Below are 72,089 nucleotides of genomic sequence, written 5' to 3' on the forward strand. Positions count from 1 at the left end.
GCCTCAGTGATCCATCCATCTTTCATCTCTACTTGCCCACTGGAAATTGATACTACTGCACATTTATCATTCCCCAACTTGTCTGTAAATTTATCCGCCTGCACATAGTCAATCCTCTCCTTCCCAACAACGACACAGCAACCTATTCTCACTCTTTTCAAGCCCACATTGTCCTCCCAATTAATGAGGAAATCTAGGCTTAGCACCTCTCAATGTCTGTCCCTCATACCCTTCAAGAGTTACATCCAAACTCAACCTCTCTGCTTTTCTCCCTCTTCTTGGGTTTACCTCTGACTCTTCCACCACCACCTTCCATCTACTGTAAAATAGCAATTTCCTTAGGTTCACCCTGATGTGGTTTCAGTCTCTCCTTCTCTACTTCCTAGATGCATGCCCCAAATATACTTAGCACGCCTCCACATGTGGTAGTAATGACACCTGCCCTTTATTGCTTATTTCCCGTTCTGTGCCATGCTAAGTGTTTCCCAATGTAGGGCACACATATATAGTTCCAGGGCTGATAATAAAGCATTGTGAGGTTATTCTGTAAAATGTATACTTCGTGTGAATTTTTAATATAAATTATGAGAATTCAAAGAAATGTCAGTCTGAACCAAGGCCATTATTCTAGTATCCCCAGTTTAATATACAAAGAAGACTTCTGGGGATGTTTTGGCTAAAAGATTTGGAAAGGACTCCCAATTCTGAGTTGGAGTAAAATGTTAAAGAGGGTATTTCTTCCACGCTAAAAATCAGAGCAATATGGATAAACTGCAAAATACAGCAGAGAACTGAAAACATAAAAAAAAGGCTAACCAAATTAAATTCCAGAAAAGGCAAGCCACTCAGAGGAGCAAATAGTCTCATTACTGTTTTAATATCTTGGGGTAAAGCAAAAGTAGGAACAAACTCCCCATGGATGGATTTAATGGGAAACCAGCCAAATTATTAACAAGTGTTGTTAACTCAATATAGTCTAGCATGGAAGACTGGAATTTGAAGGAGCTCTGTGCACAGAGAATAAAAATCCACCTCCCATATCTCTCCTCCAAGACTCTCACAGGCTGCATGGGATGAGATTGCTAGTGGCTGAGAGCAGAGAAGGGGAGACAATACAGATGCTTGGTGCAAGAGAATGGCTAGGAGAAAGCTGGTGTAATACAGGAGATTTGATTCAGATTTCCCTGAGGTACAGAGCCTTCACTAACTGTTAAGGCAGTAACCTGCATCATAAGACTGGGAGCAGAGAAATAGAACACAGCAATCCCTTCTCTGATGCAATAAAACCTTCACTGCGTGGCCCCCAAAGACTAGGGGGTAGGGAATGAGGAAGAAGAGCTATCTCTTGAGGCTTAGTGATCCAGGGGCAGATCTGGAGAGTAAAGAAAACTCTCCAGTGAACCAAACCTCTGGCAGCTTCAGTTAAGGGAAAAAGAGAGCAAAAAAGAGTTAGAGGTAGAGGTAGCAGTAGAAGGAGAGAGCAAGAGAGCAAGTGAGTGAGTGCATGCTTGAGAGACAGAATTACAACATCCATAAAAGAAGCAGCTGGTACTAATGTGTAAAGAGACATGTGAGATATTTGAAGTCTCACTGGTCACAGATTTGGAGCTCCACTGAAGGGAAAGGCTTTCAAAATATATGAAACCACTGGGGAAATGAATCTTAGTTCAAAAAAATACCAGATCCAACTCAACATATATTAGATTGGTTAAGCCTCACACAACAGTGGGATGATTGTGTCCTTTTTTCCTGGGCATAAATGCTACTGACTTCAATCTCTAATTTTATTTTACCCACATTTTTCTACACAATAAAATGTAAGAACAGGTGAAGAAGCAGGAAAACGTGACCCATGGACACGAATGGAAACAGACACAAGAGGACTCGGAGGTGATCTAGATGCTGGAATTAGGAGAGAAATACTTCAATGTAACTTTGAAAAATATGTTAAAGGATGCAGTGAAAAAGTTGGATAACATGCATGAACCAATGGGGAATTTCAGCTAAAATATAGAAAACCCTATAAAAGAGCAAGTGGAATTGCTGTAATAGGAAAGACATCAATTTGAACAATTCATTGAATAGGTTTAAGAGTAGAATGGATACAGCAGCAGAAGAAAGGATCAGTAAACATCAACATAGGTTGATAAAATAACCCAAATTGAAACACAAAGAAAAAAATTTGAGAAAAAGTGAGAGAACATTTAAGACGCTGGAGGCAATGTATAAAATTATAGTATGTGTCTAATCAGAGGCCCAGAATGACAGGTGAGGGAATGTCAGAAAAATTATTTGATGAGATAATGGCTAAGAGATTTATTAAATAATGAAATATGCTAACTTAAACTTCTAATAAGCTTTCTGAACCCCAATCAGGATAAATGTAAAGTACTCCACACCTATGCATATCATAGTCAAGCTGCTGAAAACTGAATATAAAAAGTCTAAAAAGTGGTTGAGTTGGGAAAGAACACTACATTCTGGCTTTTGGCCAGAAGACAATGGGATAACATATTTAAAGTGCTGAAAGAAAAAAAAAGTGTCTATAATTCTATATTCAGCAGAAAATATTTCAAAATAAAAGTGAAATAAAGTTATTTTCAGATGACAAAAGCTGAGAGAATTTGTTTCCTGCAGATGTACACTACAAGAAATGCTAAAGAACATTTTCCAGGCTGAAGGGAATTGCTACTAAATGGAAGCCTGGATGTGCAGAAAGGAATGAAAAGAACCAAAAATATGAATATATGCATACAATTTTTTAAAATTATAATGTTAAAGGCCTTCAAATTATCTTAATATACATTATGTGTTTAAAAATAGTTTAATATGCAGCATTTGATATACTATTTATATATTTAAAATTATATATATGTGTGTGTATATTTATATGTAGTCCTCACTTTGCGCTGTATTGTGTTGACAAAAACTTGTGAAAATTGTAATAGTATCTCTGCTTTGCATTGCATCTCAGCTACCACAGAACCATGCAAATATGCCTGTTTCAGTTCTATGCAGAGCAAGAACTGCCTATATACTGATGCATGTTATATATAATTTCTTTAATCAAAAACTGATCATTTAAAAGCAAAGATAATAGAAATGTGTTCTGGGTTTTAGAAAACATATATAGAGGTAAAATAAATGACAACAAAACACAAATGGTATAAGGGAGCTAAATGGATTTACTGTTGTAGGAGTCTTATATTATTAACAAAGTAGATAATATTTTTGAGGTATTTGGTGCTAAGTTAAAGATGCATTTTTTGATCTGTAGAGCAGCCATTAATAAGAGGAAGTATAAATAAAAAGCCAATAAAGGGGATAAAATGGAATACTAAGATTCATGTCTAACCCCAAATGAGAAATATCTATTCTTTAATAGATGGCAAATACAGAAAAGAAATAACCAAGATAGTTACATGCAACATATCTATAATTACAGTAATGTAAATAGGCTAAATATTCCATGAAAAATAAAAGAAATTGGTGGAATGGATTTAAAAAGCACAACCTAAGTTTATCTTCTTTACAAAAGATAACAATCTGGGTAGGTTGAAAGTTAAAAGGAGGAAATAAACAGAATATGTAATTACTAAGCATTAGAAATCAGAAGTGTGGCTGTGTTAATATCAGACAAAGTAGACTTCAAGACACGGAGTATGAGCAATGGTAAGAGGCACATTTCCTAAGGATAAAAGAACCACTTCATCAAAAACACACAACAATTTTATACGTTTGTGAGCTAATAAAAGAGCTAATAATATATGAAGTTAAAATTACTGAACTAAGCAGAGAAATAGCTAAATCCACAACCACGTTTGGAAATTTTTAACACACTCTTATTAATAACTGAGAGAAAAACCAGATTAAAAACAGTAAGGATACAGAGGATGTAAATAATATTCCCAACTAAATTGACCTAAGTGGCATTTATAGAACTATATGCAACAATTGTAGACTACATTTTCTCTGAAGTGCACATAGAATATTCACCAAAGTAAACCCTATGTCAGGCAACAAAACAAGCCATAATATATTTAGAAGGGCTGAATATCAGAGAATGTTGAGCATATGCTCTGATCACATTAGAATTAGCAATTAATATCATTTAAATATGTATAAAATGCCCAACTATTTATAAATGAAACACATCTAAATAACCCATAAATTGAAGAAATCACAAAGAAAATTATATAAAATATTTTGTTCAGTGATAACAAAAAACATAACATGCCAAGATATGTGAGATGCTGTTAAAGTAGGGTTTAGAGAGAAACATATAGCTTCAAATACCTATGCTCCAAAATAATAAAAAATCAATGGTGGGGCTTTTCACATTAAAAATACTGAAAAAGAATAAATCAAGCCAAAGTAAGAATGATTATAGAAATAAGAGCTTAAATCAATTAACTAGAAAACAGACACTAGAGAAAATTACACAAGTCAATACTTTATTCATTGAAAATAATCCCTGAGAAATACAAATTTTAGAAACAGAAAACAAAATAGTGAGACAAAAGAAAACTAAAAAAAGAAAATGCAAGAGGGACAATAGTACATATTTTTTCAGTCATTAAAAGGATAATAAAGGGACACTAGGTTAAATTTTACATCAATAAAATTGATAACTTAGATGAAATGGTAAAAGAATTCCTTAAAAAACAGAACTTACCCAAACTGGCAAATGAAGAATTAGAAAAACTTAATAGTATGGTTTATTTCAAAAATCAGTACTAAAAAAGACAAACAACACAATTCAGAAATGGGCAACAGAACAAGATATACAAAATATACAAAAAAGATATACAAATGTACTCCAGGTTTATGAAAATGTGCTCAATATCATTAGCTATTTTGGAAATAAAAATTATACCCACAATTACATTCCATTTCAGACCCACTGGAATATCTAAATTCAAAGTGTCTTGACCATATCAATTTTGGAAAGGATGCAGAGGAAAAAGAACTCTCTTACATTGCTACTAGAAGTATGAAATTGTACACTCACCATTTCACATCTGCTAGGTGTCCAAAATAAAAAAAGACTGAGAATAAAAAAATTCTGCAAGGATGTTTGTTCTAGTTTGCTAATGCTGCCGGAAAGCAAAACACCAGAGATGGATTGGCTTTTATAAGAGGGGGTTTATTTGGTTACACAGTTACAGTCTTAAGGCCATAAAGTGTCCAAGGTAACACATCAGCAATTGGGTACCTTTACTGGAGGATGGCCAATGGTGTTCAGAAAACCTCTGTTAGCTGGGAAGGCACATGACTGGTGTCTGCTCCAAAGTTCTGGTTTCAAAATGGCTTTCTCCCAGGATGTTCCTCTCCAGGCTGCAGTTCCTCAAAAATGTCACTTAGTTGGTCTTGGGGTATTTGTCCTCTCTTAGCTTCTCTGAAGCAAGAGTCTGCTTTCAACAGCCATCTTCAAACTGTCTCTCATCTGCAGCTCCTGTGCTTTCTTCAAAGTGTCCCTCTTGGCTGTAGCTCCTCTTCAAAAGTTCACTCTCAGCTGCACTGAGGTTCCCCTGTCCGTCAGCTCATTTATATGGCTCCAGTGACTCAACTTAGACCCACCCTGAATGGGCAGAGCAACACCTCCATGGAAATTATTCAGAGTCATCACCCACAGCTGGGTGGGGCACATCTCCACAGAAACACTCAAAGAATTACAATCTAATCAACACTGATAGATCTGCCCACACAAGATTACAACAAAGATAATGGTGTTTGGGGGGACATAATACATTCAAACTGGCACAATGTTGAACACCTGAAATTCTCATACATTCTATTTCCTTACTACAGAAAACTATTGCTGTTTCTTTGAAAGATATCCTATGTGCTGGTTTGAAGCTGTTATGTACCCCAGAAAAGGCCGTGCTCTATTTTTTTTTTGCTTGCTGCTTTGCCTTTATTTACCCAGTTTTCAAATAATGAGTTGGTTTCCTAATACCCTCCAGTGGTGACAAATTAGGCTTTTTTTAAATCATATTTTTATTGCAGAATGTAACATATATACGTAGGAGTGATAAACTTCCAAGTGCAATTTAGCAAGTAAGTAGAGAGTAAATTTCAAAGAATATTATAGGTTACAATTCCACAGCTTCATTTAATTTACTTATTGAGAAATATAACATATATACAAAAATGCGATAGGTTTCAAATTACAATTTAACAAGTTAACTATAGAACAAATTGCAAAGAGTGCTATGGGTTAGAGTTGTACTATTTCAATTCTTTCCTTCTAGGTCTTCTAATACCCTAGCAACTAAGAAAAAGAAAATTATATTAAAAATTCTGTATTCGTAATCCTTTGTTAAATCCCCAAACCCAGAGGCAATAGCCTCTTCAAGAACATCAATCAGATGTGTCCCCTTTTCCTATAATGTTGACACCCCTTTTCAACATGAACAAGTTGGGGTGTCACTGCCTAGATATTCCTGAAGATTGGGAAAGTGATGCAACTAGAGGGAGGAGTAGCAACAGACAAGGACATGTTCTTTTAATCCATTCTTGTGGGTACAGACCTATTGTGGGGGGAACCTTTTGATTAGGTTGTTTCAATTGTGATGTGACCCACTCCATTCATGGTGGATCTTAATCCCTTACTGGGGTCCTTTATAAGAGGATAAAAGACACAAAAACCCAGAGAAGTCAGAGAGAAACACACAGAGAGACATTACAGAGAAAAGCCCCAGAGATGCTAAGGGAGGGCCCACAGAAACTGAAAGAGCCACTGAAAGCAGAACCTGAAAGCAATCAAACCCGGGAGTGAAGGACCTGCAAACACCAGCCATGTGCCTTGCTATCCACCAGAGGAACCCTGGATGCGAGCAACCTTTCTTCAGAGAAGGTAGTGTCCTGTTGATGACTCTGTGGGGACATTTTCATGGTCTTGGAACTGTAAATTTGTAAATCAGTAAATCCCCATCATAAAAGCCAACCCATTTCTGTTATGTTGCATTCCAGCAGCTTTAGCAAACTGAAACACCCTATGACCCAGCCATTCAATTTCTAGTCTTTTACCCTAGATAAATGAAACCATATGTCTGAAAAAAAAATTACAAAAGAATTTATTTTCCAAGCAATTTTTTTTTATAATATCACAAAATTGCAGTAGCCCAAATGTCCATAAACAGGTAACAGAAGAATTATGGAATATAAATAAAATGAGATATTATTCAACATTGAAAAATAGCAAACTCCTAATATATTCAAAACAGAATTAAATCCCCCCAAATCATGTTGAACAAGGGAAGCCAGGCACATAAATAGCATATACTGTACTTATTCCATATTTATGAGCTTTGAGAACAGGTAAATCTAATCCATGGTGAGAAAAATCAGAAAGTGGTTGCCTTTGGGAAGCAGAGGAATTAACTGGAAAAGGGCAAGAGGGAACTTTTCTTGTAAAGAAAATATTCTTAATCTTGTATTGGTATTGGTTACCGGGGTGACAAAGCTTGATAAACAAAGCAGTTGAGATCTGTGCATTTTACTGGTGTTAATTATACCTAAAATAAAAGGTTTTTGCAGCATTGGTATAATTGTTAAAAATAATGGTTTTGGAAAAAAATAGACCAGACTTCAAATCCAGGCTGATGTATATTGCCAGATCTTAACCTCTTAAGATTCAACCTTCTCATGTGTAAAATGGGCTTAACTTCTTGTGGGTTTTGTGAAGTAAGTATTTGCAAAGCTCGTAGGATAGTATTTTATCAAATAATAAGCATTCAATAAAAAGTAGTTACAATTATTTTAATGAGCTTCCTACAAACCTTCTTTTGAATGCCTGGACTCTTGATATCACCTATGTTTTTTGCTTTTACTGCTCTTACTGCCTTTCCAAGCCTGTCTGTTTGGAGAACAATCATGCATATTTCACAGATTTAGATTTGTTTGTTTTTATTTTCTTTGCCACAGCCAGCATCACAGCCCCCCACACTCCAAGCAGAAGTGAATACTCAGTTATTTTGTATCAGCTATGACTGATATGAGTTTTTATTATTGCAACAATAATATCTTATTTCCCTAAAAACCCTAATATCTCTAAATGGTTATAAGATCCGGTGTCAGCATCTATTCTTGAGTTGCAATGGTTTTCTTCAAATTTCAAGATGCTGAGCTCTTTGTGTATAACCTGGTCTGTCGCTGGAGCTTGGGTATCTGTGTGACACCTAAACTCAGAGCTAGAGCTCAGCATCTATAAATGTCAGTATTACCTCATAAAGCAATTGTTAAAAAAGCTGAAAAAGAGTTCAGACTTCAATTAAAGATGTGAATGAAGTAGATCTTGTTAGGACTAAGGTAAATCAGACCAAAGGGTAGAGGATGATATTGACTGTGTTTTAAAACTTCAACTTCTTTGTTAGACCAATGGAAGAGATGTTTGTTTAGTGCAGGATCTATATTTTCTGTGGCACACTAAATAATTTACCTTGTCAAGTTAATTCAAACACCATATTTACATGGAACTTTGGAAAGGAAGTGAGATCCAGTAGGTTTGTACAGATTACTGTGAAATCCCAATACATCCCAAAGTAATTTGGGCAAAGAATAAAAATATATTTGCAGGACCCCCTGAGAAGCTGGGGAAAAGTGCAGAAATGTTGGACTTCCCCACCTGGGTTGTTACCGATATTCTCACAAACATTGAGGACTAACAATTTTGTCGGCTGAGCCCTTGATCTTGGGGCTTGCCCTTATGAAACTTTGTGCCAGTTTGAATGTATTATGTCTCCAAAACTGCCATTATCTTTGATGTAATCTTGTGTGGGCAGATGTATCAGTGTTGATTAGATTGTAATTCTTTGAATGCATTGGTGGAGATGCGCCTCACCCAACTGTGGGTGATGACTCTGATTGGATAATTTCCACAGAGGTGTTATCCCACCCATGCAGGGTGGGTCTAAATTAAATCGCTGGAGCCATATAAATGAGCTGACAAACAGAAGGAACTCAGTGCAGCTGTGAGTGACATTTTGAAGAGGAGCTAGAGCCAAGAGGGACACTTTGAAGAATGCACAGAAGCTGAGAGAGGAGCTGCAGATGACAGACAGTTTGAAGACAGCCATTGAAAGCAGACTTTTGCTCAGGAGAAGCTAAGAGAGGATAATCACCCCAAAAGCAACTAAGAGTGACATTTTTGAGGAGCAGAAGCCTAGGTAGGAACATCCTGGGAGAAAGCCATTTTGAAACAAGAACTTGGAGCAGATGCCGGCACGTGCCTTCCCAGCTAACAGAGGTTTTCCGGACACCATTGGCCATCCCGATTGCTGATGTGTTAACTTGGACACTTTATGGCCTTAAGACTGTAACTGTGTAACCAAATAAGCCCCCTTTTATAAAAGCTGATCCATCTCTGTTGTTTTGCATTCTGGCAGCATTGGCAAACTAGAACAAGGATAGGAGAGGCTAAGCGTACTTGTGATTGTGCCCAGAGAACCTCTGTGTTGCTCAGATGTGGCCTCTCTCTCTCTAGCTAAGCCAAATCAGCAGGTGAACTTACTATCCCTTCCCATCCCATGTGGGACCTGACTCCCAGGGGTGGAAATCTCCCTGGCAATGTGGGACATGACTCCCTGGGATGAGCCTGGTCCCAGCATTGTGGTATTGAGAAAATCTTCTTGACCAAAAAGGGGAAGTGAAATGAAAAAAAAATAAAGTTTTGGTGGCTGAGAGATTTCAAATGGAGTCGAGAGGTCATTCTGGAGGGTATTCTTATGCACTGTATAGATATTCCTTTTTAGTCTTTAGTGTATTGGAATGGCTAGAAGGAAATACTTGAAGCTGTTGAACTGTTACCCAGAGGCCTTGATTCTTGAAGATGATTGCATAACCATGTAGCTTACATGGTGTGACTGTGTAATTGTGAAAACCTGTGGCTCACACTCCCTTTACCCAGTGTATGGACAGATGAGTGGAAAAATGGGGACAAAAACTAAATGACAAATGGACTGGGATGGGGGATGGAATGCTTGGGTGTTCTTTTTTACTTTTTTTTAATTCTTATTTTCATTCTTTTTGGAGTAAGGAAAATGGTCAAAAATTGGGGTGATGAATACGCAACTATTTGATGGTACTGTGAACAACTGATTGTGCACTGTGGATGATCATATGTTATGTGAATATATCTTAATAAAACTGAACTTAAAAAAAGATTCTGTGTCAGATATTTTCTGTAGCTTGGCACATAGCACAGATCTGGGCACATAGCAGATGCTTAATAAAAGTGTGTTTCATAAATGATCTTAGAGTTTGTAAAAATTCTAACTATTTATCTCATATTAACACCAAGTCTGGCAACTATAGAGGAGTAAAAAATATGCACTTCTGATGTTAATCTTTCACTTTTATTCAGCTTATCCTTACTGACCACTCAGTATGAACCTGAGATGCAAAAATACAAACAAGTTCAGCCTGCATGGAGGCTTTATTATTGTGGCAAGCCAGATTAAAAAGAAGTGTACAAAATTGACATACACATGGAACAATGATTTTTCTATCCTTAGGTTTCCTTCCCCCAATACAATCAATAACTTATTTTAAACTTTCATTATATATTTATGTAAGCCACTGCAAGTCCTTTCTAATTAGAGCACAGACAAGCCCAATACTCCATAGATGTTTTGAATTTAATTCCATTTTCTTATCTATTCACCTTGAGTTTTCAAGCTGTTTCATGGAGAAGCAAGCAAAAGGAATTTTGTCAACACCTGGTTGAGAGGTGTGGAGGAGGCTTCAGTAAGTTAGAAGATAGCACAAGGAGTGGTGTGTGTTTGGAAACATTTAGGGTTTTGATCCAAATTCCCCACTGGACATAGGGCAGATTTGGATTTTGCTGTTAAGGCAGTCAAGTTTCCCCAAAGAGCTATATGTCCTTCACTTCCTCAGGTATATTTGATGTCAGGGGTAGGTAATTTTTGGGTCACCTCACTGAGACAATCATTTTAACTAAATGTCTGAAATAGGCAGATGTGCTGTGCCAGTTTGAATGTATTATGCCCTCCCAAACGCCATTATCTTTGATGTAATATTGTGTGGGCTGAACTCTCAGTTTGATCAGATTGTAATTCTTTGAGTGTTTCCATGGAGATGTGCCCCACCCAACTGTGGGTGACGACTCTGATTGGATAATTTCCATGGAGGTGTTGGCCCGCTCATTGGGTGGGTCTGAATTCAATTAATGGAGCACTACATAAGATCAGACAGAAGGAGCAAGCTTGCTACAGCCAAGAGGGACACTTTGAAAAAAGCATAGGTGCTGAAGATGAGAGACAGTTTGAAGATGGCCATTGAAAGCAGACTCTTGCTCCAGAGAAGCTGAGAGAGGACAAATACCCCCAAGTGCAACTAAGAGTGACATTTTTGAGGAACTGCAGCCTAGAGTGGAACATCCTGGGAGAAAGCCATTTTGAAACAAGAACTTGGAGCAGATGCCAGTCACGTGCCTTCCCAGCTAACAGAGGTTTTCTGGACACCATTGGCCATCCTCCAGTGAAGGTACCTGATTGTTGATGCATTATCTTGGACACTTGATGGCCTTAAGACTGTAACTGTGTAACCAGATAAACCCCTTTTACAAAAGCCAATCCATCTCTGGTGTTTTGCATTCCAGCAGTGTTAGCAAACTGAAACAGATTTTGGTACCGAGAGTGGGGTGCTTTTGCTGCTGAGTTTGCAAATACCAAACATATTGGAACTGCTTTTTAAATGGATAAGGGGAAGATTCTGGAAGAACTGTGAGGAGCTTGATAGAAAAGGCCTAAACTGCTTTGAAGAGACTGTTTGTGGAAATATGGACTTCTGACGAGGACTTGAACAGAAATGATGAATGTGTTGTTGCGAACTGGAAGAAAGACGATCCTTATTTTAAAGTGGCAGAGAATTTGGCAAAATTGAGTCCTGGTATCAGATGGAAGGAAGAATTTGAAAGCAGCAACCTGGAATACTTAGCTGAGGAGATCTCCAGGCTACGTGTGGAGGATGTACCCTGGCTTCTCCTTGCAGCTTATAGTAAAATGTGAGTGGAGACAGATGAACTTAGAGCTGAACTCTTTGGTTCAAAGAAACTGGAACCTGATGGCTTGGAAAATCACAGGCTCCCAGGAGGTGGAATCCCAGAAACTACAGCCCAACGTGAGGATGTAACCAAACATGGAACCCAGCCACCATTTCAGTACAAGCCAAGATTGGAGAAGGAGTTAAGCAGAAAGGATTTGTGGAAAGTCCTGTTGTTTGACGGCTTTGACCCCTGTGTGATTCATGCAAAGCCAACAGAATTTTTGCAAGCTCTTTACAGACAGAGCCACTGCCAGTCGGGACTGGAGGAGACAGACAAGGAACAAACTGAAGGAAAATTTTCTTCAAAGACAGAGCCATGGAGGTTGAGGTCTGGAGTCAAGAGATCTCAGTCTGGGAGAGCAGAGCAGCCCACATGCATGGAAAGGGTGAGTTTGTCCCAGAGGTTGAGGTTGGGCCTTCCGCCTTGATGCCCAAGAAATGTTCTGCCACCCCAAGCCCCAAAGAGGGTGGAGCACATTTCCAGGGAATTGGGAAGAGCCTGGCTGACACCACACTGTTCTGAAGGGGTTGAGTGTGTGCCCTGGAGATGGAAAGGAATCCGGGTGCTGTCCCAATATTTGAGGAGGGTGGGGCCGAGAAGGTGGTCTCCCCAATGTGTGGATATGTTGGAACACTCAGCCGAGTGTTTGGAGAGGAAAGGGTTGCCACAAAAGCCCTTAGGAAGGGTTAGACGCCCGCTCTCTCAAGCACCAAGAATGCAATGTCCTTCTATTAATGACTATCAGACTTTGAAATCTAATGGAGTTTGTCCTGCAGGTTTTAGGAACTGTTTTGGTCCTGTGAACCCTGTTTTCCTTTCAGATTCTCCTTATGGCAATGGGAATGTTTATCCTGTGAATGTCCCTCCTTTGTATATTGGAGGCACATAACTTGTTCTAAGTTCACAGATCCACAGCTAAAGGAGAATTATGCCATAGGACTGACCATGCCTATGACTGATTTTGATGGGATCTTACTGTTACTGAAATGATTTAAGTTTCTGTGATACTGTTGTGGGATGAATGTTGTGCTGGTTTGAGTGTATTGTGTTCCCCAAATGCCGTTATCTTTGTGGTCTTGTGGGGCAGACGTTTTGCTGATGGTTAGATTTGCTTGGAATGTGCCCCACCCAGCTGTGGGTGGTGACTTTGGTGGGATACTCCCATGGAGGTGTGACCCCACCCATTCAGGGTGGGTCTTGATCAGTGGAGCCATATAAAACATGCTGACTCAAAGAGACTGAAGGGAGTGCAGCTGTGAGTGATGTTTTGAAGAAGAGCAAGCTTGCTAGAGAGGAATGTCCTGGGAGAAAGCCATTTTGAAACCAGAACTTTGGAGCAGACGCCAGCCTTGTGCCTTCCCAGCTAACAGAGGTTTTCCGGATGCTGTTTGCCATCCTCCAGTGAAGGTACCTGATTACTGATGTGTTACCTTGGACACTTTATGGCCTTAAGACTGTAACTGTATAGCCAAATAAACCCCCTTTTTATAAAAGCCAGTCCATCTCTGGTGTTTTGCATTCTGCAGCATTAGCAAACTAGGACAAATGTATTTTGTATATGGAAATATAATGTCATTTTGGGGTCCAGGGGGTGGAATGTGCCAGTTTGAATGTATTATGTCCCCCCAAATGCCATTATCTTTGATGTAATCTTGTGTGGGCTGACCTATCAGTGTTGATTAGATTGTAATTCTTTGAGTGTTTCCATGGAGATGCACCGCACCCAACTGTGGGTGATGACTCTGGATAATTTCCATGGAGGTGTTGGCCCGCTCATTGGGTGGGTCTGAATTAAATTACTGGAGCACTGTATAAGATCAGACAGAAGGAATGAGCTTGTTACAGCCAAGAGGGGCACTTTGAAGAAAGCACAGGAGCTGCAGATGAGAGACAGTTTGAAGACGGCCTTTGAAAGCAGACTTTTGCTCCAGAGAAGCTGAGAGAGGACAAATACCCCAAGTGCAACTAAGAGTGACATTTTTGAGGAACTGCAGCCTAGAGAGGAACGTCCTGGGAGAAAGCCATTTTGAAACAAGAACTTGGATCAGATGCCAGCCATGTGCCTTCCCAGCTAACAGAGGTTTTCTGGATGCCATTGGCCATCCTCCAGTGAAGGTACCTGATTGTCGATGTGTTACCTTGGACACTTTATGGACTTAAGACTGTAACTGTGTAACCAGATAAACCCCTTTTATAAAAGCCAATCCATCTCTGGTGTTTTACATTCCAGCAGCATTAGCAAACTAGAACATATTCTTTCTAGGGGGAGTGTAAACTTGATTCCCCACTTTTACTGGTTCAAACAGAATCACTGGATACTCATGTCCCAAAATTTCTCCCTCAGTTAAAGAAAGTTACCAAGGAGTTTCAAAGGTGGTGATGGATGATTTGGTTGCCTTCCATCTCTAATGACTAGTACACAACTTTTCCCCTCCACAATCCTGGATACTTCCTTTCTGGCTGCTGAATGCAGTACTGAGCTCCAATGTCAGTAAGGACAACCCAACCCCACTGGTACCATTTATTGTGCAGGGTGACCATAGCATGTGTGTCTGAGATTTAGTTCAGTCATAATCCGGAGAAAGATGGAGTTGATGGAAGAACTCAATTTCTAATGAGATTATACCTTTGAATTAGAAGAGGAAAAGGTACATTTGAGTGAGTGTACAAATGCCACAGGTTGAAAAATAGGTTCACTTTCCCAAAGCCATCTACAGTCCGAAATTCTCATGTGGCAGAGTTGGTATAGGGGAACATGAGAGTTATGTGTGTAAAGTTGTTCCTCTGAAGTGCTTCTAAACCTCTATGAAATGGAGAAGTCCTGTATAATTGTGGACGGTTAACACAAGGGAGGGACCAAGGAGCTGAAAACATGGCAGCCTTCATGCTGTAGAATTAGCTTTCTGTGTGCCGTACCATGTGCAGCAGGAGGGAATGGCCTCCTCTGGGTATATGCAGTAGTGACATGTCACCAGACACTCAGAATAAGCTGTGTGCCTTGGGGACAAAAAGAAGTTTCTAGGGGATAACAACCCTGGTTTCTCATACCTTCAACAGCCAAAAAATCAGTAGACACCGCCCCCCTCCCATGCATCTTCCATTATTTAAGGCAATATGGAAACTTGGTAGTGTGTACATGACTTCCTTGGGATATATAAATCATGAAATTTGAGAAACACTGGCTAACGAGATTCCCTAGGACGGGGGTGTGGCCTTCAGCATCCTCTTCTGCCCCCTTGTGGCATCTTCCATGCTTTCTGTCACTGGAATCTTGCCCTAGGCTATGAACAGCCTCCTCTAAATCAAACATCCTTGACACTTGGCATATTTCCAGAAAACTGCCAAAATAATCTGAGACTATCACTTCCTTTCAGCATAAAATGTTATCCTGCTATCCAATAATCTTGATGTCTTCTGGGACATCATTTGTCCCAGTTTTTAAACTGATGTTTTTCAATGAGTAGCTTTCCCAGGAATTGTGTATTTTATTCTTCATCTGTTTTTCCTATGTATCTATCTTGGGTGATTTCACTCACCCATTTTATTATTTTGTAGTGCATTTTAAAATTTTCATTATCACAATTTCTTTCCTTCTCTGCAACTGATGGACAACACCAAAAACAAAACAAAACAAATCCAAACTTCATTCCCTCATTCCAGACATCCCAGAGGAAGTTTTCCCCATACTAAAATGCTCTCTTCCATTGATTTCCAGCACATCTTACTTTCTGGGATTTCTTCCTTTCACTCTTTACTCTTTGTGATCCATTTACCTTCATGTGTCTAAAAGGCCGGCATTCTTCAAGACATTTCTCAAGAGTTTCCTACACCATCCACTCCAAACACTCCTCTGTAAACACATTTCCTCCCACAGCTTTAATTGCTGAGGGGTGACTTCTACCTCGGATGTCCTCTGAATCCCAAACCATTATACAAGAGTGCCTACAGGGCATCTTTCCTTGGCAGTCCGACGGCATAACCAATGCTCTATGTCCGAATCAATAACCATCCATCGATCTCCCCATGTGCCTCCCACTGTGTCCGTAAGAGATGAAATGGCACCAGCAACTTCTCACTTTCCTGGGACAGATATATTCATGCCTTATCCATCTCTTACTCCTACGTTAAATTGTAATAGCTGTCTATTACACCTCCTAAATCTCTCTTACATACATACACTTGTTCCATCTTCCACCTCCTTTCCGAGCTCAGACCACACCATCTCCCCCTCCTGGATGCCTTCCATGCTCCGGGTGGTCTGTCTCCACTCCACAATGCACCAGAGTGATCCTTCTAAAACCTATATCTGTCCCTGTCACTCCCCTGTGAAAACTCATCCATGTAGAGTCCGAGTAGGCTGCATTTGGGGACCGGACAGGGTAAGAAGGGATCTTGTGTCAGCCAGGAGTTCTGGTAGACGCCCCTATGCTCTATCCACTTGTGGTGGTCGGGGGCGGGGAAGGGGCGGGATTGAGCCCCCTTCCCCCCTCCTCCTTACTGCGGAAAGCTGCAGAGCGAGCAGCACTCACTTCCTATTCAGCATTCAGCGGGGAGGGAGCCTCTGAGCAGCCACGTAGGCATTCTCTTCTCTCTGGAGGAAAAGGCCCAGCAGCTGTCGGAGGAAAAGGCCCAGCAGCTGTCAGAGCAAAGGGACATGTCGCAGCTAAGTAAGAATCTGGGTGATTCCAGTCCCCCGGCGGAGGCCCCCAAGCCTCCGGTCTATAGCCGCCCTACGGTTCTGATGCGGGCCCCGCCTGCCTCCTCTCGGGCTCCACCAGTCCCTTGGGATCCACCTCCGATTGACATGCAGGCTTCATTGGCCGCTTGGCAGGCACCTCAGCCGGCCTGGGAGGCCCCGCAGGGGCAACCGCCTGCCCCAGTGGCTGCCGTGGCTCAGCCTCCTGCCCTAGGGGGCCCAATGGTCCAGGGTCCCCCTCTGGGAGGCCCCATGGGCAAGCCTCCGACACCCGGAGTCCTGATGGTCCACCCTCCTCCTCCGGGAGGCACGATGGCCCAGACTCCCGCTCCCGGAGTCCTGATGGTTCACCCTTCAGCTGCGGGAACCCCCATGGCCCATCCTCCCCCTCCGGGAACTCCGATGGCCCACCCTCCCCCTCCGGCGACCCCGATGGTGCACCCACCCCCTCCGGGGACCCCAAGGGTGCACCCTCCCCCTCCGGGAACACCCATGGCCCATCCTCCCCCGCCGGGGACACCGATGGCCCATCCACCCCCTTCGGCGACACCAATGCCCCAGACTCCAGCTCCGGGAGTCCTGATGGCACAGCCTTTGACGCCAGGAGTCCTGATGGTCCAGCCTCCGCCTCCTCCTGGAGCCCTGATGGCCCAGCCTCCGCCTCCGGTAGCCCCGATGGCCAAGCCTCCAGGTCCCGGCGTGCTGATGATCCATCCTCCGGGTTCCAGAGCATCGATCACCCAAGCTCCAGCTTCGGGAGCTCCGATGGCGCAGCCGGCGGCCCCACCTGCACAGCCTCTGGCATCCTGGGCTCCGCAGGCTCAGCCTTTGATCCTGCAAATCCAGTCTCAGGTTATAAGGGCTCCTCCGCAGGTTCCCCAGGCCCCGCAGGCCCCGCAGGCGCAGCTGGCCACGCCCCCGGGCTGGCAAGCCAGCTCTCCCGGGTGGCAGGCCCCACCACAAGGCTGGCAGGCCACGCCCCTGGCATGGCAGACCACGCAGGTAACCTGGCAGGGCCCGACGATCTCCTGGCAGGCGCAGCAGCCAGTGCGCCAGGGTCCGCCGCCGGTGCGCCAGGGTACGCCGCCAGTGCGCCAGGGTCCACCGCCCATTCGACCCGGCCCGCCGCCCATCAGACCCGGCCCGCCGCCGGTGCGCCAGGCCCCGCCCTCGATCCGGCAGGCCCCGCCGCTGATCCGCCAGGCACCACCGCCCATCCGGCCTGCCCCGCAGGTCTTGGCCACTCCGCCGCAGCTCTGGCAGGCCCTGCCGCCCCCACCTCCGCTGCGCCAGGCCCCGCAGGCTCGGCTGCCCACCCCGCAGGTGCAGGCGGCCCGGCAGGTGCAGGCGGCTTCGCAGGTGCAGGCGGTCCCACAGGTGCAGGCGGTCCCACCGGCCGCGCAAGTGCCTGCGGGGCCTCCCGCCTGCCCGCAAGCGTCCCAGGTGCCACCGCGCGCCCCGCAGGCCGCGCACTGCCCGCCTATCATCTGGCAGGCCCCCAAAGGCCAAGCCCCAGTGCCGCACGAGATGCCGACGTCGATGGAGTTTCAGGAGGCGCAGCCGGCCCAAGCACTAGCGTGGCAGGCTCCGAAGGCCCCTGCGCACTACTGGCAACCCCTGGCCACACAGGAGACCCAGCGACAGGGCCCTCCGCTGGTCCCGCTGGAGCAGCCCTTTCAGGGAGCCCCGCCCTCCCAGAAGGCCCTGCAAATCCAGCTATCCGCCCAGCAGGCCCAGCCCTCGGGCCCGCAAGCAGAGCTGCCTACCCTGCAGCTCCAGTCCTCCTGGCAAGCACCGCCAGGAGTCCTGCAGGCCCAGCCCGCCGCTTCCGTAGCGGCGGCAAATTTTCACATGGGTTCCACTAAATCACTGATGACTCCCCCATCAGGAGAATCCAGGGCCTCTTCAATAGAACGTAGGGGCTCCTCGAAGGAACGCAGGACCTCTTCCAAGGAGCGCAGGGCTCCGTCCAAGGACCGCATGATCTTTGCTGCCACTTTTTGTGCTCCAAGGGCAATGTCCACTGCCCGGGCACACCTGCCAACCGCCTGGAAAAACTTGCCTGCCACATCAGAGACTTTTACTGCCACCTCAAGGGTCTTTTCAGCTACCTCCCATGTCCAGCCTGCCTCTTTTAATGCCTTTAAGGGTCCGTCTGCCACCTCAAAGACCCCGAAGTCACTGCCACTTGCTCTTCAGGATCCATTTGCCTGTGTGGAGGCCCTGCCTGCAATCTCCTGGGATCCACAGCCCACCTCCAATGCCTCCAAGGCATCGAAGGCAGCATCCTCCATCCTGATGGCTACAGCAGCTGCCCCCCAGGCAACAGCCACCACTGATGGCACCTCAAAGACCACCGAGGAGCGTCGCCCAGGCAAAGTCACCCGGAAGAAGAAGCACCTGGATGCCAGAGAGGACAGCAGTCGTCATATGTTGGCCCTACATAATTGGCAGGCCCCGAGGCCCTGGGAAAATCTGAACTTGAGTGACTGGGAGGGCCAAAGCCCCATCCACCTTCTGGGTGACTGGGAGGCCCCATTCACTTCCCGTGGCCTGAATGGCTGGGAGGGCCCAAGTACCTCCAGGATCCTGAGTGGCTGGGAATGGCCCAGCACATCCTGGGCTCTGAGTGCCTGGGAGTGTCCAAGCACTACGAGGGCCCTGAATCTCTGGGAAAGCCCAGGGAGCCCTGAGCCCATGATCATCTCTGAAGCCCCAAATCTCTCTAAGGGGCCCAGTGCCACCCAGGATGAGCCCAAGATGGAGACTCAACCACTGTCTCCCTTGGATGAGAGAGCAAACGCATTAGTGCATTTCCTCTTGGTCAAGGACCAAGCTAAGTTGCCAATCAAACGCTCGGAGATGGTGAAAGTCATCATTCGCGAATATAAAGATGAGTGCTTAGATATCATCAACCGAGCCAACAATAAGCTAGAGTGTTTCTTTGGTTATCAATTAAAGGAAATTGATCCAAAAAAACACTCATATATCATCAACAAGCTGGGGCGTCGTAAAGATGACCCAATGGCATCCTATTTTGACACGCCCAAGCTGGGTCTCCTGATGGTGGTCCTGAGTTTCATTTTCATGAAGGGCAACTGTGTCAGGGAGGATCTCATCTTTGATTTTCTGTTCAAGTTAGGGTTGGATGTCCAGGAGACACATGCTTTCTTTGGAAACACCAAGAAGCTCATCACCGAAGTGTTTGTAAGGCAGAGGTATCTAGAGTATAGGCGTATCCCTCACACTGAGCCAGCACAATATGAGTTCCTGTGGGGTCCCCGAGCATTCCTTGAAACCAGCAAGATGCTCATCCTGAGGTTTATGGCCAGGCTCCATAAGAAAGACCCACGGTCTTGGCCATTCCATTACCTCGAAGCACTGGCAGAGTGTGAATCTGAAGATCTCGAAGAGGATGACGCAGGATCTGGTGATAATGCCGGTGGGCCCCCCACCAGCAGTTCCCCTCCCCGCTAACAAGTTGTATCAGAGATTGTTCCTTTCCGGCCCCCTGCCAAAGGCCACTGACAGGATGCGGGAACACTTTGTTTCTGGTGTTTATGTTCCGGTTGTATGTGTGTAAGTTTGGGTTTTTCAATTTGATTTTGTATCTGCCAAAGCTTTGTATATTTTAATGTGGTGTTGATTTCAATTGGCAACTGTTCTATTTGGCATTTTTTTTGCATCTGTATTTTTAAGTGAGATCTGTGGTTTTCCTGTTTTGTGTTTTAATTGTTATATTTTGGTATCAGAGTTGTGCTGGCTTTGTGAAATGAATCAAGAAGCTATCCATTTCATGCTGGTACAGTTTATGTAGTATTAAAATAGGCAGTTCTTTGAAAGTTAAAATGACTCACCAGTAAAAATTTGTCTGCAGAAAAATAAATATCTATATCTATATCTATATATATATATATACTTTCAGCATAACATTGGATTGTCTGTCTTTATTCTCATTTGCACTTTAGATGAAGCAGCCAAGTTTTAACTCTCCAAATAGACATGAATACCAACACCAATACTAGTGATAGTATAAGTCACAGAAATGAAAGTGTTTTCCAAAGAGAGTGCTATTTTCATCCTTAAAATGATGCAGTGTGGTTGGTGATGAAACCTAAAATTCCCATTAAACCAAAGGTAAATATGAGTTGTATACCCAAGACAAAATTCCACAAGGCAGTGAGGCTGACTCAAGAACCCCAATTGAATTCTTGCAATAATCCTTCAAAGTAGGCATTATCATTCCCGTTTTATAAGTGAGGGTACAAGACTCAAAAAGATTAATTAAATTGCATATGTCCATACCAGGCCTAAAAAAACTGTAATTTGAAGGAGAAGATGTCCAGAAGGTGAAGTGCAAACAGAAGAACCATCTGCCTGCATGACCACAAGTATCAGGTTTGTCCACCACATGGAGGAATTGGACAAGGGAGCATTTGCCAGTCTTGTTTCCCATGGTGGGTATTCAGCAGTTCAGATTTGGGTTTCAAAGGAGAACCAGGGAATGAGAAGTTGAAGCTCCAGGTTGATAAACATACTGATTTTGGCATAGAAACATGCTCCTGGAAAAATGTACAACCTTTTAACTGGGAGAAGGAAAAATCAGGCTTCAGTGAACTAAGAACTGTGTACATTGTGGGTGGAAGAGTTCGTAGCCACATAGACAACTTAATGACGGGAAGTTCCCTAGGGACAATCCTAATATACATGGACAGTCGGTGGGCAGTGCTAAATAACCGCAGGCAGTCTTTGCGCGTATGGTCTGGTGTGGGTGGTGAGGGAATGTGGGAGTGAACTGTCCTGGGTGGTTTGGGGAGAAAAATTCCTGCACACACCAAGATGGTACATAAAAAGGGACTTTTTCTGAGGTTACCACTCTGCTCCTGTGGAGAAGGAGGATCGGCCCTGCTTGACACGCCTACTGTCCTGTCAGAATCAGGAACCCAAACCCAAATCCCTCTTCTCCCTGGAAAAATTGAAGTCCCAGGTGAGATGAGGCCATGGTGGAATTCTTCTGCCACCTAGTGGCAAATCTCTGTTTCTGTCTCTCCTTGTGATTGGCTCCAGCATCTGCAGCAGCTCCCGTCGCAGGGCTGGACCTCACACCCAGGAGTACTTTGGTTGTACCTACTACTTGTTTCATAAACTTAGCCTATGATGTTACCTGCCTCTGGGCCCAAACTTTCCTTCCTTTCATATTATATCATAGGTAAAGGTGAAACGTCCTCTCCAAGTCTAATCCAAAGTTTACTCAATGATTTCTGCCTCTGGTACTGTGGCCACTGCCACTTAGGAGTTGGTATCTCTTTAGTAGGACATGAGCTCACAAGATGAAATGTCTACTCCCAGAACATGCAGAACTGAGCTTTCTACCATGATTTCTGCAGTGCCCCAGGATCTTCATCAAGTTGTCCAAGTGGCCAGGTTGTCCAGAAATTTGGAGGGAGTTTCTGGGAAATTCCTTGGGTTGGAAAGCCCTGCACATCTGCCCACAATAGATCCATGGTTATTTTGAAAATGACAAAAAAAAAAAAATGCCCTGTACACTTCCAAGTACCCATTTAAGGAGACAGCACTCCCCTACCCCCAAAAGAGGCTTAGCTAGGCCAGTAAATTGGTACATAGGTCTAATATTACTTGATATATATACATAGGTCTAATATTACTTGATATTTGTTTTTGGTTTAGTTCTTATTGCTTCTATAGTTTTCACCAACTTCGTTACTCATGTTCAAAAAAAAGCTGCTTTTTATGAAACAAAATTCAGAAGGTAGCATCACATGACTGATACCACACTAAGCTGTGGCTCTACTCCAACAATAAAAAGGATGACTTCCTATTTTCAGTCCTCCATGTCACATAGCTCATTCACTTATAAAACTCTAATAAACTTCTTTAAGTTATACCAAGCACTTGCGGTGTGAATCTAATCAAATTTGTGGGGATAAATTATAATAATAATAAAAATTAAATTTTCTTTACTAATAAAGATACTAAATTAGTCAAATATTCTACTGAAAGGCTTAATAAAGGGCAACTAATATCTTGAAAGCAGAAGGCAGCAAGCAAAGTTCAAGAATAAAAGAAAATACAGGGTTAAAAGCAGTGGAACAAATTCAAAAACCACTTATTTGAAAGAGGTAAAAGATATACAAATGCAGTACAAAGCTTTTTAGTGTAAATGCAGAAAAAATTACAACCCCTGTAAATAAATGGGCATAAGGTAACAAGTGACAAAAACAAAAGAAATACAAGTAGAAAATAACCACTGAATATTGTTTCACCTACTAATATTTAAAGGCAGAAATATTAGCCCAGTAGTTTTCATTTATTAAATTTGCATAGAGAAAAATAAAATACCATGGAACATACAATGTAAATAAAGTTGCTATGAAAACAGCTCCCTTACACATTACTCATGCAAATATAAATTACTACAATCTCCCTGAAACCATCTCAGTCAAGTGCATCTTCAAGAGTTGTGAAGCTATTCGTTTTGGTTTGCTAAAGCTGCTAGAATGTAAATACCAGAAATGGGTTGACTTTTTCAATGGGGATTTATTACTTTGCAAATTTACAGTTCTAAGGCCATGAAAATATCCAAATTAAGGCATCAAGAAGAAGATACCTTCCCTGAGGAAAAGCTGATGGCATCCAGGGTTCCTCTGTCACATGGGAAGGCACATGGCAATATCTGCTGGTCCTTCTCTCCTGGGTTCTGGTTACAGTGGCTGTCTCTAAATGTCTCTGGGACTTTCTCTCTCTGTGCTCTCATGAGGGGCTCCAGTACAGGATTAAGACCCACCTTGAATGGGCTGGATCACATTTCAATTGAACCAAAATGTCCCACCCATAATAGGTCTGCCCACACAGGGATGGATTAAAAGAACATGGCCTTTTCTGGGATACATAACAGCTCCAAACCAGCATGCTATTGATACTGTTTTACCTAGAAATTCTTCACATGGGAATATATGGAATGGAAATAATATGCAGTGACAGCAAAGACTTCTTCTCAAGTAAGCTGCTTATGAGAGTGGAGGAAATGTACTAGGATATGAGCATCCCCAGCCACATCCAACCCTACTAGTGTCTGGGAGGTCTGGTGAGTTTCTGATGAGAAGACCAAAGTTTTCCTTGGAAAACTGTTCACAGTTTACTCCAACACACAGAAAATGGGAGACTAAATATCTGGAAGTATGTGCTGTACAGTTAAGGCAATTTGTACTTGAAAAATTTATAAGTGGCTGCTGCCAAACTCCCACAAAGTCCGTAAAATGATCTCAATAAATGCCATGACATGTTAAACTGCAAAACATCTAAAGCAAAGAGAAATTGCAACTTATTTCTCAAAGCGACTGAATATAGTGTGCTGCTGTGTAGGGTGTTACATCATAAGCAAGTTAATATTAGGACATTTACCGAACAAAGATTATCTGAATTTTGGAATAGTTGTAATCTAAGCCATTTCTCCTGAGATCAACAGAGAAAGCGGCCAATTTTTTGTCAAAGCCATACAGTAAAACAAAGTTGTCTGCAAACAGTAATGCATAATTGCCCCTATGATTGACAGCATTTTCTGGGCACCAGGTGCTCAGTCCCTGTAACCTCAGTAAGTTTCATTCCACTGGCCATCTAGACCACATGTTATCAATTTACCTTCCATGTTACAGGCATATCCACAATTGTGGCACCTTCTTATTTACTATTATGATACCAGGAAGTATTGCAGAATCATTCCTTACACTCATTTATAGGAGCCCAAAATTGGGGAAACATCACCCTCTTCTGATCAGTTATCCTGTCATGCCAGCTTTGACACCTTGGATAGTCAGTATCCTCCCTTTTCTGCACTCCTGCTGCCATCATTTCTTGCCTGGAATCAGCAGCTACCTCTTCAATACTCTGCCTTCAGTATCTCTACAGTGGTGACACAAGTTTTCTCTGTGACTTGATTGCACAGAGGTGCAAACCTCATAATCCCTCACCCAGTTTAGAGCATTTGATGGCTCCCACCTTCCTCAGTGTAAGATCTCACCCTCCTCAGCTCATTTTCATCATCATTAAGATCAAGGAAAAGCTGGTTAGAGGTGCGTAAACCTAAATAGGAATGAACTAATGAGGTCAGAGGATCCCTCTGCTGGACGATTCAAAGCATCCTTCAATTCTGTATTGAAAACCGAGGCATACCGAAGATGGGTCCTAAACAGAAGAAGCCCCCAATAACCCTGCTTTCTCTTGTCCTCAACCCAGAAAGTTCTATGGGCATGGGAAAGAAACTAGTTAAGATAATTAGTCTGGCTTCTCTGGAAATGGAAGCCTAAAGTGGATTCACTTATGGACCTATGGAACATTTTCCTGAATGCAAGCAATTTCTTCCAAATCTCCTGGTGGGCTCTATTGTGAATTCCATGAAAGGATCTATAATGCCACTAGTCCATTAGTCCAACCCCTAACACTTTTAAATTCCAAAAGTTATACCTGACCATTTCTGTGTAAGAGATTAAGCCTATTGAGAGCCTCCTTCATTATCAGTCTCTTCCTCTTTCATTTAGTGATACTCAAGAACTCATCTTTAGTTGTCTCCATGCAAATGACCTGACTATAAGCTGCCAACATGCCTCCCAGTGAGACTTGCTTTGAATGCTCTCTCTTGTTCAGGGAGGGAATTCAGCTTGGGAAGGATGGTAAACAGAGGGATTGGTGGTGCGCAATCAACCAGCAATAAGCACAGAAGCATTTTCTGGACCTCGTAAACTTCCTTGGGCATGTTCTAAAATGCCTGAAATAAAGCTGACTGGGGCCACAAGTCTGTGAAATCTGAATGTTGCCTTTGTTAGCTTTTGCAAGACAAGTTTAAAAAAAGTTTAATTTTGAAAGCATTATAGATTCATAAGAAGTTGCAAAGAAAACATATGGACCATCTATGCACACTTTACCTCTTTCCCCCAATGTTTATATCTTACACAACTATAGTAAAATATCAAATGAAGGAAAGTGACATTGATTCAGTGTATCTATGTAGTTCAATGTTATTTTACTATGTATAGATTTGTGTTACCATCACCACAATCAAGATACAAAGCTATCAATCAAACCACCACAAAGATTTCAATCTTGAGATTCCTTTGGAGTCATATCCATCCCCGACCCCCAGCTGGCAACCACTACTCTGTTCTCAGTCTCTAGAATTTTGTGATCTCAAGAATGTTATATAAATGAGGTAATAAAGTAATCTTCTGAGTTGCTTTTTGTTTTCACTCAGCATAATGCCCTTGAGTTCCATCCAAGTTGTGTATATCAAGTTTTTTCCTTTTTAATGCTGGGAAAATACTACTCTATTGAAGGACATTTTGGTTGTTTATAGCTTTGGGCTCTTACAAACAAATTTGCTATGAAAATTTGTGTACAGGTTTGTATATAGACTTTAGTTTTCATTTATCTAGGGTTTGGCTAAATACCCATGAGTTCCATTGCTGAGTTATAAGGCAAGTGTATATTTAGGATTTTTAAAGAAACTGCCAAACTGTTTTCCAATGTGCCTGTATATTTTACATCCCCACTGACAAGGTAGGATATACATAATTTCTCAGCATCTTCACCAGCATTTGGAATTGTTACTTTTATCAACTTAGCTGTCCTATTCAGTGTGTACTGATATCTCACTGGGGTCTTAATTTGGATTTCCCTACAGACTAGAGATGTTGAACATATGTTTGTGTGCTTATGTGCCATTTTCTAATTTGAAACATCTATTCATATCCTTTGTCCATTGTCTAAGTGAAATTTTTCATTTTCTAATATCAAGTTTTGATAGTTCTTTATATATCCTTTGTCCATTGCCTAAGTAAAATTTTTGTTTTATAATATCTAGTTTTGATAGTTCTTTATGTATTCTATAGATGAGCCCTTTCTTGGATATGTGATTTGCAAGTATTTTCTTTCAGACTGTTTCATCACCATAGTAAGGCTTTTCAAAGAACAAATGTAAATTTTGCTGAAGTAAAATTTATTGATTTCTTTTTCTTGGATCACACTGTTAGTATCATGTCTGTGTACTCTTCATTAAACCTTAGGTCCCAAAGAATTTCTCCTATGTCTTCTTCTAAAAGATTTATAGTTCTAAAAGTTTTACATTTTATATTTAACCTCTTAAATCTATAACAATCTTGTTTTTCTTTGATACCAACTTAACTTCAATAGGACACATAAACTATGTCCCTATAATCCTCCATTCCCCCACCTTTATGTAGTTCTTATCAAAAATTACATATTTTACATTGAGTCCAAAACCACTGATTTATCATTACCATTTATGTATTTTAGATCCTGTAGGAAGTAAATAGTGGAGTTATAAATAAAAAATACAGTAGTATTGGTATTTATATTTACCATGTGATCTTTACTGGAAATCTTTATTTCTTCATGTGGTTTCAGTCAATTGTTTAGTGTCCCTTCCTTTCTGCCTGCTCAATTCCCTTTAGCATTTCTTCTAGGACTGATCTACTGGTGATGAAGTCCCTCAGCATTCCGTGCAGGGGTGCTCCCAGCCCACTGCAAAGACGGCTGAATGGGGTGTGTTAATCTTCCCCTCCTCGCACAGCTCCGCCTTCCCAGCTCCAGGACAACCAGCTGCGGGTGCACCAAAGGCCACTGTCCATGGCCAATATTGTGGCATGTGCGCAGTGCTGCAGGAAAAACTCCCCGTCACACTGGGTTTCTTGGTGCTGCTCTGGGCTGTGGGTTGGGCCCGGGCAGGAGCATTCCCCGCCCACTGGAGAGATGGCTGCAAGGGGCACTGTTTCTTTCTCCTTTTGGCTCCCCTCTCCCCTGCTGTCCCTAAGGCAATCAGCAGTGGGCTATCATCCACACCAGACACCGAGAGGTTGGCACAGCCCACTCCTGGCATGCTTCACTGTGTGGTTCTCACCATCTTAACCGCAGCTGCTCCCAGATTTATTTTTTAAAAGAACTAGTCCATCTCCAAACACCAACCCATGGTTTCCCCACTCCACAGCATGGCCGCCGGACTTTCAGCCAGCTCACTCACTCGTTTCAGAATGCAGACTCCTGTTTTCACCAAGTGCATGGTTCCTGTGGATTTAGCAGACCTTGTCCAGCTGATGCATTGCTGGAAATGGTGTTCTGGGTCACTCTCTGGCTTTTCTCTAGTATTTTTCACGGAGGTGTTTTTTTGCCCTGTCTCGCCTAGCCACCACATTAGGTTCTTCTCTACATTTTATATTTAAATGAGAATACAATTGCATTAATTTGGTAAAAGATGAGAGGATTAGGTGGAGGGTTTTTGTTTTTGTTTTTTGTTTTTTTTTGGACTACAGATATCCAATTTTCCAGTAGCATTTGTTGCAAAAGTTTTCCTTTTTGCAGTGAATTGCCTTTGTGCCTTTGTAAACAGTCACTTGGTGTATGTAGTTGTGTGACCTGTTTCTGAGTCTCTATATTGTTTCATTAATATATGTGTCTATCCCTCTACCAACAGCACACCATCTGAATTACGGTAGCTAAATAAGTCTTGAAATTGAGTACTGTGATTCTTCCTATGTTATTTTTTCTACTTCAAAGTTGTTCTAGTCATTCTATTTCCTTTGGATTTTCATATACAGTTGATCACTATTATTTGTATATTCCATATTTGTGAAGTCACCTACTCACTAAAATTTACTTGTAAACCAAAATCAATACTCAGGGTACTGTCACAGTCATTTGTGGACATATACAGAGCTGAAAAAAAGTTGAGTCACCGAACACAGACATTCCCAGCTGAGGCAAAGCAAGAGAAAGCTCTGCCTTCTTGTTTCAGCTCCCCTACTGTAAACAAGTGTCCTTTATGCAGTATATTTACTACCACATTTCTCACATTTTTGTGTTTTTTTTTTGATGGTGATTTTGCTATTTCAAAGTCCCCTTCAAGTGTATTGCTGAAATACTCTCTAGGGTTCCTAGGCCCAAGAAGACAGGTATGCTTTACAGAGAAAACGCAGATACTAGATAAAGCTTCATTCAGGCATGAGTTATAGTGCTATTGGCTGTGAATTCAAAGTTAATGAATAAACAGTATATATTAAACAAGAGGTCTTTAAACAGAAACACACATAAAACAAAGCTATGTATTGATCGGTTGATGAAAATGTGATCAGAGGCTCAGAGCAGTCTAATGCTGTAGGAGCAATGGTTCACTAATTCAGTGTTCATAGTGAATATATAAAACATAGCTACCATGAATAATGAGAATCAACTATGCATTTAAAAGTAATATTCTCTATAATCTATAAAAAATCTTGATAGGAATTGTGGGAAGATGGCAGAGTAGGAGATCCAGGATTAATTTGCCCTGCCAGAACTACTATTAAACAGACAGGAGCTGTCAGAAACAACTATTTTTGAGAATCTCAAGTCCAGTAGAACCAGCGTACAGCATCCAGGGAAGAGGAAGAGAAAGAGGCTGGTAAATTATGGTAAAGACTAGTAAGTTGCTTTTTCTGTGTGTGGTGATTACCAGTGCCCATCCCCTAGCACCTATCCCACACTCTCTTTGCAGGCTACCATGGACTCTGGTTAGCTCACTGGTGACAGAAAGGGATGCAAAAATCCATGATCCCAAGGTCAGCTGTAGGCATGGTCAATAGCTGATCATGGCTTTTGATAAAAAATTTCAGATCACTGGAGTCCTGGCTCTAAGGGTAGCCATTGTCTCAACCCCTACCCCAACTAAAGGCATCTGAGAAAAGTTAGAGAAGCTACACTTCCTTAGGCCTGTGGGAAATAGTGCAAGGGTTGTATTTGCTGGGCAAGTCAAGAAAGCACACCATTGGGGAGCTATGGAAGAAGATCCTGGCATCCTTCCTGATCCCTGCCCTGGCGAAACTTGGAGCCAGCCTGTACCCCCTTCGTGGGTCCCTGGCCTTGCTCCAGCTGGGAAATGCTGACTTGGGAAACTGTCCAGGAAGCACCTCCCTATGAGAATTTGCCCTCCAGGCAAAATCAGTTTGAGACTACAACAAAAGCAGTGCAGAAACTATTCAGGAGGGATGGTCAGAGCAAAGTTCATCTGTAAAAGGGAGAAGTTCTGTCTCCTGGGAAATAGAGGAGACATTCAAATCCCTGTAAACGGGACGTATTAGTTAGGATTCTCTCGGGAAACAGAACCAACAGGAGATATCTGGGAATAATAAGAGATTTTATAAAAGTGTCTCACACAAATGTGGGGGTGTGCAAGTCCAAGTTCCACTGGGCAGGCTGAACACTGGCAATTCCAATGAGGGCTTTTGATTAATTCTCTAGGAGAAGCTAGCTGGCTGAAGTAGAGATGAAAGTTCTCTTTTCTGACTGCTGAAATTATCACTTCTTTTAAAGCCTTCAACTGATTGGATTAAATGTCTCTTATTGAGGGAGACACTCCCCTTAGTTGATTGTATATGTAGTCAGTCATAGATTCAATCAACTTACTGATGATTTAAGTCCATAAAATGTCCTCACAGTGGTAGTTAGGCCAGTGCTTGCTTGGCCAGACAACTGGGCACCATTACCTGGCCAAGTTGACACATGAACCTAACCATCACACAGGGGAACTCCAAGCAACTAACAAGCACAAGCCAGGATGAGATGCAGTCCCAGAAAAGACATAGAGAACCCTGCACTTTGAATTCATCTTAGGCATACTTCCCTGATAGGGTGCCTGACACTCCCGAAAATCTCCTTCACACAACCAGTGGGTTACAAAATCAAGAAACAAACATCACAGGGAATAAACCCCAGAGTTAAAATTTTTAAATATTAAAATGTAGAGTACAGAGCAAAAGAGTACAAGAATCAATAATTGATGGCCCATCAAAAAGAAAAGGATAAAACCAAGAAAACATCCTCAAATAAGGCTAGACTCTGGACATAGTGAACAAAGACTTTTTAAAAAATGATCTTAAAGATGATCAAGAACATGAAGGAGAATATAGAGAAAGAACTAAAGCATAGCAGGAAAACAATGAATGAACATTATGAGAATTTCAGTAAATAGAAATTTTAAAAAGGAACCAAACAGAAACACTGGAGTAGAAGACCACAAGAACTGAAATGAAAAATGTCCAGGAGGGTTTCAAAAGCAGATCGGAACTGGCAGAAGAAAGAATCAGTGAACTTGAATACAAAATAATTGGAATGAGTCAGGCTGAGGAGAAAATATATATAAAATAGCTTAATAGACTTCTCACTCACCATAAAGTGTATAAATACATGCTTTATGGGAGTCCCAGTTGGGGAAGGAAAAGAGAAAGGGGAAGGAGGGATACCCAAAAAAATAATGACAGAAAACTTCCCAAACATTGCAAAAGATGTGAATATGCATATCCAAGAAGCCCATAGAACACCAAACAGGATAAACATGAACAGAAATACACCCCATCATATATTGGTCAAACAATAAAATGCAAAGGATGAGGAGAGAGCTCTGACACTGTAAGGGAAAAGCAATGTCTTATGTACAAGGGACTCAGTTTGATTGAATGCTGATTTCTCATCACAAAGCATGGAAGCAAGAGGGCAATGGATTGAAATACCTTAAGGGCTGAAAGAAAACAACTGTCAACAAAGAATTTTATTTCCAGTGAGAATTTCTTTCAAAAAATAAGGGAAAGATTAAGACATCCCCAGATAAATAAAAGCTGAGGAAGTTCATCACCACTAGACATGGCCTATCAGCAATTCTAAAGGGAGTTCTTCACATCAAAAGGAAAAGATAGTAGATATAAAGTAATAAAGACCTCTGTTAAAGATAACCATGCAGGTAATTATAAATACTAGTATTTTATTGCATTTTCTGTTATGTAACTTCACTTACTTCCTATAGGTGCTAAAGTGTAACTTCATAAAATATAATAATAAGTGTATGCTTTGGGACATAGAAGGTAGAAATAGATAATGATAACAAGTCCAAAAAAGGTAGGGTGACAGAACAGTAAAGGATAAGTATATGTGAATGCTCTTGATACTGTGCTGGTTTGAAGTTAAGTACCCCAGAAAATGCCATGTTCCTTTAATCCATCCCTGTAGGGGAAGACCTACTGTAGGTGGGACCTTTGATTAGGTTGTTTCAATTGAGATGTGACCCAGGTCATTCAAGGGGTGTCTTAGTCCTTTACTGGAGTCCTTTATGAAAGGATAAAAGACAGAGACATTTGGAGAGAGCTTAGAGAGAGAGTCCCCAGAGAAGCAAGAAAGGACCCACAGAAACTGAAAGAGTGAGACCTGAAAGAAACAAAACCTGGAGAGAAGGGTCAGCAGCCACAAGTCACGGACCTTCCCATGTGAAAGAGGTGTACCAGATGCCAGTGATCTTTCTTCAGAAAAGTGGCCTCCTATTGATACCTTAATTTGGACATTTTCATGGCCTTAGAATTGTAAAATTGTAAGCTAATAAACATCTTTTGTAAAAGCCAGCCCATTTCTGGTATAGTGCACTTTGGCAGCTTTAGCAAACTGAAACAGACATCAATGCTATTTGGTAGCAACCTAAATATGATTGCTAGATATTGAGGATGTTAAATTTTAATCCCATGGTAGCTACAGGGAAAATTTATGAAAAATATATCCAGATAGAAATGAGAAGGCATTCAATATGGTACAACACACACACATACACAATATAAAAGTAGGCATTAATGGAAGAATTGAGGGACAAAAAAGGGTAAGACTTATGGAGGCAAAATAGCTAATGGCAGAAGAAAGTCCTGCATTTTATCAGTAATGAATTTACCTGTAAATGTATTGAGCTCTCCAGTTAAAAGAGAGAGGTTGGCAGAATGGATAAAAGAATGTCCCAACTATATGCTGTCTGCAAGAGACTCACCTTAAATTCAAAGAAAGAAGCAGGTTGAAAGTGAAGATATGGAAAGATATATACACAATGCAAGCAGTAACCAAAGGAGAGCTGGGTGCCTATCCTTATACTAGATAAGACAGATTTTAACCCCTGTGGATTTTCAGGCCCACAAATGTTGGTTTGTATTTTTTTTTTATATATAAAAGGTTTAGCTTATGCAATGTAGAAGTAACAGGAGAGGCAGCATCTGCTGATCAAGAGTCTTTGCCAGAACAATTAGGCAAGAAAAAGAAATAAAAGGCATCCAAATTGGTAAGGAAGAAGCAAAACTTTCCTCATTTGCAAATTACATGATCCTATATAGAGAAAATATTGAAAAATCCAATATATGGAAACTGCCATATATACTGATAAAGCAGACAATTCAACAGGAAGATGTAACAGCTACAAATATATATGCACCCAACAGCAGAGCCCAAAAATATATGAAGAAAATACTGATAGATTTAAAGGTAGAAATTGACAGTTCTAGATTAATAGAAGGAGACTTTAATACAACAATTTCAATAATGAATAGAACACCTATACAGAAAACCCAATAATGAAATACAAGACTTGAACAATACTCTAAACCAACTATACCTAACAGACAAATATAGAACATTTCACCCAACAACATCAGAATGTACATTCTTCTTGAGTGCACATGGATCATTCTCTAGGATAAACCATATCATAGGTCACAAAACAAGTCTCAATAAATTCAAAATTACTGAAATCATACAACATATCTTCTCTGAACACAAAAGAATGAAGCTAGAAATCAATAACAGAGGAGATACGGAAAATTTTCAAATATGTGGAAATTAAACAACACACTCTTAAATAACCAATGAGTTGAAGAAATCACAAGGGAAATTAGGAAATACATTAGGGTGAATGGAAATGAAAATGCAACACACCAAAACTTATGGGATACAGTAAAGGCAGTGCTAAGAGGGAAATTTATACCTCTAAATGCTTGCATAAAAAGAAGAAGGATTAAAATCAGAGACCTAACCTAACCTCAAAACCAGAAGAACTGCAAAAAGAAGAGCAAACTAAAATGAAAAACAAGCAGAAGGGAAGAAATAACAAAGATTAGAGATAATTAAATAGAGAATAAAAAAACAATACAGTGAATCAATAAAACCAGTAGTTGGTTCTTGAACAGATCAACAATATTGGCAAACCTGCAGCTAGAATGTCAAAGAAAAAGTGAGTGAAAGCACAAATAACTAAAATCAGAAATGAAAAATGAGACATTATTACCACTTCCACTGAAATAAAAAGGAATATAAAAGGATGCATGAACTACTGTATGCCACTAAAGTAGATAACCTAGATGAAATGGACAAATTCTTGAAAAACACACAAATTACCTATAATGACTCAAGAAGAAAGGTAAATCAACAAATGATTAACAATTATCCCTTCCACATTGCAGTGCCCCCATGATCTGAAAAATCCACATAAAAATTTTTGGCCCTCCCTTTGTATCAGAAAAGAAGTCTTTGTCAGGGTTTTCTTCAATAGTCCCTATGATCCTCTCCATTGAGTAGCATGTTCAGTGTGCCTTAAATGTCCATATTACTCCCTGATCAAGAGGCTGAATGAGAGAGTGTTAGGTGACATGCAGACAACTTCAGTGCCTTCAATGTGGAATTCATGGAGTTCTGGGTGGCTAAGGGCATTGTCCAGAAGCTCTAAGACTTTAAAGGGTAACCTCTTGCTGGAAAGGTATTGTCTAACCTCCAGCACAAACCGTGAATGGAACCTGTCAAGGAAAGGTGCTTCAATCATCCTTGCTTTCTTATTGAACATCCAGAAGATAGGCAGCTGGTATTTGTCCTTTCTTTTCAAAGCTCAAAGATTAGCAGCTTTATATATCATGGCTTTATTTATTATCAACCATATGAAATTGGCAAAGAGAGTAGGGTTACCCTACCCCTTGTAGCTTTAAAATCTGTGGATTACCTCTCTTCTTGGCTAACGTATGTTCTCTAAGGCATTTTCCCCCAATATATGGAAATTTCATCAGCATTGACTATCTGTTCAGTTTTGTAGCCTTTTTCTTCAATCAGTGTCTTCAGGGTTTAAGGAAACTCCCTAGCTGCCTCTTGATCAGCAGATGCTGCCTCTCCTGTTGCTTCTACATTGCATAAGCTAAACCTTTTTTTTAAAAAAATTTCAAACCAACATTTGAGGGCCTGAAAATCCATAGGGGTAGACTCTTCACCTTCATTTTCCTTTGGGTAATCATATAAGGACTTAGCCTTTTCTCATATGGTGCTACAGTCTACAAAATGCCTTTTTTATAACAATCCTGCACTCCAAACAATGTTGCACTTTCTACACATAAGAGTTGCAGATCTTGTAGTTCATGCAAATGCTTTGCAGTTGGTATAGCTGCAGCCTTTGTGTGTTGTCTACAGCTTCTGCAAAAGGCCCCCCAAAATCCTATTTAATTTCTTATGCCAACCTACAATATATGGAAACTGTGCTAGGGGAAGTTGTGATTTCAAAGGGATAACTGTACTAGTAAAGAGATTAACTCATCCTAATTAATTCATGATGCCAATATCACCCTCATATCAAAGCCAGATAAAGATACTCCAGAAAATAAAATTACAGACCAATATCTCTTTAAAATATGGATGCAAATAGCCTCAACAAAATATTAGCAAAATGAATACAATAGCACACTATAAGAATTATACACCATGGTCAAGTGGGATTTATACCAAGTTATGAGAGTGACTTAACATGAGAAAATAAATTAATGTAATACACTACATTAACACAATGAAGGAAAAACCACATGATCATCTCAATTGGCACAGAAAAGGCATTTGACAAAATTTTGCACCAGTTCTCAACAAAAACACTTAGAATACTAGGAATAGAAGGAAATTTCCTCAACCTGATAAAGGACATATGTGAAAACTCACAGGAAACATATTACATTTTGGTGAAAGACTGAAAACTTTCCCTTGAAGATCAGTATCAAAAAAATGGATGCCCAATATCAATACTTTCATTCAGTATTGTACTAAAAGTCTTTGCCAGAACAATTAGGCAAGAAAAAGAAATAAAAGGCATCCAAATTGGTAAGGAAAAAGCAAAACTTTCCTCATTTGCAAATTACATGATCCTATATAGAGAAAATATTGAAAAATCCAAAGCACAGCTCTTGGAGCTAATACATGAATTCAGCAAAGTTGTGGGGTACAATATCAAAACCCTCAAATCAGTAGTGTCTCTATATCCAAGCAATGGACTATTAGAAAAAGAAATTTTTAAAATTCCATTTATAATAGAAAAAAAAATTAAGTATCCAGGAATAAATCAATCAAGGTTGGAAAGGACTTGTACACAGAAAAATACAAAAAAAAAAAAAATTGCTAAAAGAAATCAAAGAAGGCCTAAATAAGTGGAAAATCTTTCCATGTTCATGGATTAGAAGACTAAATATTGTTAAGGTGCACATTCTATTCAAAGTGTTTTACATACCAGTCAAAATCCCAAAAAGCTAAGTATAGAACTACCATATGACCTGGTAAGCCTATTACCAAAGAATTGAAAGCAAGGACGTGAGCAGTATTTGCACACCAATGCTCATAATGCCATTGTCCACAATTGATAAAAGTTGGAAACAACTCAAGTGTCCATCAATGCAATACCAGTCAAAATCCCAGCCACCTTCATTGCCAAAATGGAAAAGCCAATCATCAAATTTACATGGAAGGGAAAGGGGCTGTGAATAGCTAGAGTCATTTTGAACAAGAATGAATCTGAAGGACTCATCCTTCCTGATCTTTAAACTTATTACCAAAACAAAACAAAAAAAATATCAAAGAAAAGAAAAACAACAACAACAAAAAACCCCAGTAATCAATAAAGCATGGTACTAGTTCAAGGACTACATATAGACCAATGGAATCAAATTGAGAGCACAGAAATGAACCTTCACATTTATGGCCCAAATGATTTTTGAGAAGGGGGAAAAGACCACTCCACTGGAAAAGCATAGTCTCTTCAACAAATGACACTGGGAAAACTGGATCTCCACTTGTGAAAAAATGAGAAACTCTACCTCACACAAATACCTTAATATAAGAGGTAGAATTATTAAACACCTAGAGGAAAATAAAAAGAAGCACCTTCAGGCTTTTGTGTTAGGTAGTGGTTTCTTAGACTTTACACCCAAAGCACAAGCAATAAAAGGAAAAATAGATAAATGGGATCTCATCAAAATGTTAAAAAAACTTTTGTTCCTCAAAGAACATGATTCCTTTAAAATCATGAAAGTCAAATGACAACTTATGCAATGGGAGAAAAAATTGGGAAACTATATATCTGATAAAGGATTACTATCCAGACATCTAAAGAAATCTTTCAATTTAACAGCAACAACAAAAAAACGATCAAATTTAAAAGTTGGCAAAGCTGTGATTTTGGGATCAAAAAAATGTGCAAAGGACTTGAACAAGACATCTCTGTAAAGAATATATGCAAATGGCCAGATAGCACATAAAGAGATCCTCAATAGCATTAGTCATCAAGCAACTGCAAATCAAAACCACAATGAGATACCATTTCACATCCTCTAGAATGACTGCAATTTAAAAAATCTGAAAATAACAAGTTTTGGAGTGGATGTAGAGAACTAAGAATGATCATTCATTACTGGTGACAATGTAAAATGGTGCAGCTGCTATGGAAGATAGTTTAGGAGTTCTTCAGTAAGCTAAGTATAGAACTACAATATGACCTGGGAAGCCCACTACCAAAGAATTGAAAGCAAGGACTTGAGCAGTATTTGCACACCAATGCTCATAATGCCATTGTTCACAATTGACAAAAGTTGGAAGCAACTCAAGTGTCCATCAACTGATGAATGGATAAGCAAATTGTGGTACATTACATACAATGGAATACTATTCAGCTGTAAAAAGGAATGGAGTCCTGATATAAGCAACAACATGGATGAATCTTTAAGACATCAGGTTGAGTGAAATGAGCCAGACACAAAAGGACAAATATTGTATGATCTCACTATTTTGATACAATTAGAATATAAAAGGCTCATAATGTCAGAATCTAGAATATAGATTACCAGGGGATAGAGTGAGGATAGGGAATGGGAAGTTAAAGATCAAAATGTAAGTGAAGTTAATGTAAGACATTGTTGTCTTGGACAGAATATATGCTACATGAAATTAGGAACCCCCTACTTAATAAATCAAGCCCTCAATCTTGAGGCTTGCTCTTGTGAAGCTTATGGCTGCAAAAGGGAGGCTAAGCCCACCTATAATAATGCCTGAGTTACCTCCAGAGAACTTTGTTTGTTGCTCAGATGTGGCCTTTCTCTCTCTAAACCCAACTCATCAAATAAATTCAATAACTTCCCCCCTTTGTGGTATATGACTCCCAGGAGAGTGAATCTCCCTGGTGATTCCTTGGAATGTGGCTGGCCCGGTTGTTGAGGTATTGAGAATGCCTTCTTGACCAAAAGGGGGAAAAGAAAGGTAATGAAATAAGGATTTGGTGGATAAGAGATTTCAAACAGAGTCAAGAAGCTATCCTGGAGGTTACTCTTATGCAAGTTCTAGCTAGATATACCAAATGGCCATAGAATGCCAAGCTCTAACCACCAGTAGTCCCAAAATACCTAGGTCTGTCTCTGAGACTCTATACAGTTTTGCTCACTAAGTTTATTTTTTGGAAAATTAAATCCTCCAGTGTTTCTAGGCCAGATAAGTTGCAAAATCCAGAGGCAATAGCCTCTTCAAGAACATCAACCAGATGCAACCCCCTTCCCCATAATGTTGACACCCATTTTCAATATGGACAATTTAAGGTGGTCACTGCTTAGACATCCCTGAAGGTCAAGAACATGATTAAATGATAGGAGGTTGTAGCAACAGGCAAGATAAGACTTAACAAAGGATTATGAATACTGAATCGTTATATTAATATTTATTTTAGATGCCGGGGTATTAGAATAGCTAGAAGGAAATAATTGAAATGGTGGAATTGTAAACCATAACATTCTTTGAAATCAACTCTATAGCTATTCATTAAACTGTACTTTGTAAGTTATCACCATTCTGTATATATTTCATAAGGAAATGACTGAAACTGTGGGACTGTAACCCGTAATATCCCTTGAAACTACCTGTATAACTACTTGTTAAATTGTACTTTAAAAGTTATCATGGTTCTGTACATATGTTTTATTTCACAATAAAAATGTAAAAAATATTTAAAGTGTTCTTATTTGGAATAATGGAAATGTTTTGGTAATGAATGGAGGTGATGCAAGAGAAACTAGTATCTGCAGATGAATGGATGTGAGGACACAACATATCAAAACCTATGAGATGGCACACTGGCAGGAAGAGCAGGTGGCCCAGACCCACAGGACATGAAGAATGACCCAGGCCTAGGCCCAGCTGCCTGGATGTGTCCCCCATCCATCTGCACTGTGCTTGCACAGCCCATTCTCCATCCATCATTGTGGCTTGCCTAGTGGCAGCAGTGCCTTCATTTAGGTGGCATCTGGGCACCCGATTCTGTGTATTGTGGGAGCACCATCTCCCAAGGAGAAGGACAAGGAGGAGGAGGAGGGGAAGGAGACAGAAGGTGAGCTAGTGGATCTATAAAGAAACCAGCAGATTAGAAGAGGGAGGGGAAGGCACTAACCTTGAAGTGTGTGCACCTGTGAACCATATTGGTACAGGAATCCTTTAACCCAGAAAGTCACAAATTGAACAAGAGCTTCCAGCTGACCAGGTTCACTGAGCTGAAGTCCATGGGCTGCATTGTGCCCCAAGATGTCTAACAGAAACTGCTGGAATCCTTGCAAGAGAACCACTTCCATGAAGATAAGCAGTTCTGGGAGCAATTTTTTGAGGCTTGGCATTGGGTGGACATGTGTGCCATCCTGCTGAGGCACAGCAGCCTCTCCTTGGTGCAGACCATGGGCTACATTTATCCTATTGTAAATTACCCTTACATGGTGGGCAGGAGAGCCTGTACCAATGTCCTCAGTGACCTCTACACAATAGGGGTCATGGAATATGACAACAAGCTCATGCTCCTTGGGATCAGCAATAAGATGACTGACCAGGAAAGGGATAAAGTGATGCCCCTAATTATACAGGGTTTTAAAGACACAGCAGAGGAAGCAGGGACATTAGTAACAGGTAGTCAAACAGTATTAAATCAGTATGATAATAGTATTATACTTAGGGGGAGTTGCTACAACTGTCTGTCAGCCCAACAAGTTCATCGTGTCAGATAATGTGGTGCCAGGAGATGTGCTTGTTCTTACCAATCCCCTGGCACACAGGTGGCAACGGCCATGAACCAGTGGCTGGACATCCCTGAAAAATGAATGAAATTAAACTAGTTGTCACACAGAAAGATGGAGAGCTGGCATACCAAGAAACAATGATGAATATGGCAAGGCTCAACAGAACAGCTGCAGGGCTCATGCACATGTTCAAGGCCCACATGGCCACTGACATCACAGGCTTTGGGATCTTTTGCCACATGCAGAAACTGACCAAGCAGCAGAGGAATGAGGTGTCATTTGTCATCCACAACCTCCCTGTCATGGCCAAGATGGCAGCTGTGATCAAGGCCTGCAGGAACATGTTTGCCCTCATGCACAGGACCTGAAGTCCAGAGACTTCAGGAGGCCTAATGGTCTGCTTACTGCATGACTAGGCTGCATGGTTCTGTGCCAAGATCAAGTCCCCCAAGTAGGGGGCAGACCACCAAGCATGGATTATTTGGATTGTGGAGAAGGGCAACTGCATAGCCAGAATCATAGAGAAGCTCTGAATCATTGAATTGGCCCAACAGGTGGCCACTCAGAATGTGAACCCAATGCCCAGCACCACCTCCTAATGCAGGTTGCACTAGCTCTCTGGTTTCGTATTTACACAGATCTATTCCTTTACCATTCCTTCAGCTAGAGACTGTAAACCACAATCATCTCATTGTATCTGCACATCTGGTGACTTGGAGGTTGACTGTGAGTGGATACTAATAAAGTAGAGCCCATTAACTTCTTTTCTTTTTATAATAACTGAAGATGCATCTAATCTTGAGGCAGATTCTGAGTTGAGAATTACATTGTTGTCCAATACTGTTGATTCATTTTGAATCTTTAGACACTTATCTCTTGCTGACAGGCTCTTTCAAAGGTGCTTTCACCTGGCACAGACATTACCAAGATTAGTGCCAACCACAGTTGGTGTCTTTTCATTTTATGCCTATTTATCATTATAAGTCTGATCTGTTTTTCACTGTCTTGAATGGCATCCTGGAAGGACAAACCCAGTCAGTGGCAGAGTGGCATCCTGGTAGAAGCAGAGCTGCATCATGGCCAGAAGTCTGGTATGTCTAGTCTTACCATTCAGAAGTTTTTTGACCCAGGACACAACCTATTAGAGCTGTCAGTTACACAGGGAAAGTGCTTCACTCTGCATGGAAAGCACTCTGAACACAAAAAAGAAATTTTGTTTTCGTTTTTGTTTTTGTTTTTGTAGTCTTCCAGGTATTTGCAGTAATAGCAATAACCATTTTCCTTACTGATTGCAAATAAAAGGATACCTTTGGCAATGTAATTAGATGTTCTATGGTGAAAGAAGGAATTGCCCTTCTGAAAGGGGGCTCACATGTAATACTCATTTGCAATTATAATTAAATACAAAAATAATTTTTAAATATAATCAATAATAAAGACAGTCTGCAGATGGTACTGTTTAATACATTTCATATTTCGTACAGTGATCTCAGGCATTTTGTTTTCTTAAAATCACCAGGTATTTAGCCAAATTCTCAGTATTATTTTGTCCTTCACACCAATGATTTATTTGTGAACACTTTTCATGAACTGTGTTGAAATCTGCATCGTCAACTTTGAAGCTTAAACTTGTTATTCAAATAAATATTTAATATTTTATTAATCTTATAAAATCAGATGTTCCTTTTAGTATTATTTTAGAAACATTGTGAGGATTTTGCCTAAAGTACAATTTATTGGGGGAAATCTGGATTTTAGTTTTATAAAACTTGTAAGTATTTCATGAGACCTATATTTTTTCTCAAATGAAATTTTATAGTCTAGAACAAATGGGTGATCCTAAAAGGTGTTTATCTGTGTTACTCAAAAGAAGCTTCCTTATATTTTGGCATGCTCAACAATTATGGGGTCCCTGTTATCAAGCACAAGTACACTGGATCCTTGAGGGTCTGTATTTGTGAGATAAAAAGCACTGTGTCTCTGCAAGTTTCCAAAGTCTTCCTGCTTTCAGGCACTAGAGCCACCTATGCCAATCAACTTCTTGCCAAAGGAAACCACTGCCAGGAAGATGATGCTCCCTAAAAGCTGTGGCCTCCTGGAACAAATGGACAGCAGCATTTACATGGGTGTTCCTGGAAACAAAGCCACACATATGGTGTGCAGGACATGGCAGCTGCTAAAGAACTGAAATTGATCAGACATTTTGTAGGAATTTATGCAGATGTTGGTCCTCAAAAGCTACAAACCAGTGGTCAGCAAAATAAAATGTGTTGGAAACCACACATACACACAAAAACTGATGGGATGCAATGGAGGAGTTGCTTGGGGAATTTTATAGCTCTAAATGCATACATTATAAAGGAAGAAAAAGTTAAAATCAAAGGCCTAACTGAGCTGAAGAAGGTAGACAATGATCAGCAAACTAACCTGAAAGCAAGCAGAAGAAAAGAAATAACAAGGTTTAAAGCAGAAATCAATGATATGTGGAAAAAAAAAGTAGAAAAAATAAAACCAAAAGTGGGTTCTTTGAGATCAACAATATTGATAAACCCTTAGCTGAACTGATGAAAAGGAGAGAAAACCCAAATAAACAAAATCAGAAATGAGAGGGGGAACATTACTGTGGATCCCAAAGAAATTTAAAAAGTAAGAGGATACTGTGAACAGCTGCATGAAAACAAACTAGACAATTTTGAGGAAATGGATAATTTCCTGGAAACGCATGAATAGCCTAGACTGACCTGAGAAGAAATAGAAGACCTCAACAAAACAATCACAAGCAAAGAGACCCAATCAATCATCAAAAAACCTTCCAACAGAAAGGCAGGGCAAGATGGCAAAGTGATGAAGTGTGAAATGTAGTTACTTCTCTAGAGCAGCTGGTAAATAGCCAGGAACTGTATGGAACAGCTGTTTCAGTGACATCTGTGACTGGCCATGCATCATACACCAGTCTGGGAAAGGTGGAACAGCTGAGATCAGAGCAAAAACCTGTAAGTTTCCCCAGACAGGGAGTGGCACCCCTCCCCCCAGGCATTGCAGACTGTCTTGGAGCTGGCTCCCTGAGAGAAAAAGAAACAATCAGTGCCGGGAGCAAGGAGAGGGGCTCAACTAGCCCAATCACAGAATTAATTAACAAACTCAGCTGCTGAACAAAAGCTCCAAGCACAGATAAACTGAGAGTGGGCACTAAAGGAACTGGAACAATCAGTCCAGCAGAGAGGAGGCAGGGATAACAACAGCAAAAAAAAAACAAAAAAAAAAAACAAAAAAAAAACAAAAAACAAAAAAAAAACAAACAAAAAAAAACACAGAGACTTTTGGAGTTGGAGGTGTTCAGTATACTGGTAAAGGGTTGGGCTCCAGAAAAAGGGGCACATAGAAATGGGTAAAACTCCAGCTCTTATTTGCAAACATGGGAAGTTGGGGTCTGGCTCTGAAAAGGGTCTTTTTTCTTCTCTTCTTGCTCTCCAACTCTTCATTGTTTTGCTTTTCAACAGTCCGTCAAAACTCCTGCTTCAGCACTGCCCAGGGCAAGGGCAGAATTATAGTTTTCTCAAAGTAACTATTCAGGTGAAAGAGATAATAGCCTATAGGGCTATCCCCTAAAGGGCATATCTTTAAATAGTCTATACTGGGACTGACAAAATTTGGGGGATGGGGAAAAGCTTTAAAATGAGATTTCTTTTTCTTTTTTATTTTCTTTCTTTTTTTTTTTTTGAAATAACTATTCTAAGTACCTCATTACAGAAAGCCTCAGATATTTGCAATTGGTCTCTGGACCCAGGCAAGAGTGGAGCTAAGATAGGTCTGAGAACCAAAGCAATGAGGTTAGTGGGGGAGAGAATTCCCTAAAGGGCACAACTTCCCAAAAAAAGGGGGAGAGCAGGGCCCAGCTCAAGTGACAGCCATCCTTCAAAGAACTTGGGTCCCAGGAACTGGAAAACAAACCAGCTTGAGTCAGCCATGCCCTTGGCATGATTAGGGTCTGTGGAGAATTCAAGTCACCTGTGGCACCTCTTTATACTGGTGGGGAACTGTGGGCTGTCAAGTGCCACCTGCTGGATAGAATAGGAGAAGCAAAGAGTCTAGAGGCTTGACAGGAGGGTCTGACAACCTGCAGGGTCTCAGTCTCAGGGAAAGGTGATATGGATTATACTCTCTTCCTGAGACGTGGGCCTGTCTGGACTGGGGTAATCTGATTGAGTTAATCATATCTGGGGAGACTCTCTCACAGAAAAGTTACATAGAGGCAGAGAAAGAACAAGAAAAACAAGAGGTGAAAAATTCTGATCAACTAAAAAGAAACTATGTTAGAGGTGTAGAATAAGTTGAACTGAATGCAAAAGAACAGATAGAGAACAAAGGCAACCAACAAGAAAATCCTAGGTAAAAGAGTGAGAATGAGCTCCAGAATAAACTAATCAAGAAAACCAGATGTCTAGACAGAAGAAAATCACAAGTCATACTAGGAAACATGGACCAGACAAAGGAACAAACTAACACTTCAACTGAGATACAGGAATTGAAACAACTAATTAATAATCAAATCTCCTAAATCAATTGAAAAATCAAATCATTGACCTGAGGGAAGATATGACAAAAGAGATGGAGGGTATAAAGAAGACACTAGATGACCATAAAGAAGAATTTGTAAGCTTAAAAAAAAACACATAGCAGAACTTATGGGAATGAAAGCTACAATAGAAGAGATGAAAAACCCAATGGAGATGTACAACAGTAGATTTGAATAGGCAGAAGAGGTGTCACACTACCTGACTTTGAAGCATACTATAAAGCTACAGTGGTCAAAACAGCATGGTAATGGCATAAAGATAGATATACTGACCAATGGAATTGAATTCAGTGTTCAGAAATAGACCCTCTAACCTGCAGACAATTGTTCTTTGATAAGGCAGTCAAACCAAAGCAACCTGGACGGAGCAGCCTCTTCAATAAATAGTGTTTGGAGAACTGGATACCCATATCCAAAATAATGAAAGAAGACTCCTATCTCACACCTTATACAAAAATTAACTCAAAATGGATCAAGGGCCTAAACATAAGCACTAAGACCATAAGGCTTTTAGAAGAAAATGTAGGAAATATCTTAAAGATCGTAGACCTTAAACCCAAAGTGTGAGCAAAGAAATAGATAAATGGGATCTCCTCAAAATTAACCACTTTTTTTGCATATAGGAATTTGTCATAAAAATAGAAAGGCAGCCTATGCAATGGGAGACAATATTTGGAAAGCACATATCAGATAAGGGTTTAATATCCAGAATATGTAAGGAGATCCCACAATTCAACAACAGAAAGACAAACAATCCAAATAAAAAATGGACAAATGACATGGACAGATGCTTTTCTGAAGAGTAAATATGAATGGATCAAAAGCGTATGAAAAGATCCTTAACTTCACTGGCTGTAAGGGAAATGCAAATCAAAACCTCAATGAGATATAAACTCACACCTACTACAATGGCCCTTATTAAAAAAAACAGAAAATTACAAGTGCTAGAGAGGATATGAAGAAAGAGGCATATTTATTCACTGTAGGTGGGAATGTAGAATTGTGCAGCCACTCTGGAAGGTAGTGTGGCAGTTCCTCGGGAAGCTAAGTGTAGAATTGCCATGTGATCCAGCAAGTCCTTTGCAAAGTATGTACTCAAAGGAATGGAAAGCTAAGACAGGAATGGACATTTGTAAACCAATGTTTATAATGGCATTATTCACATTTGACAGGAGATGAGAAAAGCCCAAATGTCCATCAATGGATGAGTGGTAAACAAACTGTGGTATATACACACAATGGAATATTACAGAGGTGTAAGACAGATCAAAGTTATGGAAAATATAATAACATGGATGAACCTTAAGGACATTATGTTGAACAAAGTTAGACATAAACAAAAGGACAAATGCTGTATGTTCTCACTAATATGAATTAACATTAATGAACAAACTTTGAGAGTGAAAGCTGAGAATACAGGTTATCAGGAGATAGAAAGAGGGTAGCGATCAGATATTTAATGCTGAAGGAGTATAGAATGTTCAACAGGATTGGTTGAAAAGATCCAGAAATGGATAGCATAATACTGTGGGATGACAGCATAATATTGTAAATACACAGAACAAAGAAGTCAGTGAGTAAAGCTGAAAAAGGAGGGCTAGGGACATGTATGACACCAGAAGGAAAGATAGATGTTAAAGACTCGGATTGTATATCTTAATGAAACCTAGACTGGTCAATGGTGGTGACTAAATGTAGAAATATAAGTATGTTTTTATGTATGGGAGAACAAATGAATGTTAAACTTGCAAGGTGTTGAAAAAAGGGATGGTATTGGGGAAAAATATAATCTGTGCAAAGTGGATTCTATGTTTAACAGTAACCTTGTACTATGCTTCCATTAAATGTAACAAAGGCAATATATGAAAGCTAAATGTGTATGAGAAGGGATATAAGGGAGGGGTATGGGATTCCTGGTAATGGTGGTGTTGTCTGACCTTATTGTTGTACTGTATTTTAATTTTTTAAATCTTTTTTATTATTCTTTTAAAATTTTGGGTGGTAATGAATATCTTAAAGTGCTGATTTTGGCAATGAATGCATAACTATATGATGATACTGTGAACAAATGATTGTACGCTGTGGATGATTCCATGGTAGGTGAATATATCATTGTTCTAGTTTGCTAATGCTGTCGGGATGCAAAACACCAGAGATGGATTGGCTTTTATAAAAGGGGGTTTATTTGGTTACACAGTTACAGTCTTAAGGCCATAAAGTGTCCAAGGTAACACATCAGCAATCGGGTACCTTCACTGGAGGATGGCCAATGGCGTCCAAAAAACCTCTGTTAGCTGGGAAGGCATGTGGCTGGCGTCTGCTCCAAAGTTCTGGTTTCAAAATGGCTTTCTCCCAGGATGCTCCTTCTAGGCTGCAGTTCCTCAAAAATGTCACTCTTAGTTGCTCTTGGGGCACTTTTCCTCTCACAGCTTCTCCGGAGCAAAAGTCTGCTTTCAATGGCTATCTTCAAAAACTGTCCCATCATCTGCAGCTCCTCTCTTAGTTCCTGTGCATTCTTCAAAGTGTCCCTCTTGGCTGTAGCTCCTCTTCAAAATGTCACTCACAGCTGCACTGAGTTCCCTCTGCTCGTCAGCTCATTTATATGGCTCCACTGATCAAGGCCCACCCTGAATGGGTGGGGCCATGCCTCCATGGAAATATCTCATCAGAGTTATTACCTACAGTTGGGTGGGGTGCATTTCCATGTAAATCTAATCAGCACTGGTAACGTCTGCCCACACAAGATTACATCAAAGATAATGGCATTTGGAGGACACAATATATTCAAACTGGCACAATCATTATAAAATTGCAGGGAAAAATATAAACAGAGGGACACAAGTGCTGGAGAAATCATGGAGAGAGGGATGTACCCCTTTACTCTTGGTGGGGAATTAGAATGGTGTGGCCTTTCTGGAGGATGCTGTGGTGGTTCCACAAGAGGCTAAGGGTGTGGGGGCCATAAGGTCCTGTAACCTCATTATGGGGTATATATTTGGAAGATCTGAGAGCCATGACATGAATGGACATTTGCACACTGGTATTTGTGGTGGCAGTGTTTGTGATTTGCAAAGGATGGAGGTGGCCTAAGGGTACATAGACTGATGAACAGAATGGTACCATGATGTATGCATACAATGGAATATTGAGTGGCTGAAAGAAGGAATGAAGCCGTGAGACACTCAACTAGGTGAATGGATCTTGAGTACAGTATTTTGAGTGAAGTATGCCAGAAACAAAAAGACAAACATTATAATGCCTCACTAATATGGAATTACTATAATGTGTAAAATCTGAGAATTGAATCTTAGAGCAGAGCTTATCAGGGGAATGCTTATTTTAGTGGGCCCTAGATTATAAGCTCTTACACCTATCACATCTATTCTTGAGTTGTAATGGTTACCTCCAAATTCTGACATGCTGAGCTCTTTGTGTTTAACCTGGTTGGTCTCTGGAATTCTGGGTGTCTGTGTAACACCTAAACTCAGAGCTAGAGCTTGATAGCTATGAATGTCACTGTTACCTCATACAACAAATGTTCAAAAAGTTGAAAAAGTATTTAGTCTTCAACTAGAGATTTGAATGAAGTGGATCTGGTTAGGACTAGGGCAAATCAGGCTAAAGGGTGAAGGATGTTATAGACTGTGTGTTTTTTTTTGTTTTTTTTTTTTTCCAGTCCTGTGAATGTAACTTTATTTGGAAACAGAATTTTTGAAGATGTGATCAGTTAAGATGAAGACAAACTGGATCAGGGTGGGCTGTAACCAGATATGACTGCCGTCTTTACAGGAAGGGAAGAAGAGACCTGGACAGAAAGAAGGAAGGACGCCACGAGATGACAGAAGCAGAGACCGAGCTACTGCAGCCAGAAGCCAAGGAGCGCCTAGGGGTGCCAGCCAACCTTCAGACGCTAGAAGAGGCAAGGAAGGATTCTCCCAAGAGGAGAGACACCTTGAGTTCAGACTTGTAGCCTCCAGAACTGTGAGACAATACAATTCTATTGTTTTAAGCCAATAAATTTGTGGTAATTTGTAACAGCAGCCCTAGGAAATTAAGACGGTATTCCTACAAACTATCCATCGTATGTGGCTCTAAGACCAAACAACCATCATTTGGTAGGTGTCACCTGGGCAGATACTGCAAACTCCTTATCTTTTTTTTTTTTTTTAATCTTCATTTTATTGAGATATATTCACATACCACGCAGTCATACAAAACAAATCGTACTTTCGATTGTTTAAAGTACCATTACATAGTGGTACATTCATCACCCAAATCAATCCCTGACACCTTCATTAGCACACACACAAAAATAACAAGAATAATAATTAGAGTGAAAAAGAGCAATTGAAGTAAAAAAGAACACTGGGTACCTTTGTCTGTTTGTTTCCTTCCCCTATTTTTCTACTCATCCATCCATAAACTAGACAAACTGGAGTGTGGTCCTTATGGCTTTCCCAATCCCATTGTCACCCCTCATAAGCTACATTTTTATACAACTGTCTTCGAGATTCATGGGTTCTGGGTTGTAGTTTGATAGTTTCAGGTATCCACCACCAGCTACCCCAATTCTTTAGAACCTAAAAAGGGTTGTCTAAAGTGTGCATAAGAGTGCCCACCAGAGTGACCTCTCGGCTCCTTTTGGAATCTCTCTGCCACTGAAGCTTATTTCGTTTCCTTTCACATCCCCCTTTTGGTCAAGAAGATGTTCTCCGTCCCACGATGCCAGGTCTACATTACTCCCCGGGAGTCATATTCCATGTTGCCAGGGAGATTCACTCCCCTGGGTGTCTGATCCCACGTAGGGGGGAGGGCAGTGATTTCACCTTTCAAGTTGGCTTAGCTAGAGAGACAGGGCCACATCTGAGCAACAAAGAGGCATTCGGGAGGAGGTTCTTAGGCACAACCATAGGGAGGCCTAGCCTCTTCTTTGCAGCAACCGTCTTCCCAAGGGTAAAACCTGTGGTAGAGGGCTCAACCCATCAAACCACCAGTCCCCTATGTCTGTGGTCATGTTAGCAACCATGGAGGTGGGGTAGGCGAATACCCCTGAATACTCCACAGGCTCCTCAAGGGGGCACTACATCTTTTTTTTTTCCTTGTTTTCCTTTTATTCTTTTTTTTTTTTTTAACTTTCCCTTCTTTTTTAAATCAACTGTATGAAAAAAAGTTAAAAAGAAAACAAACATACAATAAAAGAACATTTCAAAGAGACCATAACAAGGGAGTAAGAAAAAGACAACTAACCTAAGATAACTGCTTAACTTCCAACATGTTCCTACTTTACCCCAAGAAAGTTACCTAATATAGCAACATTTCTGTGAACTTGTTCCTACTATATCCATCAGAAATTAACAGACCATAGTCATTCCTGGGCATCCCCAGAACGTTAAATAGCTTATCTGTTCTCCTTGGATTATTGTTCCCCCTTCCTTAATTGCTCTCTATTGCTAGTTCCCCTACATTCTACATTATAAACCATTTGTTTTACATTTTTTCAAAGTTCACATTAGTGGTAGCATATAATATTTCTCTTTTTGTGCCTGGCTTATTTCGCTCAGCATTATGTCTTCAAGGTTCATCCATGTTGTCATATGTTTCACGAGATCGTTCCTTCTTACTGCCGCGTAGTATTCCGTCGTGTGTATATACCACATTTTATTTATCCACTCATCTGTTGAAGGACATTTGGGTTGTTTCCATCTCTTGGCAATTGTGAATAATGCTGCTATGAACATTGGCATGCAGATATCTGTTCGTGTCACTGCTTTCCGACCTTCTGGGTATATACCGAGAAGTGCAATCGCTGGATCGAATGGTAACTCCATATCTAGTTTTCTAAGGAACTGCCAGACTGACTTCCAGAGTGGCTGAACCATTATACAGTCCCACCAACAATGAATAAGAGTTCCAATTTCTCCACATCCCCTCCAGCATTTGTAGTTTCCTGTTTGTTTAATGGCAGCCATTCTAACCGGTGTTAGATGGTATCTCATTGTGGTCTTAATTTGCATCTCTCTAATAGCTAGTGAAGCTGAACATTTTTTCATGTGTTTCTTGGCCATTTGTATTTCCTCTTCAGAGAACTGTCTTTTCATATCTTTTGCCCATTTTATAATTGGGCCGACTGTACTATTGTCATTGAGTTGTAGGATTTCTTTATATATGCAAGATATCAGTCTTTTGTCAGATACATGGTTTCCAAAAATTTTTTCCCATTGAGTTGGCTGCCTCTTTACCTTTTTGAGAAATTCCTTTGAGGTGCAGAAACTTCTAAGCTTGAGGAGATCCCATTTATCTATTTTTTCTTTTGTTGCTTGTGCTTTGGGTGTAAAGTCTAGGAAGTGGCCGCCTAATACAAGGTCTTGAAGATGTTTTCCTACATTATCTTCTAGGAGTTTTATGGTACTTTCTTTTATATTGAGATCTTTGGTCCATTTTGAGTTAATTTTTGTGTGGGGGGTGAGGTAGGGGTCCTCTTTCATTCTTTTGGATATGGATATCCAACTCTCCCAGCCCCATTTGTTGAAAAGACCATTATGACTCAGTTCAGTGACTTTGGGGGCCTTATCAAAGATCAGTCGGCCATAGAACTGAGGGTCTATCTCTGAATTCTCAATTCGATTCCATTGATCTATATGTCTATCTTTGTGCCAGTACCATGCTGTTTTGGCAACTGTGGCTTTATAATAAGCTTCAAAGTCAGGGAGTGTAAGTCCTCCTAGTTCGTTTTTCTTTTTTAGAGTGTCTTTAGCAATTCGAGGCATCTTCCCTTTCCAAATAAATTTGATAACTAGCTTTTCCAATTCTGCAAAGTAGGTTGTTGGAATTTTGATTGGGATTGCATTGAATCTGTAGATGAGTTTGGGTAGTATTGACATCTTAATGACATTTAGTCTTCCTATCCATGAACATGGAATATTTTTCCATCTTTTAAGGTCCCCTTCTATTTCTTTTAGTAGAGTTATGTAGTTTTCTTTGTATAGGTCTTTTACATCTTTCGTTAAGTTTATTCTTAGGTACTTGATTTTTTTAGTTGCTATTGAAAATGGTATCTTTTTCTTGAGTGTCTCTTCAGTTTGTTCATTTCTAGCATATAGAAACATTACTGACTTATGTGCATTAACCTTGTATCCCGCTACTTTGCTAAATTTGTTTATCAGCTCTAGTAGCTGTAGCGTCGATTTCTCAGGGTTTTCTAGATATAAGATCATATCATCTGCAAACAATGACAGTTTTACTTCTTCTTTTCCAATTTGGATGCCTTTTATTTCTTTGTCTTGCCGGATTGCCCTGGCTAGCACTTCCAGCACAATGTTGAATAACAGTGGTGACAGCGGGCATCCTTGTCTTGTTCCTGATCTTAGAGGGAAGGCTTTCAGTCTCTCACCATTGACTACTATGCTGGCTGTGGGTTTTTCATATATGCTCTTTATCATGTTGAGGAAGTTTCCTTCAATTCCTACCTTTTGAAGTGTTTTTATCAAAAACGGATGTTGGATTTTGTCAAATGCTTTTTCAGCATCTATTGAGATGATCAATTGATTTTTCCCTTTTGACTTGTTAATGTGTTGTAATACATTGATTGATTTTCTTATGTTGAACCATCCTTGCATGCCTGGAATAAACCCCACTTGGTCATGGTGTATGATTTTTTTTTATCATAATTTTATTGAGATATATTCACATACCACGCAGTCATACAAAACAAATCGTACTTTCGATTGTTTAAAGTACCATTACATAGTTGTACATTCATCACCCAAATCAATCCCTGACACCTTCATTAGCACACACACAAAAATAACAAGAATAATAATTAGAGTGAAAAAGAGCAATTGAAGTAAAAAAGAACACTGGGTACCTTTGTCTGTTTGTTTCTTTCCCCTATTTTTCTACTCATCCATCCATAAACTAGACAAAGTGGAGTGTGGTCCTTATGACTTTCCCAATCCCATTGTCACCCCTCATAAGCTACATTTTTATACAACTGTCTTCGAGATTCATGGGTTCTGGGTTGTAGTTTGATAGTTTCAGGTATCCATCACCAGCTACCCCAATTCTTTAGAACCTAAAAAGGGTTGTCTAAAGTGTGCATAAGAGTGCCCACCAGAGTGACCTCTCGGCTCGTTTTGGAATCTCTCTGCCACTGAAGCTTATTTCATTTCCTTTCACATCCCCCTTTTGGTCAAGAAGATGTTCTCCATCCCATGATGCCGGGTCTACATTCCTCCCCAGGAGTCATATTCCACGTTGCCAGGGAGATTCACTCCCCTGGGTGTCTGATCCCACGTAGGAGGGAGGGCAGTGATTTCACCTTTCAAGTTGGCTTAGCCAGAGAGAGAGGGCCACATCTGAGCAACAAAGAGGTATTCAGGAGGAGACTCTTAGGCACAAATATAGGGAGGCCTAGCCTCTCCTTTGCAGCAACCGTCTTCCCAAGGGTAAAACCTGTGGTAGAGGGCTCAACCCATCAAACCACTAGTCCCCTATGTCTGTGGTCATGTTAGCAACCATGGAGGTGGGGTAGGCAAATACCCCTGCATTCTCAACAGGCTCCTCAAGGGGGCACTACATCTTTTTTTTTTTTTCCTTGTTTTTCTTTTCTTTTTTTTTTTTTTAACTTTCCCTTCTTTTTTAAATCAACTGTATGAAAAAAAAAGTTAAAAAGAAAACAAACATACAATAAAAGAACATTTCAAAGATGTTGGAAGTTAAGCAATTATCTTAGGTTAGTTGTCTTTTTCTTACTCCCTTGTTATGGTCTCTTTGAAATGTATGATTTTTTTAATGTGTCTTTGGATTCGATTTGCAAGTGTTTTGTTGAGGATTTTTGCATCTATATTCATTAGGGAGATTGGCCGGTAGTTTTCCTTTTTTGTAGCATCTTTGCCTGGTTTTGGTATTAGATTGATGTTAGCTTCATAAAATGAGTTAGGTAGTGTTCCATTTTCTTCAATGTTTTGAAAGAGTTTGAGTAAGATTGGTGTCAGTTCTTTCTGGAAAGTTGGGTAGAATTCCCCTGTGAAGCCATCTGGCCCTGGGCATTTATTTGTGGGAAGATTTTTGATGACTGATTGGATCTCTTTGCTTGTGATGGGTTGGTTGAGGTCTTCTATTTCTTCTCTGGTCAGTCTAGGTTGTTCATATGTTTCCAAGAAATTGTCCATTTCCTCTACATTATCCAGTTTGTTGCCATACAGTTGTTCATAGTATCCTCTTATAATTTTTTTAATTTCTTCAGGATCTGCAGTTATGTCACCTTTTTCATTCATTATTTTGTTTATATGGGTCTTCTGTCTTTTTGATTTTGTCAGTCTAGCTAGGGGCTTGTCAATCTTGTTGATCTTCTGAAAGAACCAACTTTTGGTGATATTTATCCTCTCTATTGTTTTTTTGTTCTCTATGTCATTTATTTCTGCTTTAATCCTTGTTATTTCTTTTCTTCTACTTGGTTTAGGATTGGTTTGCTGTTCATTTTCTAGCTTCTTCAGTTGATCTATTAGTTCTTTGATTTTGGCTCTTTCTTCCTTTTTAATATATGCATTTAGTGGTATAAATTTCCCCCTTAGCACTGCTTTTGCTGCATCCCATAGGTTTTGGTATGTTGTGTTCTCATTTTCGTTCGTCTCTATATATTTAGCAATTTCTCTTGCTATTTCTTCTTTAACCCACTGATTGTTTAGGAGTGTGTTGTTTAATCTCCAGGGATTTGTGAATTTTCTAAGTCTCTGATGGTTATTGACTTCTAATTGTATTCCATTGTGGTCAGAGAATGTGCTTTGAATAATTTCAATCTTTTTAAATTTATTGAGGCTTGTTTTATGTCCCAGCATATGATCTATTCTGGAGAAAGTTCCATGAGCACTAGAAAAGCATGTGTATCCTGGTGATTTGGGATATAATGTCCTGTATATGTCTGTTAAATCTAATTCATTTATCAGATTGTTTAGGTTTTCAATTTCCTTATTGGTCTTCTGTCTGGTTGATCTATATATAGGAGAAAGTGATGTGTTGAAGTCTCCCACAATTATTGTGGAAACATCAATTGCTTCCTTTAGTTTTGCCAGTGTTTCTCTCATGTATTTTGTGGCACCTTGATTGGGTGCATAGACGTTTACGATTGTTATTTCTTCTTGCTGAATTGCCCCTTTTATTAGTATGTAGTGGCCTTCTTTGTCTCTCAAAACATCCCTGCATTTGAAGTCTATTTTATCTGAGATTAATATTGCTACACCTGCTTTCTTTTGGCTGTAGCTTTCATGAAATATTTTTTTTCCATCCTTTCACTTTCAGTTTCTTTGTGTCCCTGTGTCTAAGATGAGTCTCTTGTATGCAACATATTGATGGTTCATTTTTTTTGATCCCTTCTGCGAATCTATATCTTTTAATTGGGGAGTTTAATCCATTTACATTCAACGTTATAACCGTGAAGGCATTTCTTGAATCAGCCATCTTATCCTTTGGTTTATGTTTGTCCTATTTTTCCCCTCTCTCTATTAATATCCTTTATTGTACCCATACCGAATCTCTTTAGTACTGAACCTTTCTCCAAGTCTCTCTGTCCTTTCTTTGTTTCTCTGTCTGTAGGGCTCCCTTGAGTATCTCCAGTAGGGCAGGTCTCTTGTTAGCAAATTCTCTCAGCATTTGTTTGTCTGTGAAAAATTTAAGCTCTCCCTCAAATTTGAAGGAGAGCTTTGCTGGATAAAGTATTCTTGGCTGGAAATTTTTCTCACTCAGAATTTTAAATATATCGTGCCACTGCCTTCTCGCCTCCATGGTGGCTGCTGAGTAGTCACTACTTAGTCTTATGCTGTTTCCTTTGTATGTGGTGAATTGCTTTTCTCTTGCTGCTTTCAGAACTTGCTCCTTCTCTTCCATGTTTGACAGTGTGATCAGAATATATCTCGGAGTGGGTTTATTTGGATTTATTCTATTTGGAGTTCGCTGAGCATTTATGATTTGTGTATTTATGTTGTTTAGAAGATTTGGGAAGTTTTCCCCAACAATTTCTTTGAATACTCTTCCTAGACCTTTACCCTTTTCTTCCCCTTCTGGGACACCAATGAGTCTTATATTTGGACGTTTCATATTATCTATCATATCCCTGAGGTCCATTTCGATTTTTTCAAATTTTTTCCCCATTCTTTCTTTTATGCTTTCATTTTTCATTCTGTCATCTTCCAGGTCACTGATTCGTTGTTCACCTTCCTCTAGTCTTGTACTATGAGTGTCCAGAATCTTTTTAATTTGGTCAACAGTTTCTTTAATTTCCATAAGATCATCCATTTTTTTATTTAGTCTTGCAATGTCTTCTTTATGCTCTTCTAGGGTCTTCTTGATTTCCTTTGTCTCCCGTACTATGGTCTCATTGTTCATCTTTAGTTCTTTGAGTAGCTGCTCTAGGTGCTGTGTCTCTTCTGGTCTTTTGATTTGGGTGCTTGGGCTTGGGTTATCCATATCTTCTGGTTTTTTTCATATGCTTTATAATTTTCTGTTGTTTTTGTCCTCGTGGCATTTGCTGAACTTGATAGGGTTCTTTTAGGATTTGTAGACCAATTGAAGTCCTTATCTCTAATTTGTCAGATCTACAGCTTCGTGGAGTACACTTTCTCTAACTAACCAGCAGGTGGGGTCCACGAGCCACCTGTTCTCCACAAGCCAGTTCTCCCCTGCTTAGCCTTTTTGGTGAGTGGGGGAGTGAGTCTCGTGGGGTCCAATTGGTGTACCAAGCTTGCGTGTGTAGTTGGTGTTGCCTGCCCTGTATATGGGGCGTGTTTCTGGGCAGTCGGGGGGGGGTGGCTCTAAGAATCAAATCTTCCTGGTGATCCTAGAGTTTAAAGCTGCTGCAATAGTCTAATCCTTCAGTTCAGTCCTGCCACAGTTTGTCTCTGCCACTGACCCACAAGTCCTTGGTATTGGCGTATGGCTCCTGAGACTTGCAAGTGGGCCCCTCTTCCAGGCCGTGCACCCCGGGTCCTCTGTTGAGGGATGACTGTGCTATGTCACAGGTGAGTGACGTCCCCCCAGGGCAGTTCTGGGCTGCTGGGCTGTGTAGGGAGGCTCCCAGTCTGCTGAAATGATGGCTGAATGGGGCTTTGTTAATTCACACTTCTCTACCTTCCCAACTCTGGGACAATCAGCTGAGGTTGCAGGGAAGGCTAATGTCCATGCCCAGTTTTGTGGTGTGTGCCTGTTATTTGAAGCACTTCCGTCACACTGGGTTGTCTGGGGCAGTTCTGGGCTATGGGGCTGGCGATGGGCAGGAGTGTTTCCTGTCCACCAGGATGATGGCTGTGAGCGGACACCCCCCTTTTCTTGGGAAGTTGTGGTGTTTAGTGAATTTTCTCAGCCACTAGATTATTGCGTTTTGTCTCAGAGCTCTCCTAGTTCTGCTCTTGACTTGACCTGCCCAAATTGCATGTCTTTGAAGCTTTCTGTATTGGGCTTCTTAGAGTAATTGTTTTAGAAAAAGAAAAAAGGATTAAAAAAAAAAAAAAAAAACGGCCCTCCTCAGAGATCTAATGGGTTATTGAAATGCTAAGAGACAAAGCAACCAGGGCCATTAAGGAAAGGTCCACAGGGCAGAGAGATCAACTTTTCTTCGGGATTTGCATATGCACCTCAGGGCCTGAGCTCGGGCCTGAGCTCTGCCCTTCCCCTTTCTATGTTCACCAGAACTCCAAAAATCCTCCGCTTTTATTTTGGAGTTTTTCGTGTTGTTTTTTTTCTATGCCTGTCTCCTCTCTGCTGGGCTGGCTGCTCTCAGATTCTCTGGTGTCTGGTCTCCGTCTATCTATGGTTGGAGTTTGGATCAGCAGAATGAGTTTCCGATAAGGGCTGCTACTGCAGTTCTCCCTTCTCCTTCCCGGAGCTGACAGCCCCTCCTCCCACGGGACTGAGCCTGGTAGGGAAGGGTGCGGGTCCCCTGGCCACAAAAACTTACAGATTTCGCTGATCTCAGCAGTTCCATGTTTTCATGAGTGTTGTATGAAGTATGCCCAAAGTCAGATTGTTCTGTGGTGTCCAGTCCACGCAGTTCCTGGCTTTCTACCTACTTTCCTGGAGGAGTAACTAAAACATACAGCTCACCAGTCTGCCATCTTGCCCCGCCTCCTAGACTGTGTTTTAAAACTTCAACTTCTATGTGAGACCAAGGGAAGAAATGTTTATTTAGTGCAGGATATATATTTCCTGCTGCACACTAAATAATTTAACTTGTATGGTCAGTTTATTTAAACAGTAATTACATGGAACTTTGAAAATGAAGTGAGCTATGGTAGGTTTGTAAAGGTCAGTATGAATTTCTGATACATCCTGAAGTAATTTGGACAGAAAATAAAAATAATTTATAAGCCCCCTGAGTAACTGGGGAAAATGTGGAAATGTTGGACTTCCCCATCTAGGTTATTACTGATATTCTCACAAACTTTGAGGAATAACAATTTAGGAGTCTGAGCCCTCAATCTTGGGCCTTGCCCTTATGAAGCTTGTTACTCCAAAGGATAGGCTAAGCCTACTTGTGGTTGTGCCTAAGAGTCTCCCCCAGAGAAACTCTTTGTTGTTGTTATGTGGCCATCTCTCTCTCCCTCTAAGCCCATGCAGCAGTTGAACTCACTGCCCCCCCTCCCATGTGGGACATGACTACTGGGGATGAATCTGGACCCAGCAACCTGGTATTGAGAAAATCTTCTTGACCAAAAAGGGGAAGTGAAATGAAACAAAATAAAATTTCAGTGGTGGAGAGATTACAAATGGAGTTGAGAGGTCACTCTGGAGGACATTTATATGCACTATATAGATTTCCCTTTTTAGTTTTTAGTGTATTGGAATAGCTAGAAGGAAATATCTGAAACTGTTGAACTGCAACCCAGTAGCCTTGATTCTTGAAGATGATTGCATAGCTATGAAGGTTATATGGTGTGACTGTGTAATTGTGAAAACCTTGTGGCTCATCCTCCCTTTGTCCAGTGTATGGACAGATGAGTGGGCAAATGGGGACAAAAATTAAATGAAAGAATGGGGATGGAATGCTTTGAGTGTTCTTTTGTACTTTTATTTTTATTCTTTTGTTCATTCTTTTTGGAGTGAGTAAATGTTCAGAAATTGATTGGGGTAATGAATGCACAACTATATGATACTGCTGTGAACAGTTGATTGCACACCATGGAGGATTGTATGTATGTGAATATACCCTAATAAAATTGAATTTTTTTAAAATAAAAGCTTCCTACTTGGTATAAAGTGTCACTCCATCTCCCCTCTTGGAGAAGCTTCCACAGTATGATGTCAAAGAAGATTTCTTTGACCCCCACCCAGTGATAATGAGGCACCCCTCCATGTTGGGGGGATGTCAGAGGATGTCTGGTGAGAAACCAGGACTTCCAACATCTTCCATTCAAAATGAGGCCTCCGCCCACCTGTGATACCTTTGGAGGTTATGTGGGAATCAGTAAAACGTGACCCTTTCCCACCAAGCCAGGGGGGCTCTGAAGAGACATAGTGGGGAGTCTGAGCCCCCACTCCAACCCAGTAGTAGGAATAATCAACAAGAAAGGAAACATCAGATAGTAATAGTACCATGTCAAAACTAGTAGAGGGTGAATTATGGACTCTGAAGAATTATGGGTTCCATAGATTGTGTGATCAGAGAAGGATTATGTGAGAAACAAACATTTGCATTGATATTTCAATGGCTGAATGGAGCCAACTACATGAAAATCTGAGAGAATGCCATTATAACTAGAGGAAATAGCTATTGCCAACGTGGTAAGGAGGGGACATTCATGGAATGGGAACAGGAGAAATTTAAGGTTGGCTTGAACAGAGGAAGTATCAGGGTTTAAATAGGCTGTGAACATGCGGCATATGTAAAAATCTGTATATTGCAAGCCTACAAATTTCCCATAATCAGTGGTTCCAATCTACCTGATACCTTTTTCCTTGGGTTTAATCTGTCCCTCAAAATGGCCATGACAACTCTTACAGTCATTTACACTTTCATTTTTGGTAGCTGCATTACTGAACCTCATATTGCATAATTCACAACTGAAACAGTGTGAACTTTGCATCAGGGTAAAAATGTCCTATGCAGACATTGAAAAATCCATTTTTATTTGTTTCTTTGTACCTAGGCACCCACTCTGGCCAGTCCTACATTGAAAGACAAGAATTTTTATCATTTTGGTATAGCCAGTCATAATCCAACTCTATCCTCATTTAAGAGAAAGTCATAAAGCAAGTGTATAGCAGGTTCTATTGCTTGCCATTTCCACCCTCTCCCTTTGATCCAGTATTTTCCTTTGTTAGTAGAAGCTTGATTTTGTTAGGATATTCATTCTTTTATGAATTAATGCAAGGTGATTCCTTTACCAGAGCCAGTGTTAATTTAAGACAATCATAATAATTAAAATCATCCTGTAGTGATGGATTTGAAACCTAATCACAGCTAATTGAGGGAAAGTCTGTGTGGAACTTTTGAGAAATAGTTTGCTCTATAATAAGAAGAGATTTTTTAAAAAGGAAATGAGAACTTGCTCTACTCATCACGGGAAGCCATATGTCTGTGTGGGATTTCTGGAACTGTTTTAGCTCTCACACAATCATGAAGGAAACACTACCAACATGCAAAGAAGAGTAGGTTGCAAAGATATAAAACAACCCATGCCTTTGATGTTATGATTGAGCTACTGAATTAACAAACCCTGGAGTGTTCTACTTGTGTGGCATTTTGAAACCATGTTTAGTTGGTATTTCTGTTACTTACAGGCACAACATCTGAATTTATTCCAAGTTATCCCAATCCTATTTGGGAAACAAGTTACATGTTTTCCACCAATCACCATAGACTCCAGCTTTTAATATACCCATTTCTCCTCCTTAAACAATATTATTTTTTGAAAAATTTCTATGTCAGTGTGATGCTTTGGAGAACCTCAGGACAAGCATTGGAAGGAATAATTCATCTGCCTTCTCTATTTTACCCCAGTATAAACCTATTTTTCAGTGCAAAATATCATGAAGAAGCATTATTAACATAACTAAATTCTATAAATTACAATAAACTCTATTCACTTCTGAATTGTTATTAACTTACAGCTCTAATTTCTTTACCAGGTCTCTGACCTTAAATGATTAATGGTTAAAACATGTCTAAGCAATGATATATGATGATTCCTTTGTCTTTGGTTTTCCTTCACCTTTCACCTTACCTGGAAGTGAATGAGACATGCTCCATTGCAACCCTGCATAAGTTCATCTTATATTGACAGTATTGTGTGCAGGAGAACCATTACAGTCATTGGATTTCTTCACTGCCAAATTAATTTCTCTTTACAACTACTCTACAGCCAGCCAGGCTCTTTCTCTCAGACTCTGCAATAGCACATTTAGAGTTCTGGCACTGAGATCACCCAAACACTTTAGTGTACATCCCCATTCTAAGCGTGGGAGCCTGCCTTGGATGTAGGCCATCCTGCTTCTAACTGCAGGCACAAGGCTTGCAAGATCCCCACTGCTAGAGAGCTGTGTTTATGAAAATCCAAAGATGGTAGAGAGTAAAGGAAAATAATTCTGTCCAATACAAAAGTCAAACAATTCACAAGTATTCCAAAATATTTTGACTTCCCAAATCATTTCCTCAGGGTGTGTCTGTTGTGCACTTAATACATGACAATAAATACTAAACATTTCTTGTGGATTCAATTTTTTCAAAATTCTTTTTTTCAAAAATCCTAGAAAGTAGACAAACTAACGTCCTTATTTCAAAAATGAAACTTAAGCTTATAAGGGTTTAGCACATTTATGAAAGTCATTTTGCTAGTAATGCTGAGATCCATAGCCAGTTTGCACAACCCTAGAGTGAATGTTATGAAATCTTGCACATCTTTCTCTCTGGTAATTTGTCTTCTGGTTGATCAGTTACTTGAGTGTAGCTGTGGCCTCTCTGTGAAAGGCACTGCTTCTAAGCATTGCTCTTTTGTGGATCTGCCCCCTTGGATATGCCACCCTCTGTTTAGCTTTTGAATACCTCAACTTCTTCCTTGGATGTCCAGTCCTGTCAAGGGCTCATGTGAGTGGGTGTTGTTTTAGGGGAGACTAATACACATAAATGAACAGATTAATTTTTCAGCCTTAATTTGTCTTGACTTTCTATTAGGAGATTATAGCTTGCTACATAAGGTATTTGCTTATGGATTCCCCTTGGGAAAAATTTAGGAGGTTCATCAGTGGAAATGAGCAAGAAAAAAGTAAATGAACCTAGATCTTGCAGATGGCCAAAGCTGCTGGAGCCAGCTGGCCTTAAATCACATATATGACCTCTTCCTTAACTTAGGGAATAAGGGCATATTTTTGGTATGAATCCTTAATTAATTTTTAATTCTTAGTAGAATTTCTTACAGTCATTGAGAGAAACCAGTATTAAAAATTGATAATATTTTCATAATGGCCATCTCAGTGTATTATGTTGAACATTTTGATATGTCCAAATCATTATGCAAAAAATATACAAACCACCTCTCTCTAGAGTGTGTATGGCTTGATGTTATGTGACATAGGTACCAACATCCATCCAAGCTATAAAATTCCCTGAAAAGCTTAAATAGTGTTCAAGAAAAGATAGCCTAGTGGCATTGATAGGCTGGGAGGTATGTAGGAAATGTGGTATGGACTGGAATAAATTACTGTGTAAAAAGCAACTAGAAGCCACCAGATACCTATATGTCTTGCTGTTGCCCATGAGTTGTGCTGTGTGATGGTGCCCAGATAGATAAAGCTTGTCAGAAGTATGGTCTATTATCACTGCATTTCAAACACTGAGGTAAGTATTTTGTGATATCTGGGTAGCAGAAAGAGAAACTTAAAGAAAACTCAAAATCTGCAGGAATGAAAGGTTGCATTTGGGGAGAGCAACAGAGAATAAAGTTGATCATTCCAGATCATTTTACAAGGCAGTGAGAGAAACCATACTGTCTGAAATCAAGACCTTGTTAGAGCACATCAAAGGTTTCCTAATAATGTTATGCATCCTGAAGTTTGTTTTTCTGTGTGCCCATGTTGGTAATAAAACATCAACTTTTGGTTTCACCTTTGGTATGTGAAGAGCTTGGAAGTCCTCATTATTGTCCTTATAACAACAAAAACTTTCATAACAACAAAGTGTTCTCAGTCATCAGAGAACTGAGGTTGCAGGACAAACAAGCATTCTGAAATCTGGAGAGAACATGACTCCAGGGTTATACTTGTGAGGTTTCCTTGTCTGGTGTAGAAGCTGCTGGATTCCATTGGCTTGAGGAAGCCTTTGCCAGAGAGAAATATTAAAATATTATCCTATCTAGGAGAAGAGAAATCCATTCCTTCTAGTCTCTCTCCAGTTAAGAAATAAAAAGTCCATCATTAACAGGAGAGAGGGTGTCAAGGATATGGCTGGGATTTCTGTAGCCAGGGAAGGGAGTAGGGGATGGGAGAAAAAGCTCCATTTCTAGAGGATGGGCATAAACCTTCATGAAGACCACATCTCCAAAACACAGGCACACTGTATCTCCAAAGACCATATCTTAATCAGAAGATAGGAATGCCACTCCCTCCCCCACACCCCACTCAACCACCATAATAACAAGTCCAAGATATAATAAGCATGGGCTAGAGCAAGAATTGAAAGTCAGAATGTCTCTGAGGTGCAGGACAAAGGGCCCCAAATCCAAGATAGGAGACAAAATCAAGTCAGTAAGGGAACTTAAAGTCTCTGGAATCTATATCTATATCAAACATTAAAAACAACTCAACTCCTAGCCAGATGAGCAATTGATCTTTAGGAGAACCTAAGATGGTGGCTAGGAGAGACAGGGCAAAAAATACTTCCTCAAAAAATACTAGAGAAAAGCCAGAGAGTGACCCCAGAATCCACAGGGACCATGCACTTGATGAAACTGGGAGTCTGCATTCTTAAATGAGTGAGTGAACCTGCTGAATGTCTGGCAGCAATGCTGTGTTTGGGGAAACTGTGGGTTGGCGTTTGGAGACAGGCTAGTTCTTTTTAAAAAAAAGCTCAGGAGTGGCTGCAGATACGGCAGCATGAACCACACAGTGAAGCATGGCGGGAAAGGGCTGTGCCAATGCCTCATTATGTAGTGTGGAAGATAGCCTTTCATGGACCCACTGCTAATTGTCTCAGAGCAGGGAGGGCAGAAGTGAGCCAAAAGGAGAAAAAACCACGCCTCTTGCAGCCATCTTCCCGGCAGGCTGGGAATGTTCCTGCCCGGCACCGGAGCCCTGGACCAGAGCCACACTAAGGGACCCAGTGTGATGAGAAGTGTTTCCTGCAACACTGTGTAAACACCACAATATCAGGCATGAACAGTGGCCTTTCATGCACCCACAGCTGGTTGTCCCAGAGCTGGGAAGGCAGAGCTGTGCAAAAAGGGGAAGGTTAACATGCCTCATTCAGCTATCTTTACAGCAGCTGAGAATGCCCCTGCCTGGCCCAGCAGCCCAGGGCTTCCCTTGAGAGATGGCACACACTTGTGACATAGCACAGCCTTCCCCCAGCAGAAGCCCTTGAAGGACATGGCTGGGAAGAGGGACCTACTCAGAAATCCCAGGAACCCTACACCATACCAAGGACTTGTGGGTCAGAGGCAGAGACAATCTGTGGTGATACTGAAATGAAGGTTTAGACTCTTGCAACAGCCTTAAATCTCCAGGAACACCCAGGAGGTTTGATTACTAAAGCTTCCCTGCTTCCCTAACTGCTAAGACACATGCCCCACATTCAGGGAGGACAGCACCAACACACTCAAACTTGGTTCATCAATTGGACCCCACAAGAACCAGACCCCCACACACCACAATGACAAAGTTGGGGAGAACTGACTTGAGGGGAATAGGGCACTTGCAGATGCCATCTGCTGGTTAGTTAAAGTGTATGACAACAAGGTGTAGATCTGACAAATTAGAGATTGGGGTTTCAATAATCCTTCACATCCTAAAAGAACACTAGCAAGTAAAGCAAGTGCCAAGAGCCCAAAAACAACAGAAAATTTTAAAGCATATGAAAAATGAGATGGTATGAATAACCTAAACCCAAACACCCAAATCAAAAGATCAGAGGAGACACAGTACTTGGAGCAATTAATCAAAGACCTAAAGTCAAACAATGAGAGCATGGCTCAGGATACAAAGGACATGAAGAAGACCCTACAAGAGCATAAAGAAGAAATTGCAAGAGTAAGTAAAAAAAAGAGGGGACCTTATAGAAATAAAAGAAACTGTTGACCAAACTAAAAAGATTCTGGATAGTCATAATACAAGACTAGAGGAAACTGAACAATGACTCAGTGACCTCAAGAACCACAGAACAGAAAATGAAAGAACAAAAGAAAGAATGGGGAAAAAATTGAAAAAATCAAAATGGATCTCAGGGATATGATAGATAAAATAAAACATCCAATATAAGATTCAGTGGTGCCCCAGAAGAGGAAGAGAAGGTCTAGAAAGAGTATTCAAAGAAATTTTGGGGGAAAACTTCCCAAACCTTCTACACAATATAAATAAACAAAGCACAAATGCCCAGTGAACTCCAAATAGCATAAATCCAAATAAAGCCACTCCAAGACATATTCTGATCAGACTGTCAAATACTGAAGAGAAGGAGCAAGTTCTGAAAGCAGCAAGAGAAAAGCAATTCACCACAGACAAAGGAAACAACATAAGACTAAGTATTGACTACTCAGCAGCCACCATGGAGGTGAGAAGGCAGTGGCATGACATATTTAAAATTCTGAGAGAGAAAAACTTTCCAACCAAGAATACTTTATCCAGCAAAACTCTCCTTCAAATTTGAGGGAGACCTTGAGGAGCCTGTGGAGAATGCAGGGGTATTGGCCTACCCCACCTCGATGGTTGCTAACATGACCACAGACATAGGGGACTAGTGGTTTGATGGGTTGAGCCCTCTACCATAAGTTTTACCCTTGGGAAGACGGTTGCTGCAAAGGAGAGGCTAGGCCTCCCTATGGTTGTGCCTAAGAGCCTCCTCCCAAATGCCTCTTTGTTGCTCAGATGTGGCCCTCTCTCTCTGGCTAAGCCAACTTGAAAGGTGAAATTACTGCCCTCCCCCCTACGTGGGATCAGACACCCAGGGGAGTGAATCTCCCTGGCAACGTGGAATATGACTCCTGGGGAGGAATGCAGACCTGGCATTGAGGGACGGAGAACATCTTCTCGACCAAAAGGAGGGATGTGAAAGGAAATGAAATAAGCTTCAGTGGCAGAGAGATTCCAAAAGGAGCCAAGAGGTCACTCTGGTGGGCACTCTTACGCACAATTTAGACAACCCCTTTTAGGTTCTAAAGAATTGGGGTAGCTGGTGGTGGATACCTGTAACTATCAAACTACAACCCAGAACCCATGAATCTCGAAGACAGTTGTATAAAAATGTAGCTTATGAGGGGTGACAATGGGATTGGGAAAGCCATAAGGACCACACTCCAGTTTGTCTAGTTTATGGATGGATGAGTAGAAAAATAGGGGAAGGAAACAAACAAACAGACAAAGGTACCCAGTGTTCTTTTTTACTTCAATTGCTCTTTTTCACTCTAATTATTATTCTTGTTATTTTTGTGTGTGTGCTAATGAAGCTGTCAGGGATTGATTTTGGTGATGAATGTACAACTATGTAATAGTACTGTGAACAATCGAAAGTACGATTTGTTTTGTATGACTGCGTGGTATATGAATATATCTCAATAAAATGAAGATTAAAAAATGTGTAAAAAAAACGTGTATAGAATTCATTCTTCTAATAAAGCATGTGAAAAGTTAAAAAAAAAATTTGAGGGAGAGCTTAAATTTTTCACAGACAAACAAATGCTGAGAGATTTTGCTTATAAAAGATCTGCCCTACTTCAGATATTAAAGGGAGCCCTAGCAACAGAAAAACAAAGAAAGGAGAGAGAGACATAGAGAAATTTAACAGACATATATAGAACATTACATCCTGAATTACCAGGATACACATTCTTCTCTAGTGATCACAGAACTTTCTCCAGAATAGACCATACAACATACAAGCCTCAATAAATTTTAAAAAGTTGCAATTATTCAAAGCACATTCTCTGACCACAATGGAATACAAGTAGAAGTCAGTAACCATAAGAGAAATTAGAAAATTCATAAACACCTGGAGGTTAAAAATTAGGGGGAGATGAAAACATTCCTGGATAATCAAAAGCTGCGGGACTTCAACATCAGTAGATCAGTCCTATAAGAAATGCTAAAGGGAATTATGCAAGCTGAAAGGAAGGGACACTAAACAATTGACTGAAACCACATGAACAGATAAAGATTTCCAGTAAAGATCACATGGTAAATATAAATACCAATACTACTGTATTTTTGATTTGTAACTCCACTATTTGCTTCCTACAGGATCTAAAATACATAAAGGGTAATGATAAATCAGTGGTTTGGGACTCAATGTAAAATATGTAATTTTTGACAAGAACTACATAAATGTGGGGAAATGAAAGGGTATAGGGACATCGTTTATGCATCCTATTGAAGTTAAGTTGGTATCAAAGAAAACAAGATTGTTATAGACTCAAGATGTTAAATTTAAGCCATACAGTAAACACAAAGAAAGTATCAGAGAATATGATCATAGAGATGAAAAGTAGAATATGGGTTATAAGAAGTGGGGAAAGGGGCAATGGGAAGTTAATAAGAAATGATTGTAGGATTTCTGTTAGGGGTGAAGGGAAATTTCTAGTAATGAATGGTGGGAAGGTGATGGCACTGCAACATTGTGCATGTGATTAATCCCACTAAATGGAATGCTTGGGAGGGGTTGGGATGGGAAGATTCATGCTGTAGATATGTTTCCACAATTGAAAAAAAAAAAAGACAGTCTAAATAGATAATGACAACATCTATTATGATGATGTCATCCTGGATGAGAGCTAAGAGGAGAAAAGGCTCAAAAGGACACAATTGAGACATAAGGAAAAAATGAAATATAGAATGTGAGCTTTATATCAATGTTAAATTTCTTGAACTTCTTAACTACACTTAATATGATTGCATAAATGAATATTCTTGTTCATAGGAAATGTATAGGTGAATTATATTATTTGTTCAAGGATGTGTGCAACTTGCTCTCATATGTTCAGAAGACAGAGCAGTAGATGATGGATGACAGGGAGGGAGGGAAAGAAAGAAATGGTAAAGTGACAAAATATTAAAGTTGGTAAATAGGGGTATCGGTGGAGGGGGGTTGGGGTGTGGTGGAGTTCTGTGTATGGGGTTGGTATTATTTTTGCCAGTTTTCTTGTAAGTTTGAATTTATTTCAAAATAATAAAACAACAAAACAAAACAAAACAAAAAAACGAATTGATCCTTACACTAAATGTCTGTTTACCTTAGTATTTACCCTAGACAATGCATCTGACTTTGAACAAAAAAATTATAAAGCATGCAAAAAGGCAAGAAAAAACACAATATTAAGAGAAAGCAGGGACAGAAGAAGATGGCAGCATAAAGAGGAGTGGAAGCTAGTTTGTCCCCCTGAAAGAACTAATAAAAAACCAGGAACTATTGGTAAATAATCTGGAATAACTGCAGGGGGACAAACTTGACTGTCCACTCATCATACACCAACATGAATTGGGAGGAATGCCTGGGATCACCGCATAAAATCTGTAAGCAAAAACTGTGGATTCAAGCTGGGATCCCTGTTCCCCCATGACCTGAGCTGCAAAGCCTCATGGTGCTAGAGAGCAGCACTCTCTGAGCAAGTGAATACAGCTAAGCTGAGCTCCAATTGGGGTTTTAAATGGCAAACATGGTCTGCTCAATACAAGATATGAATCCTCAAAAAGCAGACAAAAGCTTTTGGTGATGACTGACCTTAGAGAGCCAGAGGGTGGCCACAGACTGGCCCTGAAGTTTGCTTTTTCTTTTTTTGCCTCAGTGGAGAAAGTCTCAGCCATTTTCAGTTCCCATCACTGTGACCCAGACAAGGGTGGAGACAGCACAGTCAGAGACCATTCAAATGTCAATGACCTCTCCCTAGGGGTTCTATCTTCCCAAAGAGGAAAGAGGTGGGGCCCAGCTCTGCTACCTATCTTCCGTTCAGAATTAGACCCCAGAGCCTGGGGGAAAACAGCCATGGGCCATACCTCCTTACACAAGTATGGAGTTACAGGCTCACAGGTTCCACATGCTGATCAGAGAAGCAAAGTGACTTAAGGCTTCACAGGGTGTACCAATTTTCTAAGACACACCCTCAGGGAAACCAGACACTGAATATTTCCTCCTTCTGGGACATGAGCCTATTCTGGTCTGGGAAAACCTGATTGGGGTAGCCAAGGAAACCAGATGCCTAGACAACAGAAAACTATAGCCTACACTAAGAAAAATGGAGTTATGGCCCAGTCAAAGGAACAAACTTACACATCAACCAAGATACAGGAATTTAAACAACTAATGCTAAATCAATTCAAAAAGTTGAGAGAAGATATGGCAAAAGAGATAAAGGCCATAAAGAAAACACTGGGTGTACATAAGGCAGAAATTGAAAGTTTGAAAAAAAATGACAGAATCTATGAAAATGAAAGGCACAACACAAGAAATGAAAGACACAATGGAAACATACAACAGCAGATGTCAAGAGGCAGAAGATAACACTCAGGAACTGGAGAACAAGGCACCTGAAAGCCTACACACAAAAGAACAGAGAGAGAAAAGAAAGGAAAAATACAAGTAATGTCTCTGGGAACTTAAGGACAAAATGAAAAGCAGGAATGTATGTGTCATTGGTGTCCCAGGAGGCAAAGAGAAGGGGAAAGGGGCAGAAGCAATAATAGTGGAAATAATCAATGAAAATTTCCCATCTTTTAAGAAAGACAGAAAATTACATGTCCAAAATGCAGCATACCCCAGACAGAATAGATCTGGATAGTCCTACACCAAGATACTTAATAATCAGATTATCAAATGTCAAAGATAAAGAGATAAAGAAAGAATCCTGACAGCAGCAAGAGAAATTCAATCCATCACAAAGACTGTATGCAGATTTCTCAATAGAAACCATGGAGGCAAAAAGGAAGTGGGGTGATATAGTTAAGATAGTGAAAGAGAAAAACCAACAACCAAGAATCCTATGTCCAGCAAAACTGTCCTTCAAATATAAGGGAGAGCTTAAAATGTTCTCTGACAGACAATGACAGAGTTTGTGAACAGGATACCTGCTCTACAGGAAACACTAAAGGAAGCACTGCAGACAGAAAGGAAAAGACAGGAGTGAGAGGTTTGGAAAACAGTTTTAGGAGATAGTAGTATAGCAATGTAAGTACACTGAACAAAGATGACTGTGAAATGGTTGAAAGAGGAAGGTTTGGACCATGTGGGACACCAGAAAGAAAGATGAAGGATAAAGACTGGAAGTGTATAACTCAGTGAACCCTAGGGTGCTCAATGATTGTAATAAAAGGTACAAATATGTTTTTACATGAGGTAGAACAAATGAATGCCAACATTGCAAGGTATTAAAAATAGGGTGGGATTGGGGGGAAAATACAATCAATGCAAATTAGACTATAATTAACAGAAAAAAAAAGACAAAGCAATAATCAGAAGCAGTCTCAGATATGACATGGATTTTGAAATTACCAGGCAAGGACTTTAAAGTAAAAATAATATGTTAAGGACTCTAATAGGGAAAGTAGACAACATGTGAGAACAGATGGATAATGTCAGCAGAGAGATGGAAGATTATCTATTTTATGTTAAAGAACATAAAATAATGATAAAGGGTCAATTCTCTAAGAAGTCATAGCAATTCTTACATGTACATGCCCAAATGACAGGGCATCAAAATACATAAGGCAAAAATTGATAAAACAGAAAGGAGAAATACACAAATCTACAATTATAACTAAAGACTTCCACACTTTTCCTTTAGTAGTTGGTAGATTAAGCAGGCATAATCAGAAAGGATATACATGTCCTGAACAGCATTATCAATCAGTTTTATCTAATTGACATCTGTCTCAGGTCTCCAGGGCTGGAAATGCTACACATTGTTTGGCTTAAGCAACAGGAATTTACTGTCTTATAGTTTTTAAAATACATTTAATTTAACTAAGTTTATATTATTTAGTTTTTAAACTTTGTAACACATGTACAACTCATGGTTTGAAGGCTAGAATTCCAACATCAAGGTATCGCCATGATTATCATGCTTTCTCCCAGAGGCTATACCATTCTGGTGCTGAATTCCTGGCAATTCTCTGTGCTCCTTGGCTTGTAAATGCATCTCTGCCTCTGTATCATGATGATAAGTGTATCCCTCTCTGATTTCCACTGCCTAACTGCATCTGAATTTCCTCTGCTTATAAGAGGCTTATCAATTTAATTGATATTTTCAAATTAAATTGTTTTTGCCTAATTTGAATTTTATCTATCCCTGCTCTAAGTTTTATTATTTCCTTCCTTTTTTCCTTGATTCAGGTTTAATTTTCTCTTTTTCAAGTTTTCTAGGGTGGAAGGTTAGGTTATTGTTTTTAGATCTTTCTTCTTTTTTTCAATATATGCATTCAATGCTATAAATTTCCCTGTATGAATTGAATGCATAGCCCCTATCAAATACACTAACTACCGAAACTCACTTAAAGGATAATCTTCTCAATAAATAGTACTGTAAAGGTGGATGTCCACATGCAAAAAAAAAAAAATAGATTTCATGGAACAGATTTCATACCTAATACAAAAATTAACTCAAAAGGAATCATTGTCAAATATAAAATGGAAAATTAGGAAACTTTTAGAAGAAAACATAGGAAAAATCTGATTTTGAGTTTGTTGATGAGTACTTAAGAAAAGTACAATCCAGGAAAGGAACAACTGATAAAACGTACTTTATTAAATTGAAATATTTTGCCCTGTAAAAATCACTGTTATGGGAATGAAAATCAAGTCTTAGTCCCAGAGAACATATTTTTACAATACATATCAAATAAAGGACTTCTATCCATAGTATACTAAGAACCACTAAAACTCAATGAATAGAAAGCATGTAACTTAATAAATTGACAAAAAATCTGAACACACATCTCAACAATGATGTTCAGGACTCCTATGAAGATTCTGCAGTAAGCCATAGTATTCAATTTTTCCCCTTACTAAACCTTTCACTACCTATAGAGTTCCAAAATATGAGTGTCTAAGAACTGCCCTCTCTCAGGAAGAAGAGGGCAATGAGGTCTATATAAATTTTTAGGTGGTGTCTCAGTGTAAGATTACAAACTTTGCATACACACACATTACTGTTCTTCATTCTAAAATGAGTGCATTCGCATCAGAGAAATTTAATTTAAAATTTGTGTGAACTTTTAGCAGAGCCTCTTATGTTCTGAAACTATTTTATTTATATAACTTTGTTGAATATGTTTTCTCATTCCCAGTAAATAATAGCAAAGACATTTTATACTCTGGAGTCTTCAGGGAAATTTGTTAGGTCCTGTTGAACCGCACTCGCTTCATTCTGTCTTTAGGTC

General features: G+C 40.2%; 1 protein-coding gene and 1 pseudogene across 1 annotated transcript; both read left to right on the plus strand.

Moving 5' to 3' along the window:
- The first annotated feature begins 16,690 nt into the window (after positions 1-16,690).
- MAGEL2 (MAGE family member L2) lies at positions 16,691-20,637 on the plus strand. The gene has a single exon (XM_037832840.1). The coding sequence runs from the start codon at positions 16,725-16,727 to the stop codon at positions 20,241-20,243; it is 3,519 nt and encodes a 1,172-aa protein (XP_037688768.1). The 5' UTR covers positions 16,691-16,724; the 3' UTR covers positions 20,244-20,637.
- An 18,739-nt stretch (positions 20,638-39,376) lies between these two features.
- On the plus strand, positions 39,377-40,557 carry LOC119533234 (annotated as a pseudogene).
- The last annotated feature ends 31,532 nt before the right edge of the window (positions 40,558-72,089 follow it).

The sequence above is a fragment of the Choloepus didactylus genome, chromosome 4, assembly GCF_015220235.1.
Source record: "Choloepus didactylus isolate mChoDid1 chromosome 4, mChoDid1.pri, whole genome shotgun sequence".
Classification (NCBI taxonomy): Eukaryota; Metazoa; Chordata; class Mammalia; order Pilosa; family Megalonychidae; genus Choloepus; species Choloepus didactylus.

Coding starts and splice junctions, on each gene's coding strand:
- MAGEL2 (XM_037832840.1), top strand. CDS start 16,725: ATGTCGCAGCTAAGTAAGAATCTGGGTGATTCCAGTCCCCCGGCGGAG.